At 32.2% G+C, this 72089-nt stretch overlaps 3 long non-coding RNA genes across 3 annotated transcripts in view; 2 read left to right on the forward strand and 1 right to left on the reverse strand.

The window, feature by feature from the left end:
* Window positions 1-25215: 25215 nt before the first annotated feature.
* On the reverse strand, window positions 25216-35723 carry LOC146997243 (uncharacterized). The gene is made up of 3 exons (XR_015041249.1): window positions 35611-35723; window positions 32983-33072; window positions 25216-25350 (listed from the first exon to the last, which is right to left on the reverse strand). It is a non-coding gene; the product is annotated as an uncharacterized LOC146997243 (long non-coding RNA).
* Window positions 35724-48759: 13036 nt separating this feature from the next.
* Window positions 48760-59222, forward strand: LOC146997244 (uncharacterized). The gene is made up of 3 exons (XR_015041250.1): window positions 48760-48834; window positions 51356-51445; window positions 59081-59222. It is a non-coding gene; the product is annotated as an uncharacterized LOC146997244 (long non-coding RNA).
* A 6810-nt stretch (window positions 59223-66032) lies between these two features.
* LOC146997245 (uncharacterized) overlaps window positions 66033-72089 on the forward strand; it is an 11093-nt gene continuing 5036 nt past the window's right edge. Inside the window, exons 1-3 of the long non-coding RNA XR_015041251.1 lie at window positions 66033-66797; window positions 67506-67595; window positions 70538-70560. This is a non-coding gene — a long non-coding RNA (uncharacterized LOC146997245). The remainder of the gene's footprint in view (window positions 66798-67505; window positions 67596-70537; window positions 70561-72089) is intronic.

Here is a 72089-nt window from a genome sequence, read left to right on the forward strand (position 1 = left end):
AGAGGTTCCTTTCTTGCACTATTTAATTCACATGGAACAAATTTTCCCATCAACCACATTGAACCGCGTTTATTAAATTCGCCAAAGCTCTTTTATTTCTGCATTTTCACACTCACGACACATTTTAAATGAAACTATTGATTACCATTTCAAACACCGATATCATAACTCAGTGTAAAACTAAATCATAACTCATTTTTTCCCTACTAACTACAATTTTATATGTTCAAGAAGTACATCTAAGACATGATCATTTTCTATGTTCTAGCAAATCGATTCAATTGCGAACATACTATTAAGACTTGCGATTTTAGAAGACTTGCATGTATTAACGATGTCAACGTTTCTTCGTTTTTGTAAGATTCGCATCAAATCATGTCGCATTCGAATGTGGTGTAAGAGATCACTTTTTCTTTTAAACACTTGTAAACAATGGATGCAATTTATAAGAAGAGAAGTATCATGCTGTTTCAAAACATCATCATCAGCATATTTCTGTTTCTTTTGACACCGGCAACATTAAAAAAAAAAAGTTTCGTGAGATATTCTTCAAATTCTGTTTTACTTGAAAAAATGTCCGAACTTTCAATACGATGTAAAGTTTCATATTGTTTTAAATTCTTATGCTCACTAAATATTTTTTATCACGATTTACTCTTAAAAGTAACTTTATAAGTTTTCGTATCCTTTTTACATGAAAAGAACTTGTGATTATTCACTACAAAATTCTAAGACGAGAAGCTTCGCGACTTTTCAAACTACAAACTTAAATTTCTTAGGACATACACTACATCTGATGTTTCTTTCATGAGATTTCAAATATCTCTTCAGATTACTCGTATTCAAGAAACCTTACAAATATATCACATAAGTTCAGCGAATAATCGCTTCATAAACTCTTAAATTTTCAACACGAGTGAATCACTTGAAGCATATACTGCACTGTAAACATACAATACTTAAAAAAATTGTTATAAAAAATAAAAATACATTCATTTCACCAAGAAGCTTTTCTATTTAAATACATTTATTTATTTCCAAAGAACAAGTTTCTGTATTATACATAAAATATACTTAGAATTTTCTTTCATTAGTTAATATCAAATTAACAACAATATCCATTTACTGATATTTGATATACATGTTTGCTTTAAAATTAAAACTAAAATTTCAATATATTTCTATTAAAAAAAAAAAAAAAAACATAATGAAAAAAAAAAATACTCATAACATCAACCAAAGAGAGAAATTTAAATAGAATAGCTGTACTTATATTAGTGCATTTTTATAATCTTCATAACATTTCGATTCAAAAAACCTATTACAAAATAAATGAAACATTTTTTTCTGCCTTAAAGAATCTCTTATATTTTTAAAATTAATACATAAAAATATATCTTCACCAATATATTTAATTCTGTCCTCAACACTTATTATAATGCAATCATGTCTTGTTTATGAAGGATGATTTACAATGCAACCTTCGCATTTATATAGCTTTTTTATCACTGAATTTAATTCAGTTTTGATAGAGTTTATGAGTTCTTTAAAAAGTTCATCATCATCACTTACCATATCCGAACAATTGTTTTTACATTTGATTTGCAACGGTAAAATAATTTCAAAAATACTTTTATATAAAGTATTAGATACATCAGGAATAATTTCTTTTAATTTTTTTAAAATATCACAGTTTACTTTTAGGTATGTAGGTTTTAGTTTAAAAGAATTTTCATCTTGTTTAAAAACTTGTTGAAAAATACACTCACCTTCTTTGTTGAAAACTACCAACTCATTATTGCAAATGATGCTGGCACTCGTATAGATAAGATTAAATTCATATATTTTTGAGGAAAATTCTTGCCATGTTGCAGGAGTTATAACAACACCGCGTGTAGTAGGGTATAATATTTTATTTTGTTCCACACATTCACGTAGATGAATGTTCATTCTGTTTTCAAACTGATTTATGGACACAAAATATCCACTGTGCAATCAACTTCGAACTTTCTTTTTTCTGTTCTCGATTATTCGGCATGAAGATATTTTCAGGAACAGACTTCATATAGTAGGCAAACCAGTCATCCTCTGGAAGTTCATCCTCATTATCTTCCAAGCGTCGTTTTTTAATTTTCGAAATTTTTATGTTTCGGAATGTGATACTAATTCTAGGATCTTTAACGTCAGATTGAGAGGGTATTCCGTGGATCCAAAATTGATTCGTTGGGTGTTTCATTACAAGCAGAGTTCCATGAGTTAAGTCCACGCTTCGAGATGTGAAATTTCGCCTGGTAAATACCATTTGACGTTTTGCACCTAAACTGATGATAGGTATATCACTTTCAGGTTCGAGACAAGTTTCATTGTCTTTATGCGTTAAAATTTTCGCCACTCCGTCAGGATAATAGTTCAATAAAGCAAAATTATATTTTTTGCCAGTTATCGTTTCAACATAATCTTTTACATTTAGAAGAGTTTGAGTCCATGGTTCTGCACAAATGCTCGTTCCAGAGAATTCGTAACTAAGTCCTTCATCACCAAAACCGAGTACTTTTCTTCGTGGAACATACTGAGTCCCATTAATTTCAAAACTAATATTTTTAAAATCATAATTTGATAGTTCATCTAGCAAAATATCAGCTTCATTTCGTGAATAAAATTCTTCGTATAATTCCACATTTAACTCTGTATCACATATATTCCTCATATTCGCTTTTGAATCTAACGACAATTCTGAATGATATAGAAATACGTAGCATTCTTAAATAGCAAAAATTATCTAAAAAATACATTAACGAAATGATTTCATCAACACTTATCGTAATACATTCTTGTCATGTCTTGTTTGTGAAGCCAGTCTTTCCGGCGTCATATGTGTAAAAATAATCATGATAGGATAGTGGGAAAGAGTTATAGTGTCCTAATGTTGTTATTCTGAGCCTCGATATTACATATATGCATAAGGAAAATCTTAAAAGCATCATCCACTTATCATGATAGAGTAATGGAAAATTTCTAAAACTCTGATAATCATACGCGAAAGAGTGTATTATCTTAAGGTTGTTGATGCTATTCCAAATTTGACAGTACATACAGAAATGAAGGAAGATCCTTGATAAGCGCTGTAGACTTCACGTTATCATGATGAAGTGGCTGAAGTGGCTTTTTTGACGACTTCCGCTTGTAAACATTTTTTTGTAAGTGAGAAGGGAAATTAAATAACGTTGGAATTGCTGTGGCCTTTAACCAGGTGCCTCCAAACTTTGTTCTATCGAAGCAGTCTGATGTAAAATGTTTCGAACATAACTTTGAATACTTGGTTACTCTAAAGTTTTCCCGCCGCAGTTGTACTTCCCATTGTTTTTGCCTTTCTGGATCTTTAGGGAAACTATAAATGAAAAAAAAAAAAAAAAACTTAATTGTACTAAAGTAGCAAATGAAGTATTAAATTACACACATATATGTATTCCAGGTCATACTGCAGAAGAATGGTAATTTTTCAGAATCATTTAAGAATTCTTTAAGTACATGCTGAAAAATATCATGAAATTTTAAAAGTGTAGTAATTTTTCATTGGAAAGAAATGTAAATATCCCTACAATTAGAGTCAAAACAATAATATAATTGTCTGTATATGGGGATGGCATTTTTCCCTTTAGCCTTTTATTACATGAGAATTCTTATTTCGTGATTCTGTATTGGAATGGAAATCAAAGGGTCCTTTTGGACCACCTTAAAGTTCCCTTAAAATTATTTTACAATAGTACGTACATTCAAAAACACAATTTGTAATACATCAAATTACAGGTCAAAAGGTGCCTTCTAGAGAAAAGAGGGTCAAGTGAAATTTAAAAGAAAATGAGTCACTTTCAAATTAGATTGTTAATGATGGAAAAAATTTGTGCTCAAGGCAATGTTGAAAAAAGTTAGTTTGATTTTGTCATCAACAATTCTTTCTTAATAAAAATCTATTAACAAAATTATATTTCACTGCATGCAGGTTCAACTTCTAAAATGAGCACCACCTCTCTTTTCTTGAGATTATATTACTGAAACATAATAATGCACTCTCTTTTCTTGAGATTATATTACTGGAACAAAATAATGCAATCTTAATTACTGATTTCCACACTCATGTGTATGTCATGGGGGGATGAATACATCTTATTAACTATAACAAATATTTTATATTGAATATGTAACAAACTTCAACTCAGTATTTATTATTAGGATCAAAACGATATTACAGTTAAAAATTCTCTCACTCTCCTTTTTTTTTTAAATACTATTTAAAATATGGTTAAGTTTTTTACATCACATTTTTTCAATTACATTAAATTTCTAACAGCATCGTAGATGAGACAGAATTATAATCCAGATTATTTTTTTTTTAATTGATTTTATAGAAAATAATGATACAGCATTGAGCTCTATAAAAGTAATCTGATTTTTAAAATAATGCTGTTTAACTGTTTATGTTCAATGTTGCATGAATCAAGATCTTCAGCTTTTTTTTTTTTAACAAAGTAAACATATCGCACAATCTTTTCTCAATAATTTAATGCTAATAACAGCATTTTTCTTTTTTTATCGCAAGCAATAATTGTTTATGAAATCAAAACGCGTACGATTTGGCGAAAAAAAGTTAACGCCAATTGGCGCAGCTTTCTATTTCAACGGAATACACGGAAAAAACATATAAAATTCAATTATTTGTAAAGGATGAATCCAGTAAATAGTGTCACAGTATTTAATACATTTTGATGCTAATAATACATGCTGAAAATGTCATATACAGCGGCAATTTTCTTGTACAATATGGCTGAAAATTTCCAACCAATTCAACAGAGATAGTAAAACGACAGAAATACTGAAAATAAAATAATAAATCATGCAGTTTTAACTTACCTATGAAAGGTTACAGGTCCTCCTTTCACGAAACTTTCTTTACATCCATAGGCGCTGCAGCGAATAACCATTTTTGGTTGATCTTTACAATATGGTAACTGGTAGTTAGGCGACATTTTGGAGGCGATAAAGGTTACTACCTGGCACTTTGGTAATAATGTGAGCAGTACTCAGGTTCCGATTACGCATTATTTTCTGTGAGGGAAATGAGAGATCATGGGATATGTCATGTGATATTAATGGACGAATTACGGTTCTTTAATCAGAAAAGGGGGGGAAATCGGGAAAAAATCTGGAAATTTTGTATTTGGCTTTATTCTGTGTTGTGTGAAACAGTGTTCGTAAATTTTTGGATCCCATGGCCGTAACTAAAGTGAATTCGAAATGGGTATTTATGTATGTATTAATTTAATGTATGTGCTCATTTATATTTTAAGTAGTGTTTTTGAATTTAATTATATTTTAATTAAATGATAGTTATTTTGTGAATTTTATGTTTGTAGGAATTTGGTATACGTTTTAGTTGAAGTAAACGTGCATGGAAATAATTTAAATATCTGACAATAAGTATTTGTAATGGTTGCGGTATGAATTCGTTGGGGACGTGTATAATGTAATAGATGATTTAGAGGTAAAAGTTTTTGGATATTTTCTTTATTTTATATGTGGAAATGTTCATTATTTTTTCGCGATCAGGTAATTTCATATATGTTCTTTTTACCGGGTTTAAAGATTGAGAAAATTGTCATGTATTTTCGTGAAATTTTTCGAATTTATGAGAAAAAAGCAGTGTACATGGATATAGTGAAGAGTGTGCGCAATGCCATTTTTGTGCAATTCTGGGATGTTTTTTTAAGTAAAAATAAGTCGGCGTGTACATGGTTTATGTGTATGTGTTATTTTGAAAAACGCGTAAGGAGTATGGTATTGTGCACTTTTTCCCAATTTTGCAGTGAATATTTGTCATGATTAAGCAGTTTTGTTAGATAAAATTTCTAGCATAAGTGTAATTCGGCTAGTAGATTGTTGGAAGAAGTGTTCAGTAGATAAAAAGAAAAGAAACATGTCTTTACTTCGTGAAGACAAAATGGCGGCGGGAAAAAAAAATAGAGGGTTGCTGTAGGAGAGTTGGTCGCCAAATTTTCGCCAAAAAAACACCAAGTTACCATAATGTAAAGATCAACCCCATTTTTACTTAAATTGTATGTGACCAAGCAGAGCAGCAGTCTTTCGTCCCATAGAAAGCAATGTAAAGTATTTCCGGACTTTCGGAATTCGCGCAGCAGACACGTGACACTAATGTTGGAACCGGTTGAAGGTTGCAATAAGCTCTCTACCAGTATATTATCTCGTTGGGCCGCACCGATTGCATATGCTCTGGCACCGGCCCTGATGATACTAGGAATGACTAGGAAACGATAATTCATTGTCATTTCCTCATAAACATGATGCTTATTAAAAATTACAGATGTTTTAATTAAAAGATAGGAAGCTTCCTTGTCAGCTCTTGTTGAGTCCTTTTCTAATACTGCTAAAATTCTGCATGATATTTGTTTTAGAACTGCTAAGAAACTGCTAACAAAATTTTAAATACAAAAGTTATACTGCAATTTTAAGTCTGAAAAGTAATTAATTCAGACTTGAAAGATCTTGAAACATAGAACTTGAGCTCAAAACAATAAGAATAGAATTTTGCATTCATTTTTTTAATTATACGATTGTTGCTTCATTGATAAAAATGTTATAAATAGTTCATTTAGAATTACACTACAATTGCTGCATTAGAATCCATATTTCTTACTAATTAATTAAACATGAAAAATGAGAACTATAATATTTATATGTCCTTTTTAATCTCCGAAGTCAAAATAAAGTTTTCTCATAAATAGGAAATTGACTGTTTTCAACAGTTTTCACCTCTTCGTCAAGAAACATTTTTTTTACGGTCCTAGTTAAAAATTACAGAACAGCAGAACATAATCTATCTCACGAAATTTGCTGAAACAAATTCTTTCGCATTAATTTTGAATTTTATTTAAATCAAATTTATTCAATATATCGAGTTCTGGATAATCAAATTAGCAGTATCATTCTAAAGCTGCAAAATGTAATTAAGAAGCTCAGCTTCGTTTTTAATGATTCATTTTACCACGCCACTGGGAAAAAATAAAAGATCTGAGTTTTCAGATTTTCGATTACGTCCAAAGGGCGTTTTTTTAATGTTTTGTGTGTTACCTTTATTTATTAAATATCATATTCTTTGCACTTAAACCATAAAATTCAATTCAATAGCAATGCCGCAGCATATCTTTAGAATTTCCGATACACAGTTCCGCGCGCTGGAGACAAAAAGGTTTTTCCCACCCGTAGAGTGTTGCCATTGCTCCCTTTTAAATCGCTGAGTTTTTTACTCAAAAATTCGTTAAAGTTTTGCAAAATATAAAATCGATGATAAATCAAATTCCAAATTTCAAATTTGTCTTCCACATGGCCATATTCGTAGGAGGATTACGTCATTCAAAAATTCGATGGCTCTATGTACCGTTGTTTTATCACAATGCAAGAAATATACATACATTTATGCAGATTTTTCATTATTTAAAGGAAAATCTGAAAGCTTTCATATTTCATATTGCGCCCAAAAGGAATTTTTTTAACGTTTTGTGTGGTACCTTTATTTATTAAATATAATGTTCTTCTCACTTTACCATAAAATTCAATTCCACAGCAATATCACAAAATATTTAAAAAGCGCAAAATTTAAGAATTTCCAATACACAGTTTCGGGCGCTGGAGATACATTTCTTTTTTCGTACAGTGTTCCCGTTGCACGCTTTTAAATCGATGAGTTTGTTAATTAAAAAATTCGTTAAAGTTTTGAAAAATTGGGAATAGCTAATAAAACAAATTCCAAATTCGGAATTTCAGGTGCTCATGTTTGGTTGGTTACGTTATTCAAAATTGGATGGCTCTAGGTACTGTTGTTTTTTGAAAATGCGAGAAACATTCATGCATTCATGCAGAATCTTCATGATTTAGTTTCTTTAAATATCATGCATAGCAATAATATTTTGTAGCAACAGTTTGAAAAGTGAATCAACGCAGAAAGTGAAACCACGCAAAATGTCGTTTTGAAACTAACAGCCCTTTGGGTCTAACGCCCCTTTGGGCTAAAAAAAATAAATAAATGTTAAATTAGCAAGTTAAAAGTCAGAAATAGCAACATTCAACCGATAAGAAAGTCAGAACTCTTTACTACCTCGCTCGAAAAATGCAATTTTGAATAAAATGATAATTTTGCTTCTTTATTAAATTATTCTTATAACAGGGCTTGCATGAATGGATTATATTCTACTAAAAGAAATTTTTTCATACTAATAAATTGCCAGAGTTAGGGACAGAAAGTACAGTAAACCCTTTCTAAGATGACCACAGGTTCATAAGATTTTGGGCTTTTGCGAATTAGAGAAATAGCTCTCAGCACCGATGTCCAAGTTCTCAGAAATACATAGGAAGATAATCACAGGAAGAATGTTCACTGTTCACATTCGGAAGTGCATTATTCTATAAATGAAAGTACATTAAGCCGATTCGATTGCGTGTATGGCCGTATCTATTTATATACAGGAAAAATTTTAATATAAAATAAATATAGTGTAAAATATATGTTACCGTTAAAGCGTATAATTAAGTTATTTCCTCGAATAAGTAAGTATTTGGCAGGGGGAAAACTAGCCAGACCGGTTTAGCTAATTATTTTAAAATAACTATATTAATTAGCATAGAATATAATATTCTATAAGCTAACTAATGATAAATGCCGCCCAGACTGTGTAGTGGTTAGGGGAGCGAACTGCGATACCTGACGGCTTGGGTTCGAATCCAGGGGAATGCATAGTTCTAATGGTCCGTCCCTTCATAGGAGGCAAAGGTGGCCCAGCTATTAGGTGACTGCATAATAAAGTGACAACTGCTTCTGGTCAAGTCGTAGTTGGCTGACGGACCATCATTCATATTTAAAAAAAAAAAAAAAAAAACTTAATAACAAACCAAAAAAAAAAAAAATCTCAAAGGTTTCAGGTTTTAAACTACGTCCAAAGAGGGCGTTTTTCTTAACGTTTTGTGTGCTACCTTTATTTATTAAATATCATGTTCTTTGCGCTTAAACCGTAAAATTCATTTAAATAGCAATGTCGCAAAAGAATTTTATAAAAGCATATCTTTAGAAGAATTTCCGATACACAGTTCCGCGCGCTGGAGATAATTTTTTTTTCGTATAGTGTTGCCATTCCTCGCTTTTAAATCGTTGAGTTGTTAATCAAAAATTCGTTAAAGTTTTACAAAATATGAAATAGATAATAAAACAAATTTCAAATTTGAGCTTCCAGATGCTCATATTCGCAGGAGGATTACGTCATTCAAAATTCGATGGCTCTATGTACCGTTGTTTTATCACAATGCGAGAAATATGCATATATTTATGCAGATTTTTCATTATTTAATTTCTTCGAATATAATGCAGGACTCTAACATTTGGTGGCAATAGTTTGAAAAGTGATTCGCCGTTTATAGTGATTCAACGCAAAATCGCAAAACGAAAATAATAGTCCTCCAGGATCAAAGTCTCTTTGGACTTAAAAAAAAAAAAAAAAAAAAAAAAAAACCTAATGATAAACCGTTAAAGTGGGAAAAAAATGACACTATAAAATATCTGTCGTTTTATTAATTAACTGATGATAAACCGTTAGTGTTTAGAAAAGTATATTTCATATTACGGATAGATTAAATAATAACGGAATGCATAATATAATATTACTGCTAGATTCGTTAAACCGTAATAAAAAATAACAGACTATACTACGCCAATAGTTCTGTTTAGCAGCTTTCGTGTGCCGTCTTTACTGACAATTCGTCATTTATCAACACTTTAATGTGAACAAGCTGTTAGCTTCCAGTTAGGGATGGATGAAATTTAGTTTAAAGACCGGCAATCATTATTTAACAGAGGAGAAACATTTGCTCCCCGTGAATTCTTTCCTTCCGGGTGAGGTGGGTCGGTTTCTTTAACCCACCGGGCGGCTAGCATTCAAATCTATTTACGTCTCGAAAACTGCAGTAAAAACTAACCATGTTTACATTTTTTTTTTTTTTTTTTTTTTTTTTTCATTTAGAGTGAACCAAAATTGTCCTGAAAACGGCCTTTGTTAGATTTTCTTCCCCCCTCCTTGTAGGGCGATCAACAAGTCGTTTCACTTAAGTTCCTACTGTCCTTTGATTACCGCCTAGAGGCGATTAAGCAGATGGGCTGCTTTTGCCATTACGGAGGAAGGAACACGTTTTGTGTCCATGCTTTGGTTAGACGAAAAAAAATATTTTTTTCTGGAAATCCAAAACAGAAAAGGAAGTTTTGTATTGCCTTGTTACTAATTTTGTGCATATTTTTAATCTTAATTGCTTATCAGAGCCGTGCCAAGATATTTTTTCACGTGAGGCAGAAAGGTCAATGCGCGTCCATATAAATATAAAAATAGCTACACTTGTATTAAGCAAAAGTAATTGTATTAAATCAAAATGTCATAACTATTATAGCATAATTATACCTTAATTCTTAAAGTATTTTTTAATCGTAGTTTTATAAATTCAGAGAAATAATGTAGCCAATTATTTATAATTTTCAAATGAAAACGTTAAAAAATTCGTTTTTGATAAATAAGAAATAACACTGAAATTCATATTGCATTAATTTGCAGGTTTTCTTGCAATTTTTTTGGGTTTTTTTTATTGATTTAAGTTTGACGAAGCCTATTTCCCCTAATAATTAAACGGCCCACCAGCGGCCGAGCGGTAACGTCGATGAACACTGGTAGTTCGGTCCGAGGTTCGAATCCCGCGAACGGGCTGGCTGCATGGGTGTTTTCGTGGTTTTCCCCATGTGTAATGTGTATACGAGCCAGTTTCCCTTAGAAAGTCCTCCACGAAGGCATCCCTCCCTTAAGGCAGATAGCCCTCGAGTGCTTTGCCGTAATCTAATAAACCAAACCAAACCAAACCTAATAATTAAAGTAATTTTCGAATTCGTATAGCCAATTTGGCGCCTCTTCTAGTGATTCACATGAGCCCAGGTTTGTTGCTTTTTAAGTATAAATGTCATTGATTTTTATTGCGTTTCGGTATTTTAATGTACGTTTATAGAATGTTAATTTGTTTTTATATGCATATTTCAGTAATATAATCTTACGACTATTGAGACAGTGTAGTTTAACTAATTTTCTGCTTTTGATTCATGTTATCGAGCTTTAACGCTAAGAAAAAATTTATAAGAGGCTTAAAATACCTAATTCCTATTGAAAGCTACATGTAATTGATAATTAAATTACTATTAAAATAACAAACACATGCTCAGTGTCAGTCATTTCGACATAATGTTTGTAATTCATTTTACCACAAATTTATTTCGTTTATTTTGTTTCATATTTATAAAAGGGGAGTTTACCTTTATCGCATTTATTGGTTGATATAAGTTATGAAATATTGAATATTTGAAACAAATTTCAGTCATAATAACCTTATTAAAAATTTTCTACATATAGACAAGATGTCACAGATACCTCTCAGTTTCCGAACTAAATTACATGGTACTGAAATTCGGTGCATTTTCATATGATTATTTTTGACAGAAAGAGTTACCTTACGTAAATCACAAAAGAACATTGTTTTAATTCTTAATTAAAGATAGCACTTGTATTAAATTGCTAAAATTCATTGTTAGGAAAATCTCGCTCTAAAAAATTAGACACTTTTACCTTTCAAAGTGGAATTTTTGTGGTTTTCTCTGTGCATAATGTGGGGCCGAGTAAGTTTTTCTTAGAATGCGTGCTTTGAAGGAAAAATAAAGCAAACCAAAACAAAAGCTTCAAAATTGGTGTTTAACATTTTTTTTTTTGGGTTCAAATACGCAAATTACTTAGAGATCTCAATTCACATTATCAAATGTTATTATTTAAATAAATAAAAGCAAGCTGAGGATTTCCATTTAAATTGTTTGTTTTAAAATAAAAAATAATCAAATTCGCAGGTAGTCAGAGACAGGCCTATCTTCAGTAGAGAGAAAAAAATGTTTCTGAAGTATTTGTGTATTTATTACATAAATGTTTTAATGCTTCCATAGCACTGCTAATCGATAAAATTTATTTGATGAAAAGTAGGAAGTTTGCTTTTAAAATTCCGATTTTTCAACCTTTTTCAGTGACATATGTGGCATCGAAAAACACGTCTGGCCAGGAGGCAGATTAATGGCTGAAAAATTCTTAGAATTTAAAGAGGCATCGAACAAGAAAATTTAGGGATGGCGAAATTCTAAGAATTTGGCACTTGACAACGGCAAAAGTTTTAGAATGTAGAGAGCTGCAGAATTTAGGCAGGGTAAAATATTTTAAATTTATAGAACATCGGTCAGTAGAATTAAGATCCCACAGCGATTGCACTGAGAAACAAATCGACTTGCTTCTCGATTATGCGGATGGACGCAGATTATTGACTTCCGAAAGCTCAGTGAAGCAAGAGCTATACATAATGCAGCTATTTACGATTTCTGTTATAATAAACTGAAATTTAACACTATATATCAGTTTACGAAAACATGATGATACTTTTGAGAAATTTTCTTTAATTCCCCAGTACACTAAAAAAAAAAGTACGATAGATTATACAAACAAAATGATGCCGATGACGCATTTAATTTTTATCTTTTTATTAATCTAAATAAATATGTCATTATGTCATTGAGTTTTCCATAACTTATAGTTTTGCAAATTAAAAATGTTCAATAATATAATATGTGATTATGGTATTGTACTATTCAAGGCAAAGCACACGAGGGTTATCTGCCTAAATGGAGGAATGCCTTCGTGAAGGACTTTCTAAGGGAAACTGGCTCGTATACACGTTACACATGGGGAAAACCACGAAAACGACCATGCAGCCAGCCCGTTCGCGGGATTCGAACCTCGGACCGAACTACCAGTGTTCAGCGTCTTTACCGCTCGGCCGCTGTTGGGTAACATGTGATTATGAAAGCTGTGTAAAAGAAGAAAAATTCTTGCACATTCGTCAGGCAGCATACGATGGACACCTGCTTGAGGAAAAGGATACGTTTGTAGATGACTTTTTTAGGGAAACTGGTTTGGTATATTCAACCTAAAATTCACCAAAATACCAAGCAACGAACGCATTCGCCGGAATTCAAACTTAGACAAAACTACCAGTGTTCAGTTGCAAAAGAGAGTTAACAACATAAACAGGCAACATATCTGAAATTAGTATTTATTGCATCCAACAGTGATATGATTTTCTGATATAATTTAATGGAATATCACTGTAAAAGAATGGGAATCTTTTTTTTTTTTTTTTTTTTTCCTTTTATAAGGAGATTTTTTTCCGCTTTGTTTTCAACATTTGGTTGAAATGCAAATTAAATAAATATTTACAAATGCAGAATATTGGATAGTTATTGATGATTTCGAAATTCAGTTTCTGAAATCCATTTCATGTGTCATTTCCTTAAAAAGGTGATACTGAAACCAACTTTCGAGGAGTAAAATGATTACTAGAAAAAAGTTTCCGATTTCTTTCATTCTTTTATTCCCATTATAAATTTATCCCGTAGTTCTTAGAACATTCTTCTATCCGTAAGTGATGATTTGCTTTCTGAGAAAATTTTCTGAAAGGAATAAATTACTTAGTCTTCAAACCATGGGAAAATCTTGCCATCGCCGGTACTTAATTCCCTTCATTTACTGAGATAACCTGCTTTGTTATAAGTATAGTACTTGTTTTCTGATTTTTACTGAATTTGCATGCTCAAAGCTATCTAAATAAAGAAACGCAATTGTGAATATCAGGGTATGAGTACATATATGAAAGAGTTATATATTTTTCAGAATTCCCCTATGAGCTGTTTATTCTTAGGGCAGGAAGAGGAAAAAGCTTGCATACATCGCCATTCCCGGAAACTAGACAGTACCGAAAACATTTCTAGACAGTCCGGTTTACCAAACAATAGAGTTTATCTGATTCCTAGTTGTAAAAGCTGACAGTTATAAATTGTTATGTTCATGGCGACCTTCAGAAGGCATCAAATTACTTCAAAAGTTCCGCTGCTATACATTTTCAGACTGCAATTTTGTTCCTTTAAATTTTCGAAAATACCTATTTTTTAAGTATTTTTCGGGACTTATATTAATATTGATACAAATAATATATGAAGCACCAAACGTAGCTATAATGTATTTCAATTTGTCCTTAGTATTTTCTCACATATAGTATTAACACTTTGCCTGCACGTTTCTAATGTTTCACCATAGTAAGCCTTCTCTTTCCGAATGTATTCAGTTCCTTTTCGCTTTCGTTTTCTGCTTCTTCTTCTTTTTTTAAATTTTATTTATTTATTTATTTAATGTTACCATATCCTGAGTTTTACTCTAGCTATTAGCTAGACTAGCTACTAGGTAGCATTCATTATATTCATATAGCTACTAGCTAGCATTCATTATAGTACAAAAACTAATATAGCTTGTCAATATCAACACATTTTTATCTTCAATAAAATCCACTAATTCGATTGATGCTGTAAAAATTACAATTTAATACTTTAGCCAATTATTCTGATTATAGTGATTTAAATTCGATTTTAGGCAACATATGCATTCTTTCAGAAAACGCGATATATTGAGCACCGCTGTTACAAGTAAATACTGTACATTCAGCCATTTCATAATATGTAAATGTAGCATAACTTCTTTTCGAGTGCTTGCACTGAGAGTCTCCTTCAAGTAAACCTTAATGGAACTTCATTTCATGAAAATTTAGAAGTATTATAAAAGCCTCAGAATTATTTCCATTGCAAACATTTATGAATTATGCAGAAAAATATATAAGAAAAACATCAATGAGAAACTATTATCGAATATACATTTCATGACAGTAGTAAAACATTTTTTCAGTACCGACGGTATTAAAAAGCTCAATATTGTGATAAGCTAAATAAAATAAAACGGTATTAAAAGTTTAATATTGTGATAAGTAAAAGTATACTAATCTATAACACTCATTTGATATTTTTGCCATTAGAACTATAATGTAATTCTAACCGTTAAAGTAACATTGTATTTGTATTAACTAGAATTATAATTGTAATTTCAATTAAATTTATCAGTACTCGTTGTTTCCTGCACCTTGAGGGAGACGCATTATTTTTTTTTTTTTTTTTCTTTTTTTTTTCTTTTCTATTTTATAAGATACTGTCCTCAGAAAAAAAATGTCTCTAGACATGATTCTGTCTCCAAAATTAATTGATGAGGTGAACAGAAATAATCTTGGAACAGCCTTTGGGCAAGTGCTGCAAGTATGCGAAATGTAAGACTGTAATTAAACTTCGACCATCCTGGAGACTACACTCTCTTAGAATATTGCCATTCGACAAATTATAAGACCTTCCATTTATCTTTAAAGTTTAAGCTATCTGTTATTGACTGAGAAAAGCTGGTAATTCATTGTAGTTACTCTGTAGTTAAAACTACAACTAATGCAGTTATAATGGTAATTGTGCCGCCCAGATGGTTTAGTGGTTAGGGAAGCCTGACTGCGATACCGAAGGGCCTAGGTTCGAATCCCGGAGAAGGCATGGTTATAACTGTTCGCCCTTTCATAGGAGGCGATAGTGGCCCACATATTAGATGCCTCCATAATAAAGTGACTGCAACTTCTGGCCTTGTATAGACTAATGGACTGTGTTACACTGTAACTGTTCCCAATCTGCCCTTGGGGAAAAAATAAAAATATTATTAATAATAATAATTGTAATACAATGATTGTTCGAATTACAATATAACTTCAAAAGAATTAAGCATACTGATTACACAGCAATTAAGCATACTGATTGCTGATCAGAATCCTTTTTTACCAGCTAAAACAATAGGTTGGATAAAATTATGAGACTTAGTTTAGTCCTTGATGATCTCCTTTCTGAAAAGAAAAGGATAAATGTAATTTTTATGATTTATTTCTTGTGTAATGTAAACAAGACAAGCGTCTCGTAACAAATCCTTTGCGAAAACATCCCTTTGCACAGGCATAAACTCTTTGCTTGCTTTCCCTTAATCTTGTAATTTAAGTTCACATGTATATCGAAGATCATAAACATACATATTTGCTTACTAACGTTATGTGCATTTCCGTCTATATAAAATATTCCCTTTAAATAAACTCCTATCCACAAACTACAATATATGTAAGATGATTCAGAAGACATGACAGAAAATATTAATATTTTTCTTATAGGTGATTATCCCGTTGTATTATTTAAAAAACTCATTATCCAAAATGCAGAAACATTTCGAATATAATATTATTGACTGTAATTTTCAAATATTATCACGATTTCCTTAGCCTATGTCACTGAAATTATAAGGCGCCGTTGTTTTTCTGATTAAATAGTTACAATCATCTGCTGCGCAATTTTAATTAAGAGGTCATTACAATTGCATTGTAATTTTTATTAGATTATATAATTACAGTTATACTGTTTATTCAATTAGATTTCACAATTAAAATGCATTTGAGTAAATTGTATGTGTAATTAAAAATTGTTACATTGTAATTACAACATAATTGCATAATATTATTCCATTTACTATGTGTTTTCAATTGCATTCTGCAATTACATTTGCAATTAAGATCATGATTTTCCTGGGCTACGTAACTGCTTTTATCAGAAACAATTGCTATGCTAATTACATTATTATAATTACTTACTGGAGTTACAATGACAGTGTAATTGTAATTAGATTATATGATTGCAGTTGCATTGAATATGAAATTGGATTTCACAAATATAGAGTAATTGTAATTTAAATGAAATTACGTAAATTGTAATTTTAATTAAAAAACAGCTACTTTTTAACTATAACTACTTAGTAATTGCATAATTTTATTACAATTGCATACTACACTTAGAATTACATTTGTGATCATAATTGCACTATGTTAAGTAATTCTAATTATCAGAGACAATTACTTTCCTAATTACGTAGTTATAATTACCTACTGCAATTGCAGTTAAAATTACGTTGTAATTAGCTAATATTACCGTAGTTGTGATCAGATGAAATAAAATTTGTAATTGTAATTATATTATATTATATAATTATAATGTTTGTGATTATCATTGCATTGTAATTGTAAGACTTAAGTATTAAAATGCAATTACATACATTATTGTTGCATTTAAAAAGTACTTACTTTCTAATTGTAATTGCGAAGCTAATTACAATTGCAATATAATTGAAATCATATATTTCAAAATATTGTTGCAGTTTCTTGCAATTTTAATTTTATTTCCAATTACATTTTGCCAAACTGCATCTAAAATTTGGAGAATAATTAGGCTGGAAAATGAAAATTCTCTTTACGAACATAAACATTTAAGTTTACTATAGCTGGTATAAGCACAGAACAGCTGGAACAGCTGGAAGTTTTGAACGAGCTATTTATTCCGAGCTGTTATTCAAAACCTAACGATAAAACCCATTTGCCCCTAGCGAATAGATAGTTTCCTCTCCTCAATTACCTCCCGCAGAGAAAAATTATCACCTGTCAGTTTACATTAAGAGCAGAGAGGGGAGGGCACTCTGAGACAGGCCGTATATATGCTGCTTTGCCGTTTCGTGCCAAAATTTAAGTTTACGTATATATGCTGCCTTGCCGCCATGAGGACCAAAATATTTGGACGCATATATGCTGCCTTGCCGCTATGAGAGCCATTATTTTCGAACGCATATATACGGCCTTGCCGCCTGGAGGGTTAAGGAAACGGGTGAAGCAAACCACGAGGGAGAACATACGATTTTCCCGCAGGCAAGTTGGAAAAACCTGCTATCGAAATGACCTTGCTCAGCTGCAGCCAGCTCAACGTCTTACCCTTAAAACCTCCCTCAAGAGAGCTCGCTATAACCCTGCCCGTTTGGCAGGTTTCCCCATCTCCAATCGGCGACATTATTTGGCGAGATTTTAGAGTTCCTTTTTTTTCCGTTCCTTATTTTCCGAGTGACATTTTTTTCCGTTCCTTATTTTCCGAGGACATTCTTTCCGTTTCCCTTTTTTCCGGGTGACATTTTTTCCGCACACCTATATAACACATATACGAGCAGTTTTTTTTAAAGTCCTGGGGCCCACCAGCGGCCGAGCGGTAAAGTCGCTGAACAACACTGGTAGTTCGGTCCGAGGTTCGAATCCCGCGAACGGGCTGGATGCATGGCTGTTTTCGTGGTTTTCACCATGTGTAACGTGTATACAAGCCAGTTTTCCTTAGAAAGTCCTCCACGAAGCCATCCCTCCCCTTAGGCAGATAGCCCTCGAGGCTTTGCCGTAATTAAATAACCTAACCTTTAAAAAGTCTTCCACGAAGAGACCCTCCTCTTAGGCAGACAGCTCTAGTATGCTTTGATGTAGTCAAATAAGCCAAAACATTCTGTTGACGAAAAAGCAAAATTGCATTTATCGTGAATAATTTCTAATGCAAAATTTATACTTGTTACTAAGGAAAGAATTTATTTTTGTGTAAAATTCAGATTGCCTGAATTTTAACAATTCTCAGAAACGAAACACAAATAACAAGAAACTAAAAAAATATTCATATAATTAGGATATATAAACGATGTAATCATTAAGCACATTTTTAGTAAGAAAGAATATTTTGAAATAAATAAATGAAAAATATATTTAATATTAAAGAATCCTCTATATATCTCTACAAAGTATAAAAATTACAAATATTTTTCAAGGTGCATGTGTATATGTACCTGATAAAAAGATTTACATTGTTTATTATTATAGCGATATTTTAAACCAGATGCATATTTTCCGTGAGGCATTTTCCGGAGATTTTTTTCACCGATATACATTTTCAGGATATTTTCTTGGCATTCGTTTTACTCAAGTGGTTAGATTAAAGTGTTATTTTGTATGCTTATAATGTTAACGATGTAATCATTAAGCATATTTTTAGTAAGAAAGAATATTTTGAAATAAATAAATGAAAAATATATTTAATATTAAAGAATCCTCTATATATCTCTACAAAGTATAAAAATTACAAATATTTTTCAAGGTGCATGTGTATATGTACCTGATAAAAAGATTTACATTGTTTATTATTCTAGCGATATTTTAAACCAGATGCATATTTTCCGTGAGGCATTTTCCGGAGATTTTTTTCACCGATATACATTTTCAGGATATTTTCTTGGCATTCGTTTTACTCAAGTGGTTAGATTAAAGTGTTATTTTGTATGCTGTGAAACCTAACTAGAATTTATTTTCATTCCGTAGTTGCTTCACATAAATTTTCGATTTCATGTAATATTCAGTTTCATAATGGCATTTTGAGATTTACTATACTTTTCAGTTTTTTTAATTAAATGTCGTCTACAACTACTTTCAATAAAATACTGATATATAATAGGGAAATATAACATACACGCGCACTCATGCTCACAAACATACATCACCATATGTATACACAGTGTTTCGTATGTGTGTTTACATATATATATATAGTTTACATACAAAACCGTTTTAATAATTCCTACGAAAAATGTGATAAATTTTCACGAAATAAACTGCTTGCGCTTTCTATAGTTTAACATAGATGAAGATTTTAAAGTCTGAATTTAAATAATGATATTGTGTTTATATGTACTGTAATTACTGATGAAAGGATGTTTCTGAATTTAAAGCCAGGGTAGCTTAAATTACTAACAGACGGCAAATACACAACTTGAAATCAGAGTCTTTGGAAGGAGCAATAAATTTAGAATTTACGGCAGCTCCATTTCTCGTCATAGTTAACAAAAGGAACAAACTGAAAAAGATCAGAGTTATAGATAGCGGATGCCTTTTTGTCCTTGCACAAAGGTCTCCCATAGAAAGTAGAAAATGTACAAAGGTGGTAAGCTTTTAGTTCAGTACCCCCTGGAGGTATATTTACGTTGAAGTCAACTTGGAGATTCCGCTATTAGGTGTTTTCTTTGAATAGGGTAATATCTTTTTCAGCACATAACCAGAAATAAGAGTTTATGTTTTCATTACTTAATCTTCAAAGCTGTATAATTTGGAGCATCTGCTCGGAAAACTGTTAACTTATTTTTCATCATTCATGAAAAGAATACACACCTGCGTAAATGTCTTGGAGAAATAATATCGTTAACAATTTTGCTACAAAGAATTTTTTTTTTTTTTTTTTTTTGTTTCTATTAACATCTTGATAATGCACGTAGTATATAAATACTTGCATTGTAACTCTTATATGGTTAATTACAAGGAAATTGCATTGTAACTCGAAAATACATTTATTTTCTTAAGAAGCTCCTTTGACCAAGCTATTTACTTGTTTTCTACCCCCAAAGTGATTTTACTCTATAAAAGCCGAACTGCCTGATCTCATTCATCAGCCACTTCTTCTATTCTGCTGTTGTGTTATCTGCTGCTGCTATTCGTGCTGTTTTGAAAAGAAGCATATATGGCTAGTGAATCTGAAGAAGAAAGTTTATTATCTAGCTCAGAAAGCGAGTTTTTATCTTCATCTGAAACTGAAAGTGATTCAGATGAAGAACAATTAAGCAAAGTGCGGGATTGGTGCAAGATAGACACTTCTAAAACTCAACCTGTTCCTCCTAAATTTCCATTCAGCGCTTGCCCAGGTTTAAAAATGACCATAAAGAATGCGAATGATCCTTTACAATTCCTCCTTCTCTTTATCGATGACGAAGTTGTAAACATTGTAGTTGAAGAAACTAATAGATATGCCTCCCAGTATTTGGCCGCAACTATATTAAGTCCACGAGCAAGAACACGCGCATGGACTGAAAGAAATCCAAGTGAAATAAAAGTGTTTTTTGCATTGCTGTTATTGCAAGGAATTATGCAGAAGCCAGTAGAGAAATGGTTTTGGACTCAAAGACCAATAATAAGCACTCCATCTATAGGCAAAATAATGACAGAGAGGCGATACAGTCTCCTTATGAAGTTCTTACATTTTGAAAATAACGAAACTTTCGACAAAAGTGTACATCCTCAGCCTAAACTGAAAAAAAATTATACCTTTTCTGAAAGGCTTCGACAAAAATTCAAAAACGCATATATCCCTGACAGGGATATAGCTATAGATGAATCTCTGCTGGGTTATAAAGGCCGCCTAGGTTGGAAACAATATATAGCGACTAAAAGAGCTAGATTCGGAATTAAAATATTTGAATTACGTGAATCGTCAAGTGGATATATTTGGAATTTCGTACTTTATACCGGTAAAGGTACTAAATTTGATCTGCGATACGAACAATTTGGAGTTGCAACGAAAAGCGCAATGACGCTGATACATGATTTACTAAACAAAGGCTATACCTTAACGCTAGACAACTTTTATACTTCACTTGAACTTTCGGAATTACTTATCGCGGGAAAAACAGATATATGTGGCACTTTGCGTGCAAATAGGAAAGGTCTTCCTCAAGAACTGAAATCAGAAAGATTGAAGAAGGGCGAAATTATGGCCTTTCAGAAACGCAAAATATGCGTTCTGAAATGGCAAGACAAAAAACCCATTTCAATTTTAAGTACGTACCATGGTACAGATTTCGAAACTCTTTCGAAAAATGATAAACTCATACGAAAACCTATTATAATTGACTACAATAAAAAAATGGGAGGAGTGGATAAAGCTGACCAGTGTCTAGCGTATTATACAGTTATAAGAAACCAACAACGAAAGTATTATAAAAAGATTCTTTGGCATCTCTTAGATCAAGCCGTATGGAATGCTTTCGTCATTTATACGAAGTGTGGAGGCCTTAACAGGCATCTTGAATTTAGACTGAGACTGATAGAGAGATTAATTGAAGAGCATTTAACACAGTTATCGCACCCAAATGACGCATCACAATATGGTAGCATCGTACGTTTAACTGGAAGACACTTTCCTTCTGTTATTCCTCATACTGGTGCTACTCGAAACAATCCTTCGCGTAGGTGTGTTGTATGCAATAAACAAAGAAATGATAAAGGAAAAAGAATTAGACGCGAAACCAGATACTGGTGCGAAGAATGTAATGTAGGACTATGTGTTCACCCATGTTTTAAAACATATCACACTGTTCAGGACTTCTAAATTATGGTATGTTTCTTCATTACTTTTACTTTTAAAGTGAAAATGCTATTATATTTTAAATTCATCTAATCATTTTCATTACCATAACTCAGATATTTAGATAAAGAACTTTTGTCTTTTTAGAAAGTCTTTAAAAAAAATTTTTGGTTAGATGTATGCGAATTCAGTGAAAAAAAGAACAGTGAAATGAAAAAAAGAAAGAAGAAAGAAGAATTGGTGGTGAAACCCTGTCATTAAGTATCAAATACGAGTGTAAAATATTTTAATTTTGAATGTATGTATTAATTATATCGTAAATTTAAAGATTATTGTAGAATATAGTCAAGCGTTAAATTTTCAAGAAATATGAGTCAAAGCTACGTACAACAGTAAGAACTTATGCTTTTGCTAGTTAAAGAATAACTATTTATTTTTAATTCACAATATATTTCATATCATTCCCACATAGCACAAAAACATCCTTGGGATATCCCAAGGATGTTGCTCGCGGGATATGCGCACATCCTCAGGACATCCCGCGAACCTCCTAAACACCTCCTCCCGAGTGCTTAATGTCACATCCCGGGATATCCTAACCAAGTCCCATCGACAGCGTGTGGGATGTTATTAGGATATGAACTCCTACTTACTACATCCTCAGGACATCCCGCAAACCTCCTAAGCACATCCCATTATATCCTAAAAACATCCTATCTATGTCCCATCGACAGCATATGGGATGTTATTAGGATTTAAAGTCCTACTTACTACATCCTCAGGACATCCCGTAATATCCCAAATCGTTCTCCTATGGTTACTATGGAAAAATCAGAAATGTTGAAAATATTTATACAACTTATTTTGTTTTTAAATCTGAATTTGTGAATATATTAAAACTGAGCAAGGAAATTAAAATGAATTATTCATACAAAATATTAAAACTGAAAATTTTGCTTTTATTTTTAAGATATTAAAAATCTTTTGATCATTTTTAAACATCCAATAGCCCCCAAACTGAATTATTCATAATTAAATTATTTTACAAAATCAGTTTCTAATTTCAGTTAATTTGTATTAAAAATTGAATAATAAAATTACCCATTTAATAATCTTTACATAAATGAATCATCTTTCTTTAAAACATGTAAGGAATTTATAGTGTTTTGATGACACTGTTGAGTGTGTATTTAATTATGGCAAAGCACACTAGGGCTATCTGCCTAAAAGGAGGGATGCCTTTGTGGAGGGCTTTCTAAGGGAAACTGGCTCGTATACACGTTACACATGGGGAAAACCACGAAAACGCCCATGCAGCCAGCCCGTTCGCGGGATTCGAACCTCGGACCGAACTACCAGCGTTCAGTGACTTTACTGCTCGGCCGCTGGTGGGCATCTGACACTGTTGGGAAATTGTTAAAAGGAATAAGTTGTATTTTTAAAACTAAATAAATTCCTTGCCTCAGAATAAATAAATATGTTTTCGTAATATAAGAATGCTGCAGGCTTTTTTATATATTTAATATTTAGTTGTAAAAATTTGACATTATGTTAACAATTCTTTATATCATTCAAAAGGTAACTCAAGAAGCTCTTCTAAAATTCCATCTTTCTGCTCACACAATTAAAAAAAAAAATCTGAAAGGCCTCAGATTTTAGCAGTCACTCAAAGAGGCTAAAAGTTTATGAATGCATAGATTATCAATACAGATGGGGCAGTGGAAATAGCAAAACATTTTATAAGATACTGACACCAGAAAGTTATATATCTTCTATATATTTGAAAAATGAAGAAATATATCATGTAATTATGTAGAAATATTAAAATGTTTTCAATTACATAGATCATGAATTAAATGCATTTTAAATCAATCAGATTAAAAATTAAAAAAAGCATTGTTACTCTTTTTAGAAGAACTGTGTGTAATGCTTTTAAATAGCTTGGCTTGTTAGTCAATAATATATTAGATTTTAAAGGTAAATATGTTAAATTTTGCCAAATGGCAAGACTTGAATGAAAAGCGAAACAAGTTTACGACTGACGATATGAAGTCACATTTCAAAACTAATAGCCCTTTTAGATTAAAAAAAAAAGTTCTGAAAATAATTTGCAATGGTTCATTGGTATTAATTTACGCAAAATTCAGTAAAATGAAATTTACCCGTTGAAATCAATACCAAATTAAACTTTGTAAATTCTAGCGCATGTTAAAGGTTGTCTCATCCAGAATTTTATTACTAACCATTCATTTCAGAGCAAAATAAAACAGTAATTGCCATTTATATGACAATCAATATCAAAAATTTAAATCTGCATTTTACACAACATAGAAAAACTTCAAAAGATCTACTGTTTACCATGCAATTAAGGCATTTTATTCTGCTATCAACTCTACCAATTATTAATTCCATTAAGTATATTCAGTTTACTCTCTCTGCTCAATATATGCAATGTAAAATTTTCCATAAATTTATTAATTCATTTTATTTTGAGGTGAGCTTTTATTCAACTCTCAATGTCAACGAGAATGTTTAGTTCATTTTTTATTCGGTCTCAAAAGAGAAATCAAAATACGTGGATTTATGTACATGTATTTATGAATCAAAATACATGAGAAATCACAGTGAGAAAAGCACTTCTACCTTAAACTGTGATTATATATAACAAATGCAGTGAATTATAGTTAAAAAATAGTGAAAATATTTATATTTCTGAACTATTTCATATATAACATTTTCAGTTTCGCATATGTGGCAATTTAAGAACTTTTTTACATATACCAATTTTTTTAAATATCTGCAAATTTTTGTATCTTCAAGGAAGCTTATTCTTTCACCTTTACTATATAAGTAATGGTAATTTACCAGATAAAATTACTTAATGGGGAATACAGAAAAATATCTAACCACTTACCTTTGTGACTTCATCTGCAAAGACACTAAAAAAGTAGTTCAGCTAAATCTGCTATAATAAATATTTATAATAATGCTAAATTATGCAATATCTATTAATATGACAAATTTTTGTAAAGCTATTTATTTGGATGAAAAATAAACACATTCAGAAATTTATGGCACTATATTATGATTAACAGAGGAAAAACACTTTTCAAAATTCAAAATAGTTTTTATTAATCCAATTTATCACATTTTATTTGAATTCATGAAAAACAATCTTATATCCATGTATTCCTGTGTATATAAGAACTCTTGATAAATTGGATATCTGTCATTGCCTTTCACAGCACCTAAAATAAAAAAACACTCACAATTACTATATATGAATATAATTCATAATTAAATTTAAACAAATGATTATTAGAATGCAAATTAAAAGAAGCATTTAAAATATTTTAACATTTAGTACCTATAAACAGAGTAGCAATTATTTGATTTTTCGATTATAGTAAAACAAACATGGGGGATGCCTTTTAAAATTTTTTGTCAGAAAATAAACTCAAACCACCAGCTGAACATATGAGCAGTTTTATAAATCAGCCACTGGTAGGTAACCTGGATACTGAATCAACATATAAAGTTGCCAAGATAAAGAGAGAAACAAAATTATGATAATCACATCTTACCTATTCATAAAACTATTTTAAATTTAATGTGTAGACAAGTCCAAAAATAGTGAGAATGAATTTATTTTGCAACACAAAGTAAAGTCTTGCAGGAGCAAAAAAAAAAAAACTTGTCTCATGAGATTGGCAAGTAAAAAATAATTAACTGCATCTGGTAACTTTTATCTGACAACACATAAGTAATTGTTAGCTACATGCAGAAAATAAAATCTGATCAGGGGCATAGCTAGAGGGGGGCATCTGTCCCCGGATGCAGAATCCAAGGGGCGCCAAACTGATGTTAGAACATTTTAGAAATAAATGTTTTCCATCTTGGCAAGCAGTAGGGGGCACGAAATCTTCAGTTGTCCCTGAGCGCTGAAAACCCTAGCTATGACTCTGAATCTGATCATGTTAATGCAATTTTAAACTTTTGAATTTAACCGCAGAAATTTACCAAAGAAGTACTTGTAACAGTAGTAAATGAAGATGTGGCTAATCTTTACTGTATGGTACACCTTGGTTTCTGTCTGAAAAAAAAATCGCAAAGTGGTATTGGTTGTTTGTGAAATGTGGAAGCCCATTGCATCAAATAAGTTTTTCGGTAACCCTAATGTTGATAATGTTGGCGAAAGTAGCCTTTTGGAAAAAAAAAAAAAAATCAATAAAAAGGAGTTATTTCTGCAAATATTGCCAACGTGCTGTGATAAATTTAGTTTTGGGCTACTTTTTTTAATAGTAAACCTTTTGTACGGTCCCAGGTTTTTGGTTCTTACCATTCTTTTCAATTGCTGTGTTTGGTTGCACGGAAGTGATACGGTCTTGTATTTTGAACATGCTATTTATTATTTTGGTGTAGGTACCATCGTTTGAGTATGTCTGAGGTAACTAAGAGACGAAAAATTTAATTGAATTGCTTACCTGGAGGATGGTGGTGGGAAGCCTAAACATATGCATGTGAAAAAGGTATGTTAAAAAAAAAGACGTTTCATTTATTTTTTTGTCTCTGTGTGTTAATTTTTGTTAGAAGATTTGTTGTTTACTGTTTTTATATTAGGAAATATGTATTTTTGGTAACTTATTGCTCTCTGTTTGTGTATTTTTGGTTGTCTGTGTGTTAAGACAGTGGTGAATTTTTTCTGGTAACTATGATATTTTTAACTTTCTGATTTTCTTAAAGTGAAAATAGATCAATGTGTACATGGACAAAGTTAAGGCAGTGCTCAATGCCCAGTTTGTGCAGTTCTCTGTTTTAATAGGTCGATGTGTACATGGACACAGAGTTTGTGTATGTCTTTGACTTCTTATTTTGGTTTTGTGTAGCGGCCACCTTGAAATTGGTGCCGATCCTCTCAGGTGACGATCTTGATATAAAAAAAAGAAACGATTCGCCAAGGGTTACGGTAGAGTAAATTTTTACCAAAGATGTTCTACCATAATCACCATTTCAGTGGTTTAAACACTAGTGGAGCAGTATGCAGAGATGAAGATTTGAGTTTTGTTTACACAGCATGATGGTTTAGGCACTCCAGCCATTACAATGAACAAAATTATAATAAACATAGCCACAATAATTGTCTATAAATATTGATGTATAACACTGCATTAACTAATATATTTCTTATGCTCGTATATACAGAATCCTTAATCGAAGGGAAAATCAGAAGACTGTGCATGAATTTTTCTTTAACTGAAACATGGATTTGACCATACAAATCTCAGTCTTATGGGACATGCCACACTATGCAGATAGACAGTAAAAAGTGCTTGTGTTGTTTTTATTTGTTACAGGTATGTGTAGCCTTGGCTACTAATGTTTAAAATTAATTTACGACTAGTAACAGCATGAATTATAAACAAATAGCTAAGTTATTGCATTTTATTTTCCAGCTATCGAAATGCGACGCTACGAGCAACGTTTTGAAACCAAAACCTCGCAATCATGAATCAGAACTAGAACTAGTTGCCATTCAGCATAAAGAAATTTAAATATAAATATGAATATTAACAAAATATTAAAGTTAATTTTATAAAATAATTAAACACATGAACAAATATATGAAATAAAAAATAATTATTTCTCATGCACTAACTGGGCCACTACACTACTCCCCCACCAGTAACTAAGTTACGTTACGAAGATGGAGAAATAGGTAGTAACTAGTATTGCAGTGTTAACGACTATCAAAATAATTTAGTCAGTCCTTGAATCTAACAGGTAAACGTATAGTTCTGCCTGTGCGAGAATGTTTTTGTTCACATCCGAATTTGAGTCCGGTCTCTGCAAATTAGTGTAGTCAGGTTGTATCAACTGAGAATTTTCCTCAGCTAAAATATATGCTGGTTTCAAGCGATCCAGGGATACATTAACATGTTTTCCTTTTATGCTAATAGTAAAATATTTGTCCTTGCGATCAATAACAGGAAATGGTCCTTCATAAGGAGGTTCCAAAGGTTTTTTTACCCGATCTATTCGCTGAAACACATGATAACAAGTTTTTAAGTCTTTATGGACAAATATCTGTTCATATGAATTTTTACGAATTAGTCTCGGTCCAACAACTTCCATCTGTTTCTGGAGTTTATTCCGATGCTGTCTGGATACTTGGTTCGCTGAAAAACTCTCCAGGAAGTCTGAGACTCTGGCCATAAACTACTTGTGCGATAGAATGATTGGTATCTTCTTGAATAGCAGTACGCAAACCCAAAAGTACTGTTGGTAACGTGTCCGTCCAAGATATGTTGTTGTGGGCTTTTAATGCTGTTTTTAATGTTCGATGAAGGCGCTCAACTTTGCCATTACACGAGGGGTGGTAGGCAGTAGTGTGTTGTAAATTGATGCCACAGATTTTGGACAAAGCTCGTAATGTATCACTTTTAAATTGGGATCCACGATCACTAATGAGTTTACTTGGCGTTCCGAAACGCGCAATCCAGTTGCTATAAAAGGCTCTTGCGACGTTCTCAGCGGAAATATTTTCTAAAGGAATTGCTTCCATCCAATTCGAAAATCTATCTATGCAAGTAAGACAATAAATATTCCCTTTAGATGGTGGAAGTGGTCCTATGAGATCGATATTGATGACAGAAAATCTTCCTGGTGGTACTTCAAACTCACCTAATTTTGTTTTGGTGTGCTGACTGATTTTAGCTTTTTGGCAAGGAATGCAGGTTCTTGTCCACAACTGTACATCTTTTTTTATGTTAGGCCAAATGAATTTTGATGTCATTAATTTCATAGTCGATTTTATTCCTGGATGTGATAAACCATGAATTCGTTGTAAGACGTGTTTTCTGAAAGCCTGAGGAATATACGGCCGAACATGTTTAGTTGATGTATCACACCACAAATATTTCCCCGAAGGTAGAGAACATTGCTTGAAATTCAAGGAAATAGTGGTTTGCAAACTCTTCAGTTCTTCATCTTGAGTTTGTTCATCAGCTATTTTATCATAATCTATCGATGAAATTTCATTAACTCTAGATAATGTATCCGCCACAATATTATTCTCACCTTTTACATATTTGATATCAGTCGAAAACTGGGAGATGTATTGAAGTTGGCGAGCCTGTCTAGGTGCTGCTTTGTCGAGTTTTTGACGAAAGGCGAATATTAAGGGCTTGTGATCTGTATAAATTGTAAATACTCTTCCTTCTAGATAATGCTTAAAGTGTCTAACTGAAAGATATATGCTTAATAGTTCCCTATCATAGGTGCTATATTTTTGCTGAGTATCACTTAATTTTTTAGAAAAAAATGCTATTGGCTTCCACGAGGAGTTTTCATATTGTTGCAACACTGAGCCAATCGCCGTATCTGAAGCATCTGTAAATAACGCCAGAGGTAATTCAGAATTGGGAAAAGACAACAGTGCCGTGTTCACCAGGTCATTCTTGCACGTTTCAAACTGTTTTTCAGCTTCTTCAATCCATTCGATTTTACGTTTGTCCCTCTTTTTAGCTCCCTTGAGATACGCATGTAACAATGCTTGATTCTTCGCTGCGTCCTTTATATAACGACGATAAAAGTTAAGTATTCCAAGAAAAGTTCTAAGTCAATGAATTGTTTCTGGTCGTTTGTAGTTAGTAATAGCTTGAACTCTTTCTGGCAAAGGACGGGAACCCTTAGGTGTAATTAGGTAGCCTAGAAACTCGATTTGGGGAACAGCAAAGACAGATTTTGAAACATTAATTCTTAACCCAAATGTATGTAATCTTTCGAAAACTAATTTAAGGTGATTTTCGTGTTCTTCATGGGTACTGGATGCAATGAGTATACCGTCTAAACAGGGAAAAACAAATTCTAATCCTCTAAAGACTTCATGAATAAATCTTTGGAACGTTGCAGGAGCATTTTTTAAACTGAAACTCATTACATTAAATTCGTATAAACCGAAAGGAGTGATGATAGCCGTTTTACATTTGTCTTCTTCTGCAATGGGAATTTGAAAATAAGCTTTGAATAAATCAATTTTAGAAAAAATATTTGTACCTCTTAAAATATGATGAAAATCTTCAATGCGAGGAATTGGGTATCGATCAGGTATCGTCTGAGCATTCAATCGTCGGTAGTCTCCACAAGGACGATACGAACCATCCTTTTCCGTAACAAGGTGCAAGGGGCTTGACCACTGGGAGTTTGATGGACGAATTATTCCATTGTCAAGCATAAATTTAAATTCCTCTTTAGCTATAGCTAATCGTTTTGGATCGAGCTGTCGTGCCTTTGAATAAACGGGTTGACCATCAGTCATAATAAAATGTGTAACACCATGTTTAATTTGTGTAGGAAAAAGGTTAGGTTTAGAAATTTTGGGATATTTCGACAGTAAATCGAAAATTTTTATGGATTTATTTAATGTGGTTACTGAGTAATCGCTGGAAATAGCAGCGACATCACACTGGACACAAAGCTGTGTTACGCCATCAATTAATTTTTTCTTATTTATATCGATAAGCAATTTATATTTGTGAAGAAAGTCAGCTCCTAAAATACCTTTTGTGACATCAGCAATTATGAATGGAAACTGAAAATCACGACGTAATCCCAAATCAAGAGTTAGCGTTTTTATGCCATAAGTGGAAATATCTGTGCCATTAGCTGCATACAGTTTATATTCAGTTTTACATTTATTCTGTGAAGTAGCAGGAATTATGCTTACGTCAGCTCCGCTATCAATAAAAAAGAGCAAATTTGATCTTTGGTCACGAACGAATAAACGAAATTTGCGACAATCCTTCATATTTTCTGCAGCAGCGTTTGCCGCTGAACCTACTGCAGATTCGAGTTTTCCTGGTTTTTGAAATCGTTTTTTACCCAAGCACACGGAGGCTTGCATTTCTCTGGAATGCATTTTGCTCCAAAACGAAAGTGATAAAAACAAAATTTGCCAGTAGGGTCATATCGTTTACGAGATCGGCTTCGAGATTGTGAACGTGAATTACGTAAATCCGAGTCCCTGCGTCCTGAGCGAATGGTTATTTGATCAATTTTTTGTTCAAGAAAGGTAATTCTTTGCAACAAATCATTTGCGGGAATGGAAGGAGCATTAGTACTAAATACTTCTGGTTTCCGATTCATATCACTAATTTTATCTGCCATAGACGCTAACTTGGTTACATCTTCATCACTAACTAATAATATATTTTTTATAGAGTCAGGTAGCTTCTCCAGCCATAAAGTTTTGATTAGATTTTCAGACACATCTGTAGTAGCAACTGATCTCAACTTCTGCAAAAGTTGGCTTGGTTTCATGTCTCCAAGTTCGATACCAGTAATCAAACGTTTAATCCGTACATTTTCACTTTCTTTGAATAAATGTAATAACCTAATTTTAGCATCCGAATATTTTGTGGCACTATCGTTCGTTACAATGTCCCAAATATTTTCGACGAACTTAGGTTCAAGCTGTGAAACTAAATAATTAAATTTCGTTTCTTCTGAAACGATATTACTAAGTTTGAATTGAGCTTCAACTTGAAAAAACCATATTTCCGGTTTATCAATCCAAAAAGGAGGTATTTTTACACTCACCTTATGAAGCTCCGGTGACTGCATCGTATCTTTCATAGCAGTTTCAGAAGAGTCATTTGTTGACATTTCGAAAATTAATCAGGGTCACCATGATGTAGCCTTGGCTACTAATGTTTAAAATTAATTTATGACTAGTAACAGCATGAATTATAAACAAATAGCTAAGTTATTGCATTTTATTTTCCAGCTATCGAAATGCGACGCTACGAGCAACGTTTTGAAACCGAAACCTCGCAATCATGAATCAGAACTAGAACTAGTTGCCATTCAGCATAAAGAAATTTAAATATAAATATGAATATTAACAAAATATTAAAGTTAATTTTATAAAATAATTAAACACATGAACAAATATATGAAATAAAAAATAATTATTTCTCATGCACTAACTGGGCCACTACATATGAAATAAATATACTTCTAGATTTTAATTTTTTCTTTTCTTGTTTTACATTTGGATTACCTATCAAAAAGTAAGGAATTTTGATATTATTACAATATCGGAGTTAAAATAACAATTATTGGACATGTTAAAGTAATCAAAATTTTAAATTAGGTTAAAAAGTAACCCCTAATGTGGCATATTTTTGAATTAAACTCTATCGACATTAAAAACAACAAAACGTCACTCTTTATTAAGGACTTTAATTAACTAATTTTAAATACGGAGCTATGAATGAATATTTTTCCCTTGCATGTTATAATAACTGAAACAAAATTACTCTGATACAGTCAAAATTCCTAAATGCAAGTAAATAAAATTTACTTTAGCAATTTAAAGAGATGAGACACACTGAACACATGAATAAATTTCTATCAAAGAATAATTTATTAAATTTGGCCCATTCCATAGTAAACTTTACCATTAGATTACATTATTACACCATGTTATCAGTTTGAAAAGCAAGTCATATGCCAGATCTTGGATGTAAAAGAAATGCACAAAATAATATAGATTATTGAAAAATGATGTATACCAATGTTTATAAATATGATTAAATGTAACAGAAAATTTACTGTCACAACCACATTTTTAAGTTAAATGTATTATTTTAACATTTTACAATATTTAAGGTATGGCATTAAATGCAACATTATGTGCCTGGATATAAGTTAGTAAATTAAAAAAAAAATAATAATAATAATCAAAGAATGAATGTCATGAAAAATTTCAAAAACAAGCAGAATTTAACTTAGAAGACCTTTAGATACTTATGATAAATAAATTTGAGAATTCTTCACCCAAAATTAAATTATAATTAACTAAAACCACTTTGACTGACCTTCTACAAAATCCTTCAGCTGCAATTTTTTCTAGCTTGAAAACCAAATTCTTCTCCACATGGTAATAACATCTTAACAAGTTGAAATTCCTGCAGAAAGTTTGATAACACAGTAATAGAATTAATAGAATAGAAAAATTAACACAAAAGTATAGAACATCATTTAAACTTAACATTATTACAAATTTTGGTGCTTTCTGACTATCTGCAAAGCTGTGAAAATTGACAAAATGGTTAGTTTATGGTTCATATCTACTGCTCTGTTCACAAGTAGTAATTCAAATAAGCACTTTATAAGAAACAAGAAATTTTAGGATGCACACACACAAAAATATATACATTGGGTGAATATTCACATATTTTTCATCCAATGGAATACTATTCAGAAATAAAGATTAAATATAAAGCATGTAAATACATGTGTGTGGTAAGCATATTCATAGTTTGCTATTATCGTGTGCATACTCTTTCTGTTTTAGCATAAGTTGAAGCTGTGAGGGCAGATGATAAGAAAGTATCAGAATTTTTCATGTATAAGAAAAGATTGTCCTGACAATAGTATCTCAATTGTTTAGCACTGACAGTTACATAGCGCATTAGAAATATATAGTAATATATGTATAATAAAAAGATAATTGCACATTATTAATTCATTTTTTTAAATGCCAAACTTTAACAATTCTTTCACATATAATTAAACAGAATTCTTTCACATGAACATCTAAAATCCATTCTTAACTAAAGAATAAATAATAAAACCATGTAAATTTCTTATCAAGCCCATCATTTCCGAAATGTCTACTTCTGAAAGTTCCCAGCATTTCTCGATATATTATTAAATTACTAAACTAAGCATCAATGATCGTCATGTTCGCTAATGTGGCAATATCTTTCACACTTCTTTGTTACCACAAGTAACAAGTAGGCTTCAATAAATCTTTAACTGTTACATGCTACTTTTGTCTAAAATTTGTACAAATAATAAAATTAAATGAGCTTTTTATAATATGCTCAAAGAAATAATTTTGTATGAAAATTTGTTATATATTGGCCTGATTAATGATTCAGGAAATAATTCGGGTTTTCAAAGTGCTTCCAATAATTCAAATTTCAGCTTGTGTCAAAATAAAATCTATAACACAAAGATAAGCAAATTTCCTTATGAACAATGCATTTTAACATTATTCAATCACTGGCAATCACACAGCACTGATTGCTTCAATAAACATTACTGTAAGTCTTATTTAAAAGACTGTAATGTTTTAATTATTTCCTTAATTAAAACATTACAGTCTTTTCCTCCTTCTAACACCAAAAGAAAACCCAGATAAGAAATATAAATATATCAGTAAAAATAAATTGTATTATTGAATGACACTTTACATTAATTACACTTATGCATATATTATTTTATTATAAATTATTCCAAAATCAAAGAAGAGAAGGGGGAGAAACTTTAATATTGACATTTCTAAAATGATATAAACATTAATCATTTAGTACAGTTTGTTATTTCAGGCAAAAAGAATTCACTTTCGTGGATAGCATTTATATTTCCATCTCACTTTCAATGAAACATTAAAAGAAATGCATATAATTTAAACACCAGTTTATTTTATTTATCAGGCAGATTATGTCAACTCCAAAAAAACCTATCAGTAAAATTTGGTAGTAATAATTCTGAATGTTAGGCAACTTGCAAGATTCAACAAAAATTATCAATACTTTTATTATAATGAAAATACTACAGTAACATGAACATAAAATTAAACTGCATAGAACTATAAAATAAGCCAGCATATAATAATGGTGCATTGGTTTCTAAAACAATGGGCTCGATGAAAAAATACATGTATTATGGTAGCTATTCATATTCTTCAGCTTTCCTAATATTCTCATGTTCACTTTACATAACTAAAGTATCTAAAATACAATAAAAATGCAAACAATATTTATGAGAAAATGTTAAAAGCAATCATAAGCATTTGATTGAATGACCATATTTTGTCTTCCTGCAAGTCGAATCTTAAAATGATATGCAGTTTGAAAAATGCTTAATCCTTTTATAAAATATTCAAAAAAGATTAAAAAAAGGTACTGTTCTGTTAACAGGACCGAGTTCAGAATTGTATTTATGTATGCTTGTATATTTGTATGTTTGTGTGTCTACATATACACATCTATGCACATACTTACGAACACAGGTTCATACATTTCCGATTCTGGTCCCAATAACAGTACAGTACCCCCAAAAAAACTTGAATTACAAACTAGATTAAGATAATGTTTCAACCATACATATTTTGGACAAAACAATGCAAACTCTTATTTTTATACTATTGTTCAAACTATTTAACATAAATTTATTGCTGCAATAAAATAATAAGCAATCTGATCACACATATTATTTTGAAACTGAATGAATAAACTAGACTAAAAAAAATTCAGTCATAAACATTTGGATAGCAGGGCAAATTAGATATTTGAAAAGACAGCCAGCCATTGAGATACACGTAATTTACGACGGAATGGTAACAATTCATAAAGCTGTGAAACATTTAACTGTCAAAATGACATAAATTCGAAAAGCAAAAAAAGTAAACATACAAGTATTGCAACTGAACTTACCTTTCATGCAACAAAAAATACCCATACAAGTTAACCTCATGGGGCAGCCATTTTGGATTTCGTTTCAAATCAGACAGATGTTTACGGATTTGCGGAAGAATACGAGGAACTAGTAGTTTGCCGGATACAATGTGCAATGACGCGAAAGAATATAGTTCTGTAGAACTTCCTACATTATTCCGTAATAAACAGTACTATTTCCTAATTTTTTCTTTATCTAATTAATTAATAGGGAAATAGTTAAATAATGCCGAATTCATTTTTAATGAAATGTAAAATTTTGCATGTATGGGACGACCACCTTCCATCCAATATTTCTGAGAATATAAACAAATTTTGGAATCTGAGAGTATCAGTAAATAAATATATAGAATATTGCCTCTCAAACGACCACTTCTGAAAGTGACCAATAGTTCTGAGATTATAAATAAATATTGATATTAAGCATTATTTCTATAAGACGACCATCTCTATACAAGACCAAAGTTTCTAGAATCTTGGATAGTCATCAGAGATGTATCTTTACTGCGAAATTATCGCACGACTGTAATTCAATATCAATAACAGATCGCGCGATTGAAAAACATTTTCTGTCCTGTAATTAGAGGAAAAAAATTTTCCTTATGAGGTATTTCTCCCGCTCTCCTAGCGTGCCTTCGTGGTGTAATAGTTCTGCACGCTGGGCCGGTATTTCAGAGGTCCGTGGTTCGATTCACGGCGAAGGCGGTTGCTAATTTTTCATCTCTACGGCTTCCCAAAAAATCCTAATGTCTCTACAGTGGCGCCCGAACTAAAAAGGTGTTGGATGAGGTATATCCACACCCAGGATTTAGTAATTGGATCCCCTTAAAAAAATGTCGGCCTTTAAAAAGAGAAGTAATATAAGGTATTTCTCTCGCTTTCCTAGCGTGTCTTCGGCCCAGCAGCGGCCGAGTGGTAAAGTCGCTGAACCCTGGTAGTGCGATCCGAGGTTCGAATCCCGCGAACGGGCTGGCTGCATGGGTGTTTTCGTGGTTTTCCCCACGTGTAACGTGTATACGAACCAGTTTCCCTTAGAAAGTCCTCCACGAAGACATCCCTCCCCATAGGCAGATAGCCCTAGTGTGCTTTGGCATAATTAAATACACCACCACCACACCTAGCGTGTCTTCGTGGTGTAGTGGTTCTGCACACTGGGCCGGTATTCCAGAGGTCCCTCCTTCGATTCCCGGCGAAGGCAGTTGCTAATTTTTCATGTTTCCTGCTTCCAAAAAAATACCTAATGTCTCTATACCCAAATTTAAAAAAAAATTCGTTTCCGTAATTAAATATATATATATCTAATTTTATATATATATATTTTACTTATTTTGCAGTATATTGCGCAAGATGTTTTCTAGACCAAAATTAGTTTTTCAAAATTGCAATTACTTCCTTGCTTGATATATTATATCTAATTTTACCCATATTTGTAGTAGGGTTTGTAATCTGTAAGTAATTATATATGTAATTTATACATTTTTTATTAAAAAAAATATATGTTATTTAGAGTTTTGAAAATATTCTAGAAAATGCTAATCCATTGAAAAAATTTTTTTCTATGACTAAATAAATTTTTTAAAAACGTCAGAAAAAATAGCAGTTAAAATTAATAACAAAATAACAAGAATAAATCATCAATCATATCAATATTTTTAATGTACAGCATTTAGAAACAACTTAGTAAAATACATATGAAAAATAAAATAATGTGCAAATTTCAGATGTGCAATGTCAAAAAATTAAAACTGGTAAATTTGAGAACAAATATCCTCAAAATGTTTGACAACGAAAGTCCTCCGGACAATGCAGAATGAATGTCCTCAGGATGTGAAATTGGTGAACTCCTCAGGACGTCTGAGAATCAACATCTTCAGGACATCCTGTCATATCCCGGGACATAGCGACTTAAATAAGACATCCTCAGGATGTTAAATTGCGATCTCCTCAGGACATCTGAGAATCAACATCCTTAGGACATCCTAAGTATGTCCCGGGATATTGCGACTTAAATAGGACATCCTGAGGATGTTTTGTGGTATGGGGGTTTAGCTTACCTCGAGATTTGAGCAACTTTCTGCATCTAACATATACATATATATATATAAGTAATGCTTCTAAGCCCTAATTGCTATTTGTATGAGCCTCCTCTTCAGTTCAAGGTTTGTTACGATATCAAACTTGTTAATAAAGAATAACATTAAAGCTTTAAAAGAATTCAGCTTATTAATTTAGTTGCCTTTTTTCATTGATTTAGAAATGTATTTTCAAAGAAATGCAAGCGAAGAATTAATACGCTAATATTTGTTAGTTAACAAAACCTCAAAATCATAATTCAAAGAATGTTTACGAATGTGCAAAACAATTGTTACTTAGGCTGCTACCTTTCCTTTTAAGTTCCAACAAATGAAAAAAAAATTCTGAAGCATTTTAGTAGCAGTCAAATATAGTAGTTCTGGCTTCTAATTAGTATAAAATTCCCTTCATGCAGATTTTTCGGATTACAATTCGTTAAATACGTGTTAAATGTAAAAAATACCGCGAAATACTTAATGTAGCCATTCCGCTTTTTAGAGCTCTGACACGATACAGTTATTATTTAAGTATTATATCTCTTTGAGTCACAAAAATATTAAGTATCATACATAGGCAGATTTTGCTTAATATAATGAAAAGTTTTCTTATGTTTCATTAGATTAGTATTTACAATTGTAAATATGGTGAAATGACTTTCAATTAAAATGAAAATTAAGACACAAAAAACACGCCGAACAAATACTAATTCAGAAGTCAAACAACAAAAATCAGCGTTATATTTACAAAATTTTCACAGGAATAGTTTCGATGGTTTTACCGAACCACCATCTTCAGCTGCAAAACCGCAAATGAACAAGATAGGAAATAATGATTAGATAAGATAAGAAAGCCTGGACGAGAATAAGCAAGTGGCGCCATCTGTTGGCGAAACCAGAACTAAAACATAATTTCTCTAAAAGCCGAAGGCAAATTTGGATTGGAATTAGGATCGTTAACTAGAACAGAAAGATTTTTATGAATGTGAAATGCCTCTAGAAAATCCAGTTCTCCAATGGAAGATGTTTTTTGAATAATTTTAGCAGCAGAAAAATTGAAAGTGGGATTTTCGGACCAACAATGTTGAGCAACAGAAGACTTCTGTGTTTCCTTTTTTCTAACATATGCCTCATGTTCTTTGACGCGAAATTTTAAGGCTCTCTTAGTTTGGCTAATGTAAATTAAACCACACTGGCAAGGAATCCTATAAATACCCCAGGAATTCATATCCGGAATGGGGTCCTTGAGTATAGAAGTCCGAATTTTATTGATGGGAGAATAAACAACCCGAAAGTTAAATTTCTGCAAAATATGTGCAACTTTATAGCTAATTGATGGAAAGAAGGGAATGACAACAGAATTTTTATAATCTCCTAAAATAAGAGTGTGGCTTTTAGTGTGTTGAGATGAGAATTTTTTAACTGCTTGATTAATAATGTTGGGTGAAAAGCCCCTGTCAATAGCTATTGCTTTTAAATAATTTAGTTCTTCATCAAGGGCTAGTTTGGAGGAGCAAACTTGAAGATCACGGAAAACATAGGAATAAAATGAAGCTAACTTTTGTTTAGTTGGATGACATGATTCAAAGTGTGGTGGAAGGCAAACCGATGAAGGTTTACGGTAAACTGTAGTACTGAAGTTGGATGTGTTATGTGTGACCAGAATGTCGAGAAACGGAAGAGAATTGCAAGTCTCAAGTTCAAAAGTGAACTGAATAGCAGGATCAATAGAATTCATTGTTGAAAGAACTTTATTTAAATCATCTTTATTACCTTCAAACAGGGTAAAAGTATCGTCTACGTAGCGGAACCATGCCGGGAAGCATATTTCACAAGTGCACATCTGTGTAGCCACCGAGGGAGTGGCTTCTAGGATGGACCAATGAGCATCCAGTAATATTTCTGTCATGTCACATGACCTTTCGCGTGCTTTAAGATTTAAGCAAAATGGTTGAAAATATTCTGCTACGCAGTTTTTCTGTACAAAATTAAAGCATCGTCGATTGCTTCTGAAACTTTTCATTGGGAAGTTAGATCAAATATAGGCAATTATGAAGATTTCACTACCTGGTTGAAATAAATACAAACATTTGTCGGAGACTTTGCAAAAATATCGATGTGAAATATTACTTAATAAGTGGTAAATAAGACGAAGAAAGAAATACGTGATAAACATCTGAGCCCAAATGCAATCTTTACATAAAACTATGCGTATGAGAAAAATATTTACACCAATTATATATAGTAAATAGAAGTCAGCACTTTTTGCAGTCTATATGAAAAAGATGTTCTATAATAATAACCAATGCAGAATTTTATTCAAAGCGAACTTTACTAATTTGCATTCGTATACATTTAGTGTGTTAAATTTCACATTTAATAACTGCTCACTCTTAAATGTACTGTCTACGCAAGAAATACTCATCAAACAGAATGAATTTATCTTATTCACAACGAGTATATGCAATTTATTCGCATATAACGTTTAATATTAACCATGGATATAATCAGATTATATGTATTCTGAATCTTACACTTTAAAAATCAAAAGAATGCAAGCACTGAAATAAGAAAATACTAGCTAAATTGTAACACTTTCAGTCATTCTCAGCTCGATTAAAAAAATATACTCTTGAATTCTCTTAATCCACATAATATGCCGTGAACATCAATCCAAATATTAATGCGGAATAAAAAATCGCGAAAGTGAAATCTCAGCGATTAATTAAATTCAGAAAACGAGAGCACTACAAGATTTCTACTATTACGCCACATATTTATAACTGCGAAACAAATGCAAATTAAAACGTACGCTCACATGCAGGAAGATTTAGCGTCACAAGAGCAATAGCAGCTCATTGGTCCATTTTCGAAACCCCTCCCTCAGTGGCTACGCTGATGTGCACTTGTGAAATATGCTGCCGGGAAGTTTAAAGTTTCAAACAATTTTGATTCATAATAATGCATGTAGATATCAGCCAGGATGGGACTGAGTGGGCTTCCCATGGCTAATCCCTCAGTTTGCTTGTAATATTTATTTTGGAAAACAAAATGTGTTTGTTTCAAACAGAGTTGAATGAGAGAAATTAGCTCATCAATTTCGATGCAAGAGAAATGAAATTCGCGAAGTCTGGTATCTAGACATTTGGTGGTCGTGTGTGCTTAATGCATGATATAATTAAAGAAAATAAGAGTAGACAATCTCCTATAACAAAAGAATATATTAAATACTAAATTACAATTTAAATTACATTGCAGAGATCAACACAGAGCTCGGAACACAGTTCATGCTACCTTCGCGTACAGTTGTGTGTCGAGAAGTCTGAGTGAGTAAAGATGTCGCTTTGCTGCTCCGATTAAGAACTGGATTTTACACATGGCGCCATCTCATGAATAGAAGTTGAAGTATCTGTCGGAACGCCACAGTACTCCCCCCCCAAGTACCATCGGTACGTTATAAGTACTTTGGGTTAAATTTAACCTTTCTTCCAGATCTGGTAGTTTTAGGTTGCTCTTTTACGGGATGTAAGCTTTCTTCCGGGAGTGATGTTGATGAGGAAGTTGTTGGATCTTGCATTAGAAATGCTGCTTTGAGACGATCGATTCCAATCACTGATTGTTTGCCATTGCAGATGATGGTGAAATGTTTCGGTGTTCGTTTGACAACTTTGAATGGACCATCATATGAAGGTGTTAAAGTTGTCTTAATTGCATCGTTGCGCACGAATACGTGCGAAGATGTCTCAAGCGCAGGATGTACAAAATAGCTTGGCTGGTATTCCGAAGATGCTGGGGTTGGCGAGATATTGCTCATGGTCTCACGTAAACGTTGAAGGAATGTTGGAGGGTCGATTACTGGAGTAGATTCCGGGTGAAAGAATTCACCTGGCAGACGGAGGGTTGCACCATATAACATTTCGGCACAAGTGCTACCAATGTCTTCTTTGAATGCTGTGCGAAGACCAAGCAAGACTAGGGGTAAGGCTTCTGTCCAGTGTGTGCTACTGTGGCACTTCAGACCTTGTTTGAGAGATCGGTGAAAGCGTTCCACCATCCCATTTCCAGATGGATGGTATTGTGTTGTGCGAATATGGCGAATGCCAAGAAGAGAGGTGAGGGATGCGAACAAGTGACATTGAAATTGTCGGCCTTGGTCAGTAGTGATGGTGGTAGGCATGCCAAATCTTGAAAGCCACTGGGAGATGAATGCTCGAGCTACAGTTTCAGCGGATATATTTTCAATAGGAATGGCTTCAGGCCATCTTGTGTACCGATCAATACAAGTGAGGAGGTAAGTGTAACCATTTGAAGGAGGCAATGGGCCAACCAAGTCCAAGTGCACATGATCAAAGCGTCTTGCTGGAAGGTTAAATTGTTGAATGGGACTGTGAGTGTGACGGGATACTTTACACCGTTGACATCTAATACATGAACGAGTCCATTCTGTGATGTCTTGATTCATCGCTGGCCAGACAAATCTGTCTGCGATCAGCTTTTTGGTGGCACGGATTCCAGGATGTGCCAAATTGTGCAAGGCATTAAACACTTCACGTCTAAAATTGACAGGAATATAGGGACGTATTCTATTGTTCTCTATGTCACAGTAAATTTTAAGCGTTGGATCAATGTGCAGCGGTTGTAACTGAAGGGAGGTTTGTGGATTTGAGATTAGGTTCTTGAGTTCCTCATCATGCAATTGAGCTTTTGCAATTTCAGAGAAATCTGGGGTAGTGAGGTTGATATTGTTTACCCGAGACAAGGCATCAGCGACACAATTATCAGTACCAGAGACATATCTGATATCTGTACTAAACTGGGCGATGAAATCCAGATGTCGAAGCTGACGAGGAGAACATGAGTCAGAGTTTTTTCTAAAAGCGAAGGTTAATGGTCGATGATCAGTGAAAATGATGAAGTCGTGTCCTTCCAAGTTGTGCCGGAAGTATTTAACAGCACAGTACACAGCAAGTAGCTCTCTGTCATATGTGCTGTATTTCCTTTCTGCAGTAGTGAGTTTTCTGGAAAAGAATGCCATTGGGGAAAGTCCTTTAGTGGTATGGGCTTGAAGCACTGCTCCTATGGCCGTGTCAGATGCATCTACCATTATAGAGAGCTTATCACTAGGTGAGTGATAAGAAAGTGTGGCTGCATTTGCCAGATCGTGTTTGCATTGCACGAATGCTGCAGATGCAGATTCAGTCCAAGGAACAGCTCGTTGATCATTTTTTTTGCTATTCTTCAGGAACTCATGTAGGCAGGCTTGTGTTTTTGCGGCATTTGGCAGAAAGCGTCGGTAGAAATTTAACATTGCTAGAAAACGCTTCAGTTCAGAGATGGTTTTGGGCTGGGGTAGGTCGTTAATTGCTTTGACTCTTTCCAGTAAAGGTTTAACTCCATTCTGGGTGATAAGACATCCAAGAAAGGAAACTGAGGGTTGACCAAGTACACATTTGGATGGATTTAGTTTTAATCCATGATCTTTAAGACGAGCGAAAATCTGACGCAGATGTTGAAAATGTTCTTCCGCATCTGTAGATGCAACCAAGATATCATCAAAATGTGGGATGCAGAAATCGAGGCCAGACAGTACTTGGTGTATGAAACGCTGAAATGTTTGGCCAGCATTGCGAAGGCCAAATGGCATATATAAGTACTCAAAGAGACCAAATGGTGTAGTCACTGCGGTCTTAGGCACATCTTCAGCATGCACTAGGATCTGATGATATGCTCTGGCAAGATCGAGGGTAGAAAATATGTTTGTTCCATGAAAAAGATGGGTACAGTCTTGGATATGTGGGACTGGATATCTGTCAGGGACTGTGACGGCATTAAGTCGACGATAATCTCCACACGGCCCCCAGTCACCATTAGACTTTTTAACCATGTGAAGTGGACTGGCCCATGGACTTTTAGATGGGCGAATGGTTCCCTGTGCTAGCATGAATTCAAATTCTTTGCGAGCAGCTTTTAGCATCTCTGGAGAAAGACGACGAGGCTTGGAAAATACAGGTGGGCCATGTGTTTCAATGTGATGATACACTTCTGGCTGATGAGTATGCTGCCCTGATTTGGATGGGTTTAAAATGTCAGGTAATTCTGCTAATAACCGATGAAACCGTGTGCTGTCCGATAAAACACTTATGTTGGTAGGTACGTTTGATACGTGAGAAGCTTGGCCCTGTGATGTCAGCTGAATTGTAGCATCAATTAAGCAATTATTCTTGACATCCACTAGAAGGTGGAAATGTGTCAAGAAGTCGACACCAATAATTGCTTGAGTTACATCAGCAATAATAAAAGGCCAGTTGAAAGTCCGGCGCAAGTTTAAATCAAGTGTCAATAGTTTGGTGCCGTAGGTTGCAATTTGGGTACCATTGGCTGCATACAGTACAAGTTTATTAAGTTGGTGAGCATTTGTTTTAGTTCTCGGGAGCACTGATATGTCAGCTCCAGTATCTACTAGAAAACATAACTGAGTTGAACGATCAGCCAGTACTATTCTGTCGATGTGGCGGACATTCTGTTGGCCAGCAGAAGACCGCCCATTTAGTTTCCCGCTTGTTCAAAAGTGCATGGAGAGGCACACTTGCGAGCTTGAGAGCCAAAATGCATATGATAAAAACATATGCCTCTTGTGGGTTCTTTGTACTGCGTTCGAGTATTATGACGAGATTGACTCCTGCTTCGGGCACGAAATTTATTACGTGGGCCCTGATTTGATCGATTGTATCTCCGTGAAACATGAAGACTTGTAGAGAGTTCAGATACTTTTTTGGTCAATTCAGCCACTTTTTGTTCGAGGGATGAACTGGAAGGTGCAGCATTAGCAGCACTGACATAAGCTGGAGTAACAAGTTCATTAATTTTGTCAGCCATTGCTGCTAAACGGGTTAGATCTTCATTGGAAGCAGCAAGAATTATTTGTATGTTATTAGGGAGACGCGAAAGCCATAGTGACTTCAACAAGTCGTCACTAAAATGGCTTCCTGCCAGATCACGCATTCGTGACAGCAAGTATGAAGGTCGCTGATCTCCAAGTTCAAGTCCTTGTAGTAAAGTACGTATTTTTGAAGATTCACTTTCTGAATAGATTTCAATGAGCCGCTGTTTCAGTTTGGAGTATTTATCACAATCAGGTGGTTTGAGAATTAAGTCATGCGCTGAATTCAGAATATCAGACTCAATTGCTGCAACTACATGGTTGAATTTTGTAGAATCCTCACTAATGCAAGCGATAGAAAATTGTGCTTCGATCTGAGCGAACCACAGTGAAGGATTATTTTTCCAGAAAGGCGGTGGCTTCACCGCAACGCGTGTGATTTGTGGCTCTGGTGGAATATCGTCGGGCATACTGATAGATAATTTTCACTTTAATTAATAAACACTTAACAGCACAAATATTGTAGCAAGATGATACACTATTGATATTTTGCCATAACAATAAATATTTTAACTATGCATAAAAAATTTACGTAATGATACACACACAAATAAGACAGAGTCAGCAATTACACACACAAATAATATTTGACCGAAATGCATTTGAAAAGAAACCCCTATCTGAGAAAAAAAAATGATGCGTTCATTTTGTATTGCGCACACAAAAAATCACCACTTCACACTGCTAAGGCACTTCCGAAGGAAAAAAGGAAATCACTCCTGTAGCACATGGGAAAAAAATTCACTACTTTCGAACACTGAGGGAAGAATTTTGCCGTAGCACGTTGCACAAAAGTTACTGATGTGGCACATTTAGCGAAAATCACTGTTGTAGCACATTTGTCGTTGAATGATCGAAGAATTATTGCACGACTGGCGAAGTCAGCGGAACGGAACAGATCACATTGATGATTTGTTGAAGCTGCTTGCGATGATATGCACGACTTTGAAAAAAAAACACAAGCAATATATATCAATACTTCTAGAAATAATTGAAGGGGTACGTTGTAGCATACGTTTAATGTCCATATTCGTTGTTATTTTTAGTCAGTTCTTCAGAATGCCTTGGATGCACGTGGCTTAGGGTCGTTGAAAATCCATTCTCAGTAGCGTGCTCAGTCAAAAGGTCACCACTTTTGGTGGTCGTGTGTGCTTAATGCATGATATAATTAAAGAAAATAAGAGTAGACAATCTCCTATAACAAAAGAATATATTAAATACTAAATTACAATTTAAATTACATTGCAGAGATCAACACAGAGCTCGGAACACAGTTCATGCTACCTTCGCGTACAGTTGTGTGTAGAGCTGGAGCAAACCGCATGTATTCGTTACTGAGTAACGGGTACATCGGTTGACTCGAAGTACCGATTCGGTACTCACAAATCCATTTCGTTACTCGCATCTTTTCGTTACTCGCATCTGTCGTACGATGCGGTTTATTCGAGTACGAATGATGCAGTTATCGTGCGAATACGAATGATGCGGTTGCTGTTCGAATACGAATGATACAGTTGCGTCACAATGCGCTCGTCATTGATAATTTTGAATTCTTTTGGGCATCGGGAAAACTCTTGTTTACATTATGTGTTTTAGTTCAAATATTATTTAGTTGATATTTAAAAAGATGAGCAATTTTGATAGCGTGAAGCGTTATTTTGTATTTCTTTTTACATTAAGATTTATAGTGCATATTATGTTTGTAATTTGGAAATTTAGATGATTATTGATTTTTTTTTTCTTGAGCGTATCATGGTGAAATTTTATTGATTTGAAATATTTATATACTGTACTGAGGTATTGTTTATATAAGAATATGTAGGTTAATATAGGTTCTTTACTTCCTTGTACGAAATAAAAAGGAAGTAAGTATTGTAATCCAGGAAACTTTTGGGTATCATATTTCAACGGAAATATCCATTTTTGACTATTACGGAATCCATGTGAATTATTTTTTTGGGCGACGTCTGTACGTACGAACACAATGAAGGACTCTTTTTTTTTTTTTTTTTCCTCTCCAAAAACGGATTGTTAAATGTAATCCCATTTACTCTAAGTTGATACCTGAAAGGGATTTTTTCGTGATGTGTAAGTACCTATGTATGCATTTCGCATAACTCAAAAACGATTAGTTGTAGAACGTTGAAATTTTGTATATGGGACCGTTATAACATCTAAATGTGCACATTCCTTTTTATTGCAATCGGTAATACTACCAAACGTATGTATTTAACCCCCATAGCACAAAACATCCTCAGGATGTCCTATTTAAGTCGCAATATCCCGGGACATACTTAGGATGTCCTAATGATGTTGATTCTCAGATGTCCTGAGGAGATCGTAATTTAACATCCTGAGGATGTCTTATTTAAGTCGCTATGTCCCGGGATATGACAGGATGTCCTGAAGATGTTGATTCTCAGATGTCCTGAGGAGTTCATCAATTTCACATCCTGAGGACATTCATTCTGCATTGTCCGGAGGACTTTCGTTGTCAAACATTTTGAGGATATTTTGTTCTCAAATTTACCAGTCTTAATTTTTTGACATTGCACATCTGAAACTTGCACATTATTTTATTTTTCATATGTATTTTACTAAGTTGTTTCTAAATGCTGTACATTAAAAATATTGATATGATTGATGATTTATTCTTGTTATTTTGTTATTAATTTTAACTGCTATTTTTTCTGACGTTTTTAAAAATTTATTTAGTCATGGACAAGATTTTTTTCAATGGATTAGCATTTTCTAGAATATTTGCAAAATTCTAGATAACATATATTTTTTTTAATAAAAAATGTATAAATTACATGTATAATTACTTACAGATTACAAACCCTACTACAAATATAGGTAAAATTAGATATAGATATATAAAATTAGATATATTTAATTACGGAAACGAATTTTTTGGGTATAGAGACATTAGGTATTTTTTTGGAAGCAGGAAACATGAAAAATTAGCAACTGCCTTCGCCGGGAATCGAAGGAGGGACCTCTGGAATACCGGCCCAGTGTGCAGAACCACTACACCACGAAGACACGCTAGGTGTGGTGGTGGTGTATTTAATTATGCCAAAGCACACTAGGGCTATCTGCCTATGGGGAGGGATGTCTTCGTGGAGGACTTTCTAAGGGAAACTGGTTCGTATACACGTTACACGTGGGGAAAACCACGAAAACACCCATGCAGCCAGCCCGTTCGCGGGATTCGAACCTCGGATCGCACTACCAGGGTTCAGCGACTTTACCACTCGGCCGCTGCTGGGCCGAAGACACGCTAGGAAAGCGAGAGAAATACCTTATATTACTTCTCTTTTTAAAGGCCGACATTTTTTTAAGGGGATCCAATTACTAAATCCTGGGTGTGGATATACCTCATCCAACACCTTTTTAGTTCGGGCGCCACTGTAGAGACATTAGGATTTTTTGGGAAGCCGTAGAGATGAAAAATTAGCAACCGCCTTCGCCGTGAATCGAACCACGGACCTCTGAAATACCGGCCCAGCGTGCAGAACTATTACACCACGAAGGCACGCTAGGAGAGCGGGAGAAATACCTCATAAGGAAAATTTTTTTCCTCTAATTACAGGACAGAAAATGTTTTTCAATCGCGCGATCTGTTATTGATATTGAATTACAGTCGTGCGATAATTTCGCAGTAAAGATACATCTCTGATGACTATCCAAGATTCTAGAAACTTTGGTCTTGTATAGAGATGGTCGTCTTATAGAAATAATGCTTAATATCAATATTTATTTATAATCTCAGAACTATTGGTCACTTTCAGAAGTGGTCGTTTGGGAGGCGATATTCTATATATTTATTTACTGATACTCTCAGATTCCAAAATTTGTCTATATTCTCAGAAATATTGGATGGAAGGTGGTCGTCCCATACATACAAAATTTTACATTTCATTAAAAATGAATTCGGCATTATTTAACTATTTCCCTATTAATTAATTAATTAGATAAAGAAAAAATTAGGAAATAGTACTGTTTATTACGGAATAATGTAGGAAGTTCTACAGAACTATATTCTTTCGCGTCATTGCACATTGTATCCGGCAAACTACTAGTTCCTCGTATTCTTCCGCAAATCCGTAAACATCTGTCTGATTTGAAACGAAATCCAAAATGGCTGCTCCATGAGGTTAACTTGTATGGATATTTTTTGTTGCATGAAAGGTAAGTTCAGTTGCAATACTTGTATGTTTACTTTTTTTGCTTTTCGAATTTATGTTATTTTGACAGTTAAATGTTTCACAGCTTTATGAATTCAATTGTTACCATTCTGTCGTGAATTACGTGTATCTCAATGGCTGGCTGTCTTTTCAAATATCTAATTTGCCCTGCTATCCAAATGTTTATGATTGAATTTTTTTTAGTCTAGTTTATGCATTCAGTTTCAAAATAATATGTGTGATCAGATTGCTTATTATTTTATTGCAGCAATAAATTTATGTTAAATAGTTTGAACAATTGTATAAAAATAAGTTTGCATTGTTTTGTCCAAAATATGTATGGTTGAAACATTATCTTAATCTAGTTTGTAATTCAAGTTTTTTTTTGGGGGTACTGTTCTGTTATTGGGACCAGAATCGGAAATGTATGAACCTGTGTTCGTAAGTATGTGCATAGATGTGTATATGTAGACACACAAACATACAAGCATACATAAATACATTTCTGAACCCGGTCCTGATAACAGAACGGTACCTTTTTTTAATCTTTTTTGAATATTTTATAAAAGGATTAAGCATTTTTCAAACTGCATATCATTTTAAGATTCGACTTGCAGGAAGACAAAATATGGTCATTCAATCAAATGCTTATGATTGCTTTTAACATTTTCTCATAAATATTGTTTGCATTTTTATTGTATTTTAGATACTTTAGTTATGTAAAGTGAACATGAGAATATTAGGAAAGCTGAAGAATATGAATAGCTACTATAATACATGTATTTTTTCATTGAGCCCATTGTTTTAGAAACCAATGCACCATTATTATATGCTGGCTTATTTTATAGTTATATGCAGTTTAATTTTATGTTCATGTTACTGTAGTATTTTCATTATAATAAAAGTATTGATAATTTTTGTTGAATCTTGCAAGTTGCCTAACATTCAGAATTATTACTTCCGAATTTTACTGATAGGTTTTTTCGAGTTGACATAATCTGTCTGATAAATAAAATAAACTGGTGTTTAAATTATATGCATTTCTCTTGATGTTTCATTGAAAGTGAGATGGAAATATAAATGCTATCCAGAAAAGTGAATTCTTTTTGCCTGAAATAACAAACTGTACTAAATGATTAATGTTTATATCATTTTAGAAATGTCAATATTAAAGTTTCTCCCCCTTCTCTTCTTTGATTTTGAAATAATTTATAATAAAATAATATATGCATAAGTGTAATTAATGTAAAGTGTCATTCAATAATATAATTTATTTTTACTGATATTTTTATATTTCTTATCTGGGTTTTCTTTTGGTGTTAGAAGGAGGAAGAGACTGTAATGTTTTAATTAAAACATTACAGTCTTTTAAATAACACAGTTACAGTAATGTTTATTGAAGTACTGTGTGATTGCCAGTGATTGAATAATGTTAAAATGCATTGTTCATAAGAAAATTTACTTATCTTTGTGTTATAGATTTTATTTTGACGCAAGCTGAAATTTGAATTATTGGAAGCACTTTGAAAACCCGAATTATTTCCTGAATCATTAATTAAGCCAATATATAACATACAAATTTTCATACAAAATTATTTCTTTGAGCATATTATAAAGAGCTCATTTAATTTTATTATTTGTACAAATTTTAGACAAAAGTAGCATGTAACAGTTAAAGATTTATTGAAGCCTACTTGTTACTTGTGGTAACAAAGAAGTGTAAAAGATATTGCCACATTAGCGAACATGACGATCATTGATGCTTAGTTTAGTAATTTAATAATATATTGAGAAATGCTGGGAACTTTCAGAAGTAGACATTTCGGAAATGATGGGCTTGATAAGAAATTTACATGGTTTTATTATTTATTCTTTAGTTAAGAATGGATTTTAGATGTTCATGTGAAAGAATTCTGTTTAATTATATGTGAAAGAATTGTTAAAGTTTGGCATTTAAAAAAATGAATTAATAATATGCAATTATCTTTTTATTATACATATATTACTATATATTTCTAATGCGCTATGTAAATGTCAGTGCTAAACAATTGAGATACTATTGTCAGGGCAATCTTTTCTTATACATGAAAAATTCTGATACTTTCTTATCATCTGCCCTCACAGCTTCAACTTATGCTAAAACAGCAAGAGTATGCACACGATAATAGAAAACTATGAATATGCATACCACACACATGTATTTACATGCTTTATATTTAATCTTTATTTCTGAATAGTATTCCATTGGATGAAAAATATGTGAATATTGACCCAATGTATATATTTTTGTGTGTGTGCATCCTAAAATTTCTTGTTTCTTATAAAGTGCTTATTTGAATTACTACTTGTGAACAGAGCAGTAGATATGAACCATAAACTAACCATTTTGCCAATTTTCACAGCTTTGCAGATAGTCAGAAAGCACCAAAATTTGTAATAATGTTAAGTTTAAATGATGTTCTACACTTTTGTGTTAATTTTTCTATTCTATTAATTCTATTACTGTGTTATCAAACTTTCTGCAGGAATTTCAACTGGTTAAGATGTTATTACCATGTGGAGAAAAATTTGGTTTTCAAACTAGAAAAAATTGCAGCTGAAGGATTTTGTAGAAGGTCAGTCAAACTGGTTTTAGTTAATTATAATTTAATTTTGGGTGAAGAATTCTCAAATTTATTTCTCATAAGTGTCTAAATGTCTTCTAAATTAAATTCTGCTTGTTTTTGAAATTTTTCATGACATTCATTCTTTGATTATTATTTTTTTTTTAATTTACTAACTTATATCCAGGCACATAATGTTGCATTTAATGCCATACCTTAAATATTGTAAAATGTTAAAATAATACATTTAACTTAAAAATGTGGTTGTGACAGTAAATTTTCTGTTACATTTAATCATATTTATAAACATTGGTATACATCATTTTTCAATAATCTATATTATTTTGTGCATTTCTTTTACATCCAAGATCTGGCATATGACTTGCTTTTCAAACTGATAACATGGTGTAATAATGTAATCTAATGGTAAAGTTTACTATGGAATGGGCCAAATTTAATAAATTATTCTTTGATAGAAATTTATTCATGTGTTCAGTGTGTCTCATCTCTTTAAATTGCTAAAGTAAATTTTATTTACTTGCATTTAGGAATTTTGACTGTATCAGAGTAATTTTGTTTCAGTTATTATAACATTCAAGGGAAAAATATTCATTCATAGCTCCGTATTTAAAATTAGTTAATTAAAGTCCTTAATAAAGAGTGACGTTTTGTTGTTTTTAATGTCGATAGAGTTTAATTCAAAAATATGCCACATTAGGGGTTACTTTTTAACCTAATTTAAAATTTTGATTACTTTAACATGTCCAATAATTGTTATTTTAACTCCGATATTGTAATAATATCAAAATTCCTTACTTTTTGATAGGTAATCCAAATGTAAAACAAGAAAAGAAAAAATTAAAATCTAGAAGTATATTTATTTCATATGTAGTGGCCCAGTTAGTGCATGAGAAATAATTATTTTTTATTTCATATATTTGTTCATGTGTTTAATTATTTTATAAAATTAACTTTAATATTTTGTTAATATTCATATTTATATTTAAATTTCTTTATGCTGAATGGCAACTAGTTCTAGTTCTGATTCATGATTGCGAGGTTTCGGTTTCAAAACGTTGCTCGTAGCGTCGCATTTCGATAGCTGGAAAATAAAATGCAATAACTTAGCTATTTGTTTATAATTCATGCTGTTACTAGTCATAAATTAATTTTAAACATTAGTAGCCAAGGCTACATCATGGTGACCCTGATTAATTTTCGAAATGTCAACAAATGACTCTTCTGAAACTGCTATGAAAGATACGATGCAGTCACCGGAGCTTCATAAGGTGAGTGTAAAAATACCTCCTTTTTGGATTGATAAACCGGAAATATGGTTTTTTCAAGTTGAAGCTCAATTCAAACTTAGTAATATCGTTTCAGAAGAAACGAAATTTAATTATTTAGTTTCACAGCTTGAACCTAAGTTCGTCGAAAATATTTGGGACATTGTAACGAACGATAGTGCCACAAAATATTCGGATGCTAAAATTAGGTTATTACATTTATTCAAAGAAAGTGAAAATGTACGGATTAAACGTTTGATTACTGGTATCGAACTTGGAGACATGAAACCAAGCCAACTTTTGCAGAAGTTGAGATCAGTTGCTACTACAGATGTGTCTGAAAATCTAATCAAAACTTTATGGCTGGAGAAGCTACCTGACTCTATAAAAAATATATTATTAGTTAGTGATGAAGATGTAACCAAGTTAGCGTCTATGGCAGATAAAATTAGTGATATGAATCGGAAACCAGAAGTATTTAGTACTAATGCTCCTTCCATTCCCGCAAATGATTTGTTGCAAAGAATTACCTTTCTTGAACAAAAAATTGATCAAATAACCATTCGCTCAGGACGCAGGGACTCGGATTTACGTAATTCACGTTCACAATCTCGAAGCCGATCTCGTAAACGATATGACCCTACTGGCAAATTTTGTTTTTATCACTTTCGTTTTGGAGCAAAATGCATTCCAGAGAAATGCAAGCCTCCGTGTGCTTGGGTAAAAAACGATTTCAAAAACCAGGAAAACTCGAATCTGCAGTAGGTTCAGCGGCAAACGCTGCTGCAGAAAATATGAAGGATTGTCGCAAATTTCGTTTATTCGTTCGTGACCAAAGATCAAATTTGCTCTTTTTTATTGATAGCGGAGCTGACGTAAGCATAATTCCTGCTACTTCACAGAATAAATGTAAAACTGAATATAAACTGTATGCAGCTAATGGCACAGATATTTCCACTTATGGCATAAAAACGCTAACTCTTGATTTGGGATTACGTCGTGATTTTCAGTTTCCATTCATAATTGCTGATGTCACAAAAGGTATTTTAGGAGCTGACTTTCTTCACAAATATAAATTGCTTATCGATATAAATAAGAAAAAATTAATTGATGGCGTAACACAGCTTTGTGTCCAGTGTGATGTCGCTGCTATTTCCAGCGATTACTCAGTAACCACATTAAATAAATCCATAAAAATTTTCGATTTACTGTCGAAATATCCCAAAATTTCTAAACCTAACCTTTTTCCTACACAAATTAAACATGGTGTTACACATTTTATTATGACTGATGGTCAACCCGTTTATTCAAAGGCACGACAGCTCGATCCAAAACGATTAGCTATAGCTAAAGAGGAATTTAAATTTATGCTTGACAATGGAATAATTCGTCCATCAAACTCCCAGTGGTCAAGCCCCTTGCACCTTGTTACGGAAAAGGATGGTTCGTATCGTCCTTGTGGAGACTACCGACGATTGAATGCTCAGACGATACCTGATCGATACCCAATTCCTCGCATTGAAGATTTTCATCATATTTTAAGAGGTACAAATATTTTTTCTAAAATTGATTTATTCAAAGCTTATTTTCAAATTCCCATTGCAGAAGAAGACAAATGTAAAACGGCTATCATCACTCCTTTCGGTTTATACGAATTTAATGTAATGAGTTTCAGTTTAAAAAATGCTCCTGCAACGTTCCAAAGATTTATTCATGAAGTCTTTAGAGGATTAGAATTTGTTTTTCCCTGTTTAGACGGTATACTCATTGCATCCAGTACCCATGAAGAACACGAAAATCACCTTAAATTAGTTTTCGAAAGATTACATACATTTGGGTTAAGAATTAATGTTTCAAAATCTGTCTTTGCTGTTCCCCAAATCGAGTTTCTAGGCTACCTAATTACACCTAAGGGTTCCCGTCCTTTGCCAGAAAGAGTTCAAGCTATTACTAACTACAAACGACCAGAAACAATTCATTGACTTAGAACTTTTCTTGGAATACTTAACTTTTATCGTCGTTATATAAAGGACGCAGCGAAGAATCAAGCATTGTTACATGCGTATCTCAAGGGAGCTAAAAAGAGGGACAAACGTAAAATCGAATGGATTGAAGAAGCTGAAAAACAGTTTGAAACGTGCAAGAATGACCTGGTGAACACGGCACTGTTGTCTTTTCCCAATTCTGAATTACCTCTGGCGTTATTTACAGATGCTTCAGATACGGCGATTGGCTCAGTGTTGCAACAATATGAAAACTCCTCGTGGAAGCCAATAGCATTTTTTTCTAAAAAATTAAGTGATACTCAGCAAAAATATAGCACCTATGATAGGGAACTATTAAGCATATATCTTTCAGTTAGACACTTTAAGCATTATCTAGAAGGAAGAGTATTTACAATTTATACAGATCACAAGCCCTTAATATTCGCCTTTCGTCAAAAACTCGACAAAGCAGCACCTAGACAGGCTCGCCAACTTCAATACATCTCCCAGTTTTCGACTGATATCAAATATGTAAAAGGTGAGAATAATATTGTGGCGGATACATTATCTAGAGTTAATGAAATTTCATCGATAGATTATGATAAAATAGCTGATGAACAAACTCAAGATGAAGAACTGAAGAGTTTGCAAACCACTACTTCCTTGAATTTCAAGCAATGTTCTCTACCTTCGGGGAAATATTTGTGGTGTGATACATCAACTAAACATGTTCGGCCGTATATTCCTCAGGCTTTCAGAAAACACGTCTTACAACGAATTCATGGTTTATCACATCCAGGAATAAAATCGACTATGAAATTAATGACATCAAAATTCATTTGGCCTAACATAAAAAAAGATGTACAGTTGTGGACAAGAACCTGCATTCCTTGCCAAAAAGCTAAAATCAGTCAGCACACCAAAACAAAATTAGGTGAGTTTGAAGTACCACCAGGAAGATTTTCTGTCATCAATATCGATCTCATAGGACCACTTCCACCATCTAAAGGGAATATTTATTGTCTTACTTGCATAGATAGATTTTCGAATTGGATGGAAGCAATTCCTTTAGAAAATATTTCCGCTGAGAACGTCGCAAGAGCCTTTTATAGCAACTGGATTGCGCGTTTCGGAACGCCAAGTAAACTCATTAGTGATCGTGGATCCCAATTTAAAAGTGATACATTACGAGCTTTGTCCAAAATCTGTGGCATCAATTTACAACACACTACTGCCTACCACCCCTCGTGTAATGGCAAAGTTGAGCGCCTTCATCGAACATTAAAAACAGCATTAAAAGCCCACAACAACATATCTTGGACGGACACGTTACCAACAGTACTTTTGGGTTTGCGTACTGCTATTCAAGAAGATACCAATCATTCTATCGCACAAGTAGTTTATGGCCAGAGTCTCAGACTTCCTGGAGAGTTTTTCAGCGAACCAAGTATCCAGACAGCATCGGAATAAACTCCAGAAACAGATGGAAGTTGTTGGACCGAGACTAATTCGTAAAAATTCATATGAACAGATATTTGTCCATAAAGACTTAAAAACTTGTTATCATGTGTTTCAGCGAATAGATCGGGTAAAAAAACCTTTGGAACCTCCTTATGAAGGACCATTTCCTGTTATTGATCGCAAGGACAAATATTTTACTATTAGCATAAAAGGAAAACATGTTAATGTATCCCTGGATCGCTTGAAACCAGCATATATTTTAGCTGAGGAAAATTCTCAGTTGATACAACCTGACTACACTAATTTGCAGAGACCGGACTCAAATTCGGATGTGAACAAAAACATTCTCGCACAGGCAGAACTATACGTTTACCTGTTAGATTCAAGGACTGACTAAATTATTTTGATAGTCGTTAACACTGCAATACTAGTTACTACCTATTTCTCCATCTTCGTAACGTAACTTAGTTACTGGTGGGGGAGTAGTGTAGTGGCCCAGTTAGTGCATGAGAAATAATTATTTTTTATTTCATATATTTGTTCATGTGTTTAATTATTTTATAAAATTAACTTTAATATTTTGTTAATATTCATATTTATATTTAAATTTCTTTATGCTGAATGGCAACTAGTTCTAGTTCTGATTCATGATTGCGAGGTTTTGGTTTCAAAACGTTGCTCGTAGCGTCGCATTTCGATAGCTGGAAAATAAAATGCAATAACTTAGCTATTTGTTTATAATTCATGCTGTTACTAGTCGTAAATTAATTTTAAACATTAGTAGCCAAGGCTACACATACCTGTAACAAATAAAAACAACACAAGCACTTTTTACTGTCTATCTGCATAGTGTGGCATGTCCCATAAGACTGAGATTTGTATGGTCAAATCCATGTTTCAGTTAAAGAAAAATTCATGCACAGTCTTCTGATTTTCCCTTCGATTAAGGATTCTGTATATACGAGCATAAGAAATATATTAGTTAATGCAGTGTTATACATCAATATTTATAGACAATTATTGTGGCTATGTTTATTATAATTTTGTTCATTGTAATGGCTGGAGTGCCTAAACCATCATGCTGTGTAAACAAAACTCAAATCTTCATCTCTGCATACTGCTCCACTAGTGTTTAAACCACTGAAATGGTGATTATGGTAGAACATCTTTGGTAAAAATTTACTCTACCGTAACCCTTGGCGAATCGTTTCTTTTTTTTATATCAAGATCGTCACCTGAGAGGATCGGCACCAATTTCAAGGTGGCCGCTACACAAAACCAAAATAAGAAGTCAAAGACATACACAAACTCTGTGTCCATGTACACATCGACCTATTAAAACAGAGAACTGCACAAACTGGGCATTGAGCACTGCCTTAACTTTGTCCATGTACACATTGATCTATTTTCACTTTAAGAAAATCAGAAAGTTAAAAATATCATAGTTACCAGAAAAAATTCACCACTGTCTTAACACACAGACAACCAAAAATACACAAACAGAGAGCAATAAGTTACCAAAAATACATATTTCCTAATATAAAAACAGTAAACAACAAATCTTCTAACAAAAATTAACACACAGAGACAAAAAAATAAATGAAACGTCTTTTTTTTTAACATACCTTTTTCACATGCATATGTTTAGGCTTCCCACCACCATCCTCCAGGTAAGCAATTCAATTAAATTTTTCGTCTCTTAGTTACCTCAGACATACTCAAACGATGGTACCTACACCAAAATAATAAATAGCATGTTCAAAATACAAGACCGTATCACTTCCGTGCAACCAAACACAGCAATTGAAAAGAATGGTAAGAACCAAAAACCTGGGACCGTACAAAAGATTTACTATTAAAAAAAGTAGCCCAAAACTAAATTTATCACAGCACATTGGCAATATTTGCAGAAATAACTACTTTTTATTGACAAAAAAAAATTTTTTTTTCCAAAGGCTACTTTCGCCAACATTATCAACATTAGGGTTACCGAAAAACTTATTTGACGCAATGGGCTTCCACATTTCACAAACAACCAATACCACTTTGCGATTTTTTTTCAGACAGAAACCAAGGTGTACCATACAGTAAAGATTAGCCACATCTTCATTTACTACTGTTACAAGTACTTCTTTGGTAAATTTCTGCGGTTAAATTCAAAAGTTTAAAATTGCATTAACATGATCAGATTCAGAGTCATAGCTAGGGTTTTCAGCGCTCAGGGACAACTGAAGATTTCGCGCCCCCTACTGCTTGCCAAGGATGGAAAACATTTAATTCTAAAATGTTCTAACATCAGTTTGGCGCCTCTTGGATTCTGCAGCTGGGGACAGATGCCCCCCTTGCCCCCCTCTTGCTATGCCCCTGATCAGATTTTATTTTCTGCACGTAGCTAACAATTACTTATGTGTTGTCAGATAAATGTTACCAGATGCATTTAATTATGTTTTACTTGCCAATCTCATGAGACAAGTTTTTTTTGCTCCTGCAAGACTTTACTTTGTGTTGCAAAATAAATTCATTCTCACTATTTTTGGACTTGCCTACACATTAAATTTAAAATAGTTTTATGAATAGGTAAGATGTGATTATCATAATTTTGTTTCTCTCTTTATCTTGGCAACTTTATATGTTGATTTAGTATCCAGGTTACCTACCAGTGGCTGATTTATAAAACTGCTCATATGTTCAGCTGGTGGTTTGAGTTTATTTTCTGACATAAAAAATTTTAAAATGCATCCCCCATGTTTATTTTACTATAATCGAAAAATCAAATAATTGCTACTCTGTTTATAGGTACTAAATGTTAAAATATTTTAAATGCTTCCTTTAATTTGCATTCTAATAGTCATTTGTTTAAATTTAATTATGAATTATATTCATATATAGTAATTGTGAGTGTTTTTTTATTTTAGGTGCTGTGAAAGGCAATGACAGATATCCAATTTATCAAGAGTTCTTATATACACAAGAATACATGGATATAAGATTGTTTTTCATGAATTCAAATAAAATGTGATAAATTGGATTAATAAAAACTATTTTGAATTTTGAAAAGTGTTTTTCCTCTGTTAATCATAGTATAGTGCCATAAATTTCTGAATGTGTTTATTTTTCATCCAAATAAATAGCTTTACAAAAATTTGTCATATTAATAGATATTGCATAATTTAGCATTATTATAAATATTTATTATAGCAGATTTAGCTGAACTACTTTTTTAGTCTCTTTGCAGATGAAGTCACAAAGGTAAGTGGTTAGATATTTTTCTGTACTCCCCATTAAGTAATTTTATCTGGTAAATTACCATTACTTATATACTAAAGGTGAAAGAATAAGCTTTCTTTGAAGATAGAAAAATTTGCAGATATTTCAAAAAATTGGTATACGTAAAAAAGTTCTTAAATTGCCACATATGCGAAACTGAAAATGTTATATATGAAATAGTTCAGAAATATAAATATTTTCACTATTTTTTTAACTATAATTCACTGCATTTGTTATATATAATCACAGTTTAAGGTAGCAGTACTTTTCTCACTGTGATTTCTCATGTATTTTGATTCATAAATACACGTACATAAATCCACGTATTTTGATTTCTCTTTTGAGACCGAATAAAAAATGAACTAAACATTCTCGTTGACATTGAGAGTTGAATAAAAGCTCACCTCAAAATAAAATGAATTAATAAATTTATGGAAAATTTTACATTGCATATATTGAGCAGAAAGAGTAAACTGAATATACTTAATGGAATTAATAATTGGTAGAGTTGATAGCAGAATAAAATGCCTTAATTGCATGGTAAACAGTAGATCTTTTGAAGTTTTTCTATGTTGCGTAAAATGCAGATTTAAATTTTTGATATTGATTGTCATATAAATGGCAATTACTGTTTTATTTTGCTCTGAAATGAATGGTTAGTAATAAAATTCTGGATGAGACAACCTTTAACATGCGCTAGAATTTACAAAGTTTAATTTGGTGCTGATTTCTACGGGTAAATTTCATTTTACTGAATTTTGCGTAAAATAATACCAATGAACCATTGCAAATTATTTTCAGAACTTTTTTTTTTTAATCTAAAAGGGCTATTAGTTTTGAAATGTGACTTCATATCGTCAGTCGTAAACTTGTTTCACTTTTCATTCAAGTCTTGCCATTTGGCAAAATTTAACGTATTTACCTTTAAAATCTAATATATTATTGACTAACAAGCCAAGCTATTTAAAAGCATTACACACAGTTCTTAACAATGCTTTTTTTTAATTTTTAATCTGATTGATTTAAAATGCATTTAATTCATGATATATCTAATTGAAAACATTTTAATATTTCTACATAATTACATGATATATTTCTTCATTTTTCAAATATATAGAAGATACATAACTTTCTGGTGTCAGTATCTTATAAAATGTTTTGCTACTTGCACTGCCCCATCTGTATTGATAATCTATGCATTCATAAACTTTTAGCCTCTTTGAGTGACTGCTAAAATCTGAGACCTTTCAGATTTTTTTTTTTTTTTAAATTGTGTGAGCAGAAAGATAGAATTTTAGAAGAGCTTCTTGAGTTACCTTTTGAATGATATAAAGAATTGTTAACATAATGTCAAATTTTTACATCTAAATATTAAATATATAAAAAAACCTGCAGCATTCTCATGTTACGAAAACATATTTATTTATTCTGAGGCTAGGAATTGATTTAGTTTTAAAAATACAATTTATTCCTTTTAACAATTACCCAACAGTGTCATCAAAACACTATAAATTCCTTACATGTTTTAAAGAAAGATGATTCATTTATGTAAAAATTATTAAATGGGTAATTTTATTATTCAATTTTTAATACAAATTAACTGAAATTAGAAACTGATTTTGTAAAATAATTTAATTATGAATAATTCAATTTGGGGGCTATTGGATGTTTAAAAATGATCAAAAGATTTTTAATATCTTAAAAATAAAAGCAAAATTTTCAGTTTTAATATTTTGTATTAATAATTCATTTTAATTTCCTTGCTCAGTTTTAATATTCATTTTAATTCACAAATTCAGATTTAAAAACAAAATAAGTTGTATAAATATTTTCAACATTTCTGATTTTTCCATAGTAACCATAGGAGAACGATTTGAGACTATCTGTGTAAAAAAAAGTAGGTTTTAGATCATGACACCTTCACATACTTTCACTGGAATTTTCCTCTGTATATATACTGGGATGTGACACTAAGCAGTTAGTATGTATTTAACCCCCATAGCACAAAACATCCTCAGGATGTCCTATTTAAGTCGCAATATCCCGGGACATACTTAGGATGTCCTAAGGATGTTGATTCTCAGATGTCCTGAGGAGATCGTAATTTAACATCCTGAGGATGTCTTATTTAAGTCGCTATGTCCCGGGATATGACAGGATGTCCTGAAGATGTTGATTCTCAGATGTCCTGAGGAGTTCATCAATTTCACATCCTGAGGACATTCATTCTGCATTGTCCGGAGGACTTTCGTTGTCAAACATTTTGAGGATATTTTGTTCTCAAATTTACCAGTCTTAATTTTTTGACATTGCACATCTGAAACTTGCACATTATTTTATTTTTCATATGTATTTTACTAAGTTGTTTCTAAATGCTGTACATTAAAAATATTGATATGATTGATGATTTATTCTTGTTATTTTGTTATTAATTTTAACTGCTATTTTTTCTGACGTTTTTAAAAATTTATTTAGTCATGGACAAGATTTTTTTCAATGGATTAGCATTTTCTAGAATATTTGCAAAATTCTAGATAACATATATTTTTTTTAATAAAAAATGTATAAATTACATGTATAATTACTTACAGATTACAAACCCTACTACAAATATAGGTAAAATTAGATATAGATATATAAAATTAGATATATTTAATTACGGAAACGAATTTTTTGGGTATAGAGACATTAGGTATTTTTTTGGAAGCAGGAAACATGAAAAATTAGCAACTGCCTTCGCCGGGAATCGAAGGAGGGACCTCTGGAATACCGGCCCAGTGTGCAGAACCACTACACCACGAAGACACGCTAGGTGTGGTGGTGGTGTATTTAATTATGCCAAAGCACACTAGGGCTATCTGCCTATGGGGAGGGATGTCTTCGTGGAGGACTTTCTAAGGGAAACTGGTTCGTATACACGTTACACGTGGGGAAAACCACGAAAACACCCATGCAGCCAGCCCGTTCGCGGGATTCGAACCTCGGATCGCACTACCAGGGTTCAGCGACTTTACCACTCGGCCGCTGCTGGGCCGAAGACACGCTAGGAAAGCGAGAGAAATACCTTATATTACTTCTCTTTTTAAAGGCCGACATTTTTTTAAGGGGATCCAATTACTAAATCCTGGGTGTGGATATACCTCATCCAACACCTTTTTAGTTCGGGCGCCACTGTAGAGACATTAGGATTTTTTGGGAAGCCGTAGAGATGAAAAATTAGCAACCGCCTTCGCCGTGAATCGAACCACGGACCTCTGAAATACCGGCCCAGCGTGCAGAACTATTACACCACGAAGGCACGCTAGGAGAGCGGGAGAAATACCTCATAAGGAAAATTTTTTTCCTCTAATTACAGGACAGAAAATGTTTTTCAATCGCGCGATCTGTTATTGATATTGAATTACAGTCGTGCGATAATTTCGCAGTAAAGATACATCTCTGATGACTATCCAAGATTCTAGAAACTTTGGTCTTGTATAGAGATGGTCGTCTTATAGAAATAATGCTTAATATCAATATTTATTTATAATCTCAGAACTATTGGTCACTTTCAGAAGTGGTCGTTTGGGAGGCGATATTCTATATATTTATTTACTGATACTCTCAGATTCCAAAATTTGTCTATATTCTCAGAAATATTGGATGGAAGGTGGTCGTCCCATACATACAAAATTTTACATTTCATTAAAAATGAATTCGGCATTATTTAACTATTTCCCTATTAATTAATTAATTAGATAAAGAAAAAATTAGGAAATAGTACTGTTTATTACGGAATAATGTAGGAAGTTCTACAGAACTATATTCTTTCGCGTCATTGCACATTGTATCCGGCAAACTACTAGTTCCTCGTATTCTTCCGCAAATCCGTAAACATCTGTCTGATTTGAAACGAAATCCAAAATGGCTGCTCCATGAGGTTAACTTGTATGGATATTTTTTGTTGCATGAAAGGTAAGTTCAGTTGCAATACTTGTATGTTTACTTTTTTTGCTTTTCGAATTTATGTTATTTTGACAGTTAAATGTTTCACAGCTTTATGAATTCAATTGTTACCATTCTGTCGTGAATTACGTGTATCTCAATGGCTGGCTGTCTTTTCAAATATCTAATTTGCCCTGCTATCCAAATGTTTATGATTGAATTTTTTTTAGTCTAGTTTATGCATTCAGTTTCAAAATAATATGTGTGATCAGATTGCTTATTATTTTATTGCAGCAATAAATTTATGTTAAATAGTTTGAACAATTGTATAAAAATAAGTTTGCATTGTTTTGTCCAAAATATGTATGGTTGAAACATTATCTTAATCTAGTTTGTAATTCAAGTTTTTTTTTGGGGGTACTGTTCTGTTATTGGGACCAGAATCGGAAATGTATGAACCTGTGTTCGTAAGTATGTGCATAGATGTGTATATGTAGACACACAAACATACAAGCATACATAAATACATTTCTGAACCCGGTCCTGATAACAGAACGGTACCTTTTTTTAATCTTTTTTGAATATTTTATAAAAGGATTAAGCATTTTTCAAACTGCATATCATTTTAAGATTCGACTTGCAGGAAGACAAAATATGGTCATTCAATCAAATGCTTATGATTGCTTTTAACATTTTCTCATAAATATTGTTTGCATTTTTATTGTATTTTAGATACTTTAGTTATGTAAAGTGAACATGAGAATATTAGGAAAGCTGAAGAATATGAATAGCTACTATAATACATGTATTTTTTCATTGAGCCCATTGTTTTACAAACCAATGCACCATTATTATATGCTGGCTTATTTTATAGTTATATGCAGTTTAATTTTATGTTCATGTTACTGTAGTATTTTCATTATAATAAAAGTATTGATAATTTTTGTTGAATCTTGCAAGTTGCCTAACATTCAGAATTATTACTTCCGAATTTTACTGATAGGTTTTTTCGAGTTGACATAATCTGTCTGATAAATAAAATAAACTGGTGTTTAAATTATATGCATTTCTCTTGATGTTTCATTGAAAGTGAGATGGAAATATAAATGCTATCCAGAAAAGTGAATTCTTTTTGCCTGAAATAACAAACTGTACTAAATGATTAATGTTTATATCATTTTAGAAATGTCAATATTAAAGTTTCTCCCCCTTCTCTTCTTTGATTTTGAAATAATTTATAATAAAATAATATATGCATAAGTGTAATTAATGTAAAATGTCATTCAATAATATAATTTATTTTTACTGATATTTTTATATTTCTTATCTGGGTTTTCTTTTGGTGTTAGAAGGAGGAAGAGACTGTAATGTTTTAATTAAAACATTACAGTCTTTTAAATAACACAGTTACAGTAATGTTTATTGAAGTACTGTGTGATTGCCAGTGATTGAATAATGTTAAAATGCATTGTTCATAAGAAAATTTACTTATCTTTGTGTTATAGATTTTATTTTGACGCAAGCTGAAATTTGAATTATTGGAAGCACTTTGAAAACCCGAATTATTTCCTGAATCATTAATTAAGCCAATATATAACATACAAATTTTCATACAAAATTATTTCTTTGAGCATATTATAAAGAGCTCATTTAATTTTATTATTTGTACAAATTTTAGACAAAAGTAGCATGTAACAGTTAAAGATTTATTGAAGCCTACTTGTTACTTGTGGTAACAAAGAAGTGTAAAAGATATTGCCACATTAGCGAACATGACGATCATTGATGCTTAGTTTAGTAATTTAATAATATATTGAGAAATGCTGGGAACTTTCAGAAGTAGACATTTCGGAAATGATGGGCTTGATAAGAAATTTACATGATTTTATTATTTATTCTTTAGTTAAGAATGGATTTTAGATGTTCATGTGAAAGAATTCTGTTTATTTATATGTGAAAGAATTGTTAAAGTTTGGCATTTAAAAAAATGAATTAATAATATGCAATTATCTTTTTATTATACATATATTACTATATATTTCTAATGCGCTATGTAAATGTCAGTGCTAAACAATTGAGATACTATTGTCAGGGCAATCTTTTCTTATACATGAAAAATTCTGATATTTTCTTATCATCTGCCCTCACAGCTTCAACTTATGCTAAAACAGCAAGAGTATGCACACGATAATAGCAAACTATGAATATGCATACCACACACATGTATTTACATGCTTTATAATTAATCTTTATTTCTGAATAGTATTCCATTGGATGAAAAATATGTGAATATTGACCCAATATATATATTTTTGTGTGTGTGTGCATCCTAAAATTTCTTGTTTCTTATAAAGTGTTTATTTGAATTACTACTTGTGAACAGAGCAGTAGATATGAACCATAAACTAACCATTTTGCTAATTTTCACAGCTTTGCAGATAGTCAGAAAGCACCAAAATTTGTAATAATGTTAAGTTTAAATGATGTTCTATACTTTTGTGTTAATTTTTCTATTCTATTAATTCTATTACTGTGTTATCAAACTTTCTGCAGGAATTTCAACTGGTTAAGATGTTATTACCATGTGGAGAAAAATTTGGTTTTCAAACTAGAAAAAATTGCAGCTGAAGGATTTTGTAGAAGGTCAGTCAAACTGGTTTTAGTTAATTATAATTTAATTTTGGGTGAAGAATTCTCAAATTTATTTCTCATAAGTGTCTAAAGGTCTTCTAAATTAAATTCTGCTTGTTTTTGAAATTTTTCATGACATTCATTCTTTGATTATTATTTTTTTTTTAATTTACTAACTTATGTCCAGGCACATAATGTTGCATTTAATGCCATACCTTAAATATTGTAAAATGTTAAAATAATACATTTCATTTAAAAATGTGGTTGTGACAGTAAATTTTCTGTTACATTTAATCATATCTATAAACATTGGTATACATCATTTTTCAATAACCTGTATATTATTTTGTGTATTTCTTTTACATCCAAGATCTAATAACTGAACTAATTTTAAATACGGAGCTATGAATGAATTTTTTCCCTTGCATGTTATAATAACTGAAACAAAATTACTCTGATACAGTCAAAATTCCTAAATGCAAGTACATAAAATTTACTTTAGCAATTTAAAGAGATGAGACACACTGAACACATGAATAAATTTCTATCAAAGAATAATTTATCTAATTTGGCCCATTCCATAGTAAACTTTAACCATTAGATTACATTATTACACCGTGTTATCAGTTTGAAAAGCAAGTCATATGCCAGATCTTGGATGTAAAAGAAATACACAAAATAATATACAGGTTATTATTTTCTGCTTCAAACTTTCTGCAGGAATTTCAACTGGTTAAGATGTTATTACCATGTGGAGAAAAATTTGGTTTTCAAGCTAGAAAAAATTGCAGCTGAAGGATTTTGTAGAAGGTCAGTCAAACTGGTTTTAGTTAATTATAATTTAATTTTGGGTGAAGAATTCTCAAATTTATTTCTCATAAGTGTCTAAAGGTCTTCTAAATTAAATTCTGCTTGTTTTTGAAATTTTTCATGACATTCATTCTTTGATTATTATTTTTTTTTTAATTTACTAACTTATGTCCAGGCACATAATGTTGCATTTAATGCCATACCTTAAATATTGTAAAATGTTAAAATAATACATTTCATTTAAAAATGTGGTTGTGACAGTAAATTTTCTGTTACATTTAATCATATCTATAAACATTGGTATACATCATTTTTCAATAACCTGTATATTATTTTGTGTATTTCTTTTACATCCAAGATCTAATAACTGAACTAATTTTAAATACGGAGCTATGAATGAATTTTTTCCCTTGCATGTTATAATAACTGAAACAAAATTACTCTGATACAGTCAAAATTCCTAAATGCAAGTACATAAAATTTACTTTAGCAATTTAAAGAGATGAGACACACTGAACACATGAATAAATTTCTATCAAAGAATAATTTATCTAATTTGGCCCATTCCATAGTAAACTTTAACCATTAGATTACATTATTACACCGTGTTATCAGTTTGAAAAGCAAGTCATATGCCAGATCTTGGATGTAAAAGAAATACACAAAATAATATACAGGTTATTATTTTCTGCTTCAAACTTTCTGCAGGAATTTCAACTGGTTAAGATGTTATTACCATGTGGAGAAAAATTTGGTTTTCAAGCTAGAAAAAATTGCAGCTGAAGGATTTTGTAGAAGGTCAGTCAAACTGGTTTTAGTTAATTATAATTTAATTTTGGGTGAAGAATTCTCAAATTTATTTCTCATAAGTGTCTAAAGGTCTTCTAAATTAAATTCTGCTTGTTTTTGAAATTTTTCATGACATTCATTCTTTGATTATTATTTTTTTTTAATTTACTAACTTATGTCCAGGCACATAATGTTGCATTTAATGCCATACCTTAAATATTGTAAAATGTTAAAATAATACATTTCATTTAAAAATGTGGTTGTGACAGTAAATTTTCTGTTACATTTAATCATATCTATAAACATTGGTATACATCATTTTTCAATAACCTGTATATTATTTTGTGTATTTCTTTTACATCCAAGATCTGGCATATGACTTGCTTTTCAAACTGATAACACGGTGTAATAATGTAATCTAATGGTTAAAGTTTACTATGGAATGGGCCAAATTAGATAAATTATTCTTTGATAGAAATTTATTCATGTGTTCAGTGTGTCTCATCTCTTTAAATTGCTAAAGTAAATTTTATGTACTTGCATTTAGGAATTTTGACTGTATCAGAGTAATTTTGTTTCAGTTATTATAACATGCAAGGGAAAAAATTCATTCATAGCTCCGTATTTAAAATTAGTTAATTAAAGTCCTTAATAAAGAGGGACGCTTTGTCTTTTTAATGTCGATAGAGTTTAATTCAAAAATATGCCACATTAAGGGTTACTTTTTAACCTAATTTAAAATTTTCATTACTTTAACATGTCCAATAATGGTTATTTTAACTCCGATATTGTAATAATATCAAAATTCCTTACTTTTTGATAAGTAATCCAAATGTAAAACAAGAAAAGAAAAAATTAAAATCTAGAAGTATATTTATTTCATGCCTCTAACAAATAAAAACAACACAAGCACTTTTTACTGTTTATCTGCATAGTGTGGCATGTCCCGTAAGACTGAGATTTGTATGGCCAAATCCATGTTTCAGTTAAAGGAAAATGCATGCAAAGTCTTCTGATTTTCCCTTCGATTTAGGATTCTGTATATACTAGCATAAGAAATATATTAGTTAATGCAGTGTTATACATCAATATTTATAGACAATTATTGTGGCTATGTTTATTATAATTTTGTTCACTGTAATGGCTGGAGTGCCTAAACCACCATGCTGTGTAAACAAAACTTAAATCTTCATCTCTGCATACTGCCCCACTAGTGTTTAAACCACTGAAATGGTGATTATGGTAGAACATCTTTGGTAAAAATTTACTCTACTGTAACCCTTGGCGAATCGTTTCTTTTTTTTATATCAAGATCGTCACCTGCGAGGATCGGCACCAATTTCATGGTGGCCGCTACACAAAACCAAAATAAGAAGTCAAAGACATACACAAACTCTGTGTCCATGTACACATTGACCTATTAAAACAGAGAACTGCACAAACTGGGCATTGTGCACTGCCTTAACTTTGTCCATGTACACATTGATCTATATTCACTTTAAGAAAATCAGAAAGTTAAAAATATCGTAGTTACCAGAAAAAATTCGCCACTGTCTTAACACACAGACAACCAAAAATACACAAACAGAGAGGAATAAGTTACCAAAAATACATATTTCCTAACATAAAAACATTAAACAACAAATCTTCTAACAAAAATTAAAACACAGAGACAAAAAAATAAATGAAACGTCATTTTTTTAACATACCTTTTTTTCACATGCATATGTTTAGGCTTATGTTATGCAAATTTTTCGTCTCTTCGTCACCTCAGACATACTCAAACGATGGTACCCACACCAAAATAATAAATAGCATGTTCAAAATACAAGACCATACCACTTCCGTGCAACCAAACACAGCAATTGAAAAGAATGGTAAGAACCAAAAACCTGGGACCATACAAAAGGTTTACTATTAAAAAAAGTAGCCCAAAACTAAATTTATCACAACACGTTGGCAATATTTGCAGAAATAACTCCTTTTTATTGACACCAAAGGCTACTTTCGCCAACATTATCAACATTAGGGTTACCGAAAAACTTATTTGACGCAGTGGGCTTCCACATTTCACAAACAACCAATACCACTCTGCGATTTTTTTTCAGACAGAAACCAAGGTATACCATACAGTAAAGATTAGCCACATCTTCATGTACTACTGTTACAAGTACTTCTTTGGTAAATTTCTGCGGTTAAGTTCAAAAGTTTAAAATTGCATTAACATGATCAGATTCAGAGTCATAGCTAGGGTTTTCAGCGCTCAGGGACAACTGAAGATTTCGTGCCCCCTACTGCTTGCCAAGGATGGAAAACATTTAATTCTAAAATGTTCTAACATCAATTTGGCACCCCTTGGATTCTGTGCCTGGGGACAGATGCCCCCCTCTAGCTACGCCCCTGATCAGATTTTATTTTCTGCACGTAGCTAACAATTACTTATGTGTTGTCAGATAAATGTTACCAGATGCATTTAATTATGTTTTACTTGCCAATCTCATGAGACAAGTTTTTTTTGCTCCTGCAAGACTTTACTTTGTGTTGCAAAATAAATTCATTCTCACTATTTTTGGACTTGCCTACACATTAAATTTAAAATAGTTTTATGAATAGGTAAGATGTGATTATCATAATTTTGTTTCTCTCTTTATCTTGGCAACTTTATATGTTGATTTAGTATCCAGGTTACCTACCAGTGGCTGATTTATAAAACTGCTCATATGTTCAGCTGGTGGTTTGAGTTTATTTTCTGACATAAAAAATTTTAAAATGCATCCCCCATGTTTATTTTACTATAATCGAAAAATCAAATAATTGCTACTCTGTTTATAGGTACTAAATGTTAAAATATTTTAAATGCTTCCTTTAATTTGCATTCTAATAGTCATTTGTTTAAATTTAATTATGAATTATATTCACATATAGTAATTGTGAGTGTTTTTTTATTTTAGGTGCTGCAGATGAAGTCACAAAGGTAAGTGGTTAGATATTTTTCTGTATTCCCCATTAAGTAATTTTATCTAATAAATTACCATTACTTATATACTAAAGGTGAAAGAATAAGCTTTCCTTGAAGATATAAAAATTTGCAGATATTTCAAAAAATTGGTATACGTAAAAAAGTTCTTAAATTGCCACATATACGAAACTGAAAATGTTAGATATGAAATAGTTCAGAAATATAAATATTTTCACTATTTTTTAACTATAATTCACTGCATTTGTTATATATAATCACAGTTTAAGGTAGCAGTGCTTTTCTCACTGTGATTTCTCATGTATTTTGATTCATAAATACACGTACATAAATCCACGTATTTTGATTTCTCTTTTGAGACCGAATAAAAAATGAACTAAACATTCTCGTTGACATTGAGAGTTGAATAAAAGCTCACCTCAAAATAAAATGAATTAATAAATTTATGGAAAATTTTACATTGCATATATTGAGCAGAAAGAGTAAACTGAATATACTTAATGGAATTAATAATTGGTAGAGTTAATAGCAGAATAAAATGCCTTAATTGCATGGTAAACAGTAGATCTTTTGAAGTTTTTCTATGTTGCGTAAAATGCAGATTTAAATTTTTGATATTGATTGTCATATAAATGGCAATTACTGTTTTATTTTGCTCTGAAATGAATGGTTAGTAATAAAATTTTGGATGAGACAACCTTTAACATGCGCTAGAATTTACAAAGTTTAATTTGGTGCTGATTTCTACGGGTAAATTTCATTTTACTGAATTTTGCGTAAAATAATACCAATGAACCATTGCAAATTATTTTCAGAACTTTTTTTTTTTAATCTAAAAGGGTTATTAGTTTTCAAATGTGACTTCATATCGTCAGTCGTAAACTTGTTTCACTTTTCATTCAAGTCTTGCCATTTGGCAAAATTTAACGTATTTACCTTTAAAATCTAATATATTATTGACTAACAAGCCAAGCTATTTAAAAGCATTACACACAGTTCTTAACAATGCTTTTTTTTAATTTTTAATCTGATTGATTTAAAATGCATTTAATTCATGATATATCTAATTGAAAACATTTTAATATTTCTACATAATTACATGATATATTTCTTCATTTTTCAAATATATAGAAGATACATAACTTTCTGGTGTCAGTATCTTATAAAATGTTTTGCTACTTGCACTGCCCCATCTGTATTGATAATCTATGCATTCAGAAACTTTTAGCCTCTTTGAGTGACTGCTAAAATCTGAGGTCTTTCAGATTTTTTTTTTTAATTGTGTGAGCAGAAAGATAGAATTTTAGAAGAGCTTCTTCAGTTACCTTTTGAATGATATAAAGAATTGTTAACATAATGTCAAATTTTTACAACTAAATATTAAATATATAAAAAAGCCTGCAGCATTCTCATGTTACGAAAACATATTTATTTATTCTGAGGCTAGGAATTGATTTAGTTTTAAAAATACAATTTATTCCTTTTAACAATTTCCCAACAATGTCATCAAAACACTATAAATTCCT

The sequence above is a fragment of the Stegodyphus dumicola genome, chromosome 5 (assembly GCF_044657685.1).
Source record: "Stegodyphus dumicola isolate Sdum_Otavi_A_Nest chromosome 5, ASM4465768v1".
Lineage (NCBI taxonomy): Eukaryota > Metazoa > Arthropoda > Arachnida > Araneae > Eresidae > Stegodyphus > Stegodyphus dumicola.